We start from the raw sequence: 72,089 nt of genomic DNA on the forward strand, positions 1-72,089 counted from the left end.
TATATATTAGAAATAGGGATGTTCCTCTCTTCCCTGTTAGGTCTTACTAACTGACAATGTGTCTGTGTTTGTGTACCATATTAGAGTTATAAAGCAGATTATCTAGTCCAATTTCCCCTCACTTTATGTTTGAGGAAAACATTATGTAAATGATTAAGTGATTTACTGAGAACTATAGCTAATTAGTAAAACAACATCAGAAACAGTTCTTGTTGACTCATGGCTCAGTGAGGCTTCATTATAAAATCTTAGATTCTCAGGCACCTGGGTGGCTCAGTCAGTGAAGCATCTGCCTTTGGCTCCGGTCATGATCCTAGAGTCCCGGGACCAAGCCCTGTGTTGGACTCCTTGCTCAGCAGGGAGTTTGCTTCTCCTTCTCCCTCTGCCCGTCTACCTGCTTGTGTTCTGTCTCTCTCTTTCTCTCTCAAATAAATAAATAAAATATTTTTTTAAAAATCTTAGATTCTAAAGATTCTCATAGAATTTCATAAAATTAAGCTCTTCTCTGTTGCTATATGCATTTAGTTTACAGTGCTATTTTTTTTCTTTTCCTTACCTAAGATAATTTTATGTGTTTCATCATCAGAATCTCTTATGACATTTGGAATTTATTATGAACTTAATAAAACCTAGTGAATAGTATTGAATATTCAGAAGAGTATTTTCCCCACAAATTAAATAGTGCTTCTAATACTACATTAATCAATAAAATTATTGATAAATAAAATAACCTCACTCTCATGAGGATATGTGAAATAGTCACACATACATTAAAGAATATTATATTAAATTTCTCAAATGATGTGATTTTGTCATATAAGTCCTTAATTAACAACTTGAAATGGTAAAGATGAATATGTTGATTGTCAACAGAAAAATGTTCATGAATGATGTTCACCTCAGCTTTATTATCTTAGGTGATACTAGAAATGATGATAATTCAAAATACTTAATGATCTTTAGGGCAAAGGCACTAACCAGGGTGAACAGACACTTGGCACCATACTGCTAATAGGCTGAAGAGTTGAAGTTGTAGAATTTTCAATCCTAAAACAGCATGTGAAGTGGACTAAGGTAGCGAGGTCCAAAGTGCAAAGGTGACTTGAATATGGTACAGTGGACTTCAAGAGGTTGTCTCTGGGCGAAAGGAGAGAATAAGGAATAGATAGGATTTTGGGAAGGCATTACATTGGTAGAATGGTTTCATTCTCTAGCATAATGGGTATGGAGAAGAGGGAGTTGAAAAGATGTTCTTTGGTGGGAGGTGGGCTCTCATGCTTGGAGGAAGCAAGCAGGGTCAAAAGAGAGACTGAAAAGGGGGAAAGAATATGAGATTGTTTTGTGATTATGACAATCCAGTGTCAGATCTAAGACATATGGGGATTCATAAAACCAGAAATGTGCCTCTGATTTACCACATGTATTTCAGATTCAAAATGACTATTATCAAAACAAACAAACATAATCCCTCAAAAGTCACAAGGTAGTAATAGCATCCATAGATTAATACAATGCAATATAATATTGCTTGTGAATTAAACTAATTAAAATAATATATGGCAAAGTAAGTTATTTAGTTTTAAATTAAAGTATTAATGTTTAATTTATAAAAGCAGAATTCCAAGATCTTGATGTTTTAAAAAATGTAATCTGAGAAACCCTTCTATAAACATACAAATCAAACTTCTGAAACATTTGTGTGGGAACATGGATATTACATTTATCAATTCCATTCAGTTCCTTGAGTCTTTAGAACAACCATCAGAGTGACATCCATTTGTGAAGATAAAGTGCAGATTGTTAAGGTAAAAAAATTTCTTTGCAGATCTAAATTCAAACACATGTTAAAATATAATTAGTTAAAAATATTGCTAGATACATTAGATAATACTTTATATGTTATACCTGCATACAGTTTTATAAAACAAATGGTTCATAAGTATTCATCTATAACTATTTGAAATCTTTCTATGAACATATTTTGTATTTGACATTTCCACTCAGATGATATTACAGAGAACTACTGTAATCATATTAAAGATATAGTTAAAAATATTTAAGATCAGTTAATATTATTGCCACAACTTTCTGGAAACTAAAAGTATAATCACACATTTAGCAAAATTTGATATAGTAAACACAGTCTACATATTCACATAAAGTACTTCTATATTTAACATTCAAGTTTACTGCTAGAACAAATATTCACATCATTTTTTTCTCTCCAGTAGCCTTATTTAAATTGTTCATTGGCTCTTTTTTTTATTTTTCCCTTTCTTCCCTGTCTCATGAATGATGTTATTTTGAAATAAAGACACTGTGTTTAAAATAGAAGTTAATTAAAAGTGAAAACAAGAAATACACATTTAATAAAACCTCTCTTATATCACACTTCTGAATGTATGTAGGTGTTAATAATTTCCACTTCTTTTCCAGTTTGACTTCTCTTCAACTAGGAATAACTAGGTGATTAGGAAGCAATTTCAGGTAGAGAAAACAATTAATTGCCTTCTACAGAAGGCAATTTTATACTTTGTTTATACTTGTTTTTATACTTTAAAAACAAGAACCACTAATTTTCTTGCTAAAGGGAAAAATTGATTATGCCTTTACTTATAGAATATTGAGTCTCTCATCATTTACAAAATAATTAAGTTGCACATAGGCTCTGCTAAAAGTTTTTTCTTTGTATATATAATTATTGTAAGCACCCATGTTTTTCTTAAGCTTTTAATAAAACAATTCTTCCTCAAAACTGTTCAAATAACTTTATTTTTTAATCGCAAGTAAGACTTGTTTACATATCCTCTTCATTCTTAAGGTTTCGTTTGTTTTGTAATGGCAGAGGATTTTTTTTAAATAATGAAAATGAATGAAAAAAAGTAAAAATCTGTAAATGATAATCCAGGTATGGTGGCATGTTGACAGGTGAATACATTTTTAAATTCTGTTTAATGGAAGAGAACAGTAGTACCCATGATTTATTAGAACTTGTAAAGAGAAGTCACTTGTATTTGGCTTTAGATTGTAGTATGATTTCTATCCACTTCTACCTTTCCACTTGTTTCCCTCTATTAAATGGGAGAAGGGTTTCAATTTCCTGATCGTATACAACCTGGTTGCTGTGTGGGCGAGGCGAGAGGGGTGGTGTTGGGGGGCAGAGTGAATTCAGCCTGGGTTTCATAATAATCAAAATGAATGGCTAATGTAACATAGAAATAAATAAATAGAAATGGTTTCATTTGAACTAAAACCAAATATGAAAATCTTGATTTACCAGAAAGGCATTTGGAAAGTAATATTTTCTTTTTCTTATTACATATGGTTTTATCATTGTAGTTTTATAATATCTCTCCCCTCCCATTATGTCAAAATGAATTTATATTAAAAAAACAAATGTAGATATTTTAAACACCCAAAATGTGCTCTCCTCTATTAACAGAATTGTTTTATTTATTTTATTTTTTTTATAATTCGGGGCTTGAACTCACAACCCTGAGATTAAGACGTGAGGTGAGATCAAGAATTGGACACATAATCAACTGAGCCACCCTATTTTATTTTTCATATATAAATGTTATTAGTCAAACTTTGTAAGCATATTGGTATAATAAAACCAAAAACATCCACAATAATGTTAGATGAAGGGTTTTAATAAAATAAAGCTTGTTTAATTTATGCTTATTACATTTTAAAAATCACTGTAATGAAATGAAACAACAACAAAACCAATTTTGTCATTTACAGAGGAACACTGAAACTTTTGGTGTAATTACTTTCAGGGATGTGTGTGTGTGTGTGTTCATGGTATTTTATTTCCTTTTATTTGCTCTTAATCAGTGTGGTGGACAGAATTGTAAGATTTCCCCAAAGATTACCACTCTGTCGTGTACACTGACTATATAATCCCTAGAATTTGTGAATATTATGGGCTAATAACATAACTTAAGTGATTAAGTTATGTCATATGGCACAGTGACTTTAAGAAAGAGAAAATATCCTGGGTGAACATGACCTATCATGTGACCCTTCAAAAGGAACTCTTCCTGAAGAAAAGACTTAAAGCACCAGAGAGATTCTAAATTTAGGAGATACTGTGCTGTTAGCTTTGAAGAGGGAGGGGCCGCAGGACAAGGAATGTAGGCAGTCTCTAGGAGCAGGTAACAGCTTCCAGCTTTCACTCTTATAACTGCAAGAAACTGAACTTGGCCAACAAGGTGAATGAGCTTGCAAGAGAATGAATATCCAAAAAGAAATGAAGCCCAACCTCGCTTGATTTAAGCCTTGTAAGACCTCAGCCGGGTCTTATAACCCAAATGTGCTCTGCCCCAGACTTCAGACTTACAGAGCTGTAAGCTAATAAATCCATGCTGGTTAAGCCCTAAGTTTGTTGGAATTTGTTACACAGCGATAGAAAACTAATATAATTAGGAACTTTATGCCCACCTTAGATTTTATTATTTTATTACATGGAAGAAAGGAAGAAAATCATAAAGACAAAAACATAAATTAATGAAATAAAAAACATACACACAAGAGAGAGAACAATCAAAGACAACCGATTTGTAAAATTTTTAAATTCACAAATTGATGGGAACGACGACTGCATAGTGTTGCATCTTAAAATCTGGGGCTTTCCAAATTGCTGACCAATTTGCTTTTGCCAGCTCCCTAACAAATATTTCTTACAGCTCAGTCCTCAACATATCTTTGCCCATGTGTGGCTTCATTATTATTTGTTGTTTTAATTTTCAATTTTCAATTACTAAGGAGTTAAGACTTATCCCAAATTTATAAATTGCCTTTGTTAAAATGCATATTCATAATGTTGGATAATTTTATACAGAGAGACATTCTTGTTTTTGCTAGAGATATTTAAATAGTAGGATGGTCAGCCTTTTGTCTGACATATCTAGTTAATCTGACACTTCAATTTTCTTCTTAGGATTATATATGACTTTTGTAACTTACAGATTTTTTTACTTACAATATTTATTTAAGATTTATTCAATTTAATAGTTACAGAAAAAATATTAGAAAAAGTTTTTCAAAAAAGTGAAATTTTCAAAAATTTAAAAATGTGCATCTGAGATGTGTTAGGCAATAAACTTGAGATTTCTAAATGCAATATTACCTAATGATCAGTCTCATAAGGTATTTAGCAATTTTAATAATATTTTCAGAGAAAGTCCTCTTGGCTTTAATTATCTTTCTTATGTTTGTTTCTATTTTATTGATTTCTCTTTTTATCTCTATTTTTTCTTTCCATTTTTTGGAGATTATTTTGCTGATACTTTCCAATTTTCTAAAAAGATGCTTCATTACTATATTATCTAAAAAAATACTTGACTCCTAAGTACTTCATTTCCAATATATGTAAGTATAGCTCTTAATTTACTTACAATTTCTGATTTAGCTGGTTCTTATATATTAAATTATAATATTGGTGTTACATTCAATTAAAATATTTTCTAATTCTATTGCAATTTACTTGTTCACTTGTGGGGTAGCTAGTTTCTTCACTCCCAGTATACAGAAAATTTCTAATTATCTTTTTGTGCTTTTTTTTAAAGATTTATTTATTTGAGGGGGGATGGGCAGAGGGAAAGGGCGAGAGAGAATCTCCAGTAGACTTCCCACTGAGCAAGGAGCCCGATGCAGGGTTCAATCCCATGACCCTGAGATGATGGCGTGAGCTGAAATCAAGAGTCAGACACGTAACTGACTGAGCTACCCAGATGCCCTTACCTTTATGTGCTTAATATCAACTTAATAGCATCCTGATAAGAATTTATTCTGTATAATTTTATTTTTGAGATTTAGACTGCTTCTACAGTTTAGTACATTGTCCATTTGTATAAATGTGTCATTCACACTTTAAAAAGATTCATGTTTTTCAGTTTCTAGTGATAAGAGTTCTAAAAAGTTGTTGCCTTTTTGCATATGCTAAATATCAGGTAGCTCTAGGGCTCCAGGTCAGCATGTCCAAAAGGCTGTTGGATACAAGTATCTGTAGCTTAAGGAGTTATCCTCTAGATAGGAACTTATTCAAGAGAATAATATGTTTGGGAATAAAATTGGATGTTCTATATAAGAACTGCCTGTCACCATATTGAAGAAATAGGCATTCAAAATAGAGTCCATAGATGGGCTAATTAGATATTAGGGAGGGCACTTGTGATGAGTACTGGGTGTTATATGTAGTAATGAATCACTGAATTCTACTCCTAGAACCAATATTACACTGTATGTTAACAACTAGAATTTAAATAAAAACATGAAAAAAAATTCAACCTCTCCAAAAAAAGCCTGTGTGTGTGTGTGTGTGTGTGTGTGTGTGTGTGTGTGTGTGTGTGTAACCTCCAGCTTTGGTTTTCTTTCTCAGGATTGCTTTGGCTACTCGGGAGTCTTTTATGTTTCCATATACATTTTAGGATTGTTTGTTCTAGCTCTGTGAAATGCTGGTGGTAGTTTGATAAGGATTGCCTTAAATGTGTAGATTTCTCTGGGTAAGATAGACATTTTAACAATGTTCTTCCAACCCATGAGCATGGAATGTTTTTCCAATTTTTTGTGTCCTTTTTAATATCTTTCATAAATGTTTTATGGTTTTCAGAGTATAGATCATTTACCTTTTTAGTTAGGTTTATTCTTAGGTAGCTTATGGTTTTTGGTACAATTGTAAATGGGATTGATTCCTTGATTTCTTTTTCTCTTGCTTCATTATTGATATATGGAATCATTTTATTTTCAAACATTATTTTTGATACAATTTATTATCTATATTACTGAACTTTCCTATTAGTTATATTTTGTGTTGAATTCCAATAAGTTTTTTTTTCTCTAACTATATAGCACCACATTTGAAAAATACTATTTCATGGTCTAAACTTTTTATATCACCATATCATAAGATCTATAACAAATATTTTGATTGTATGGCTGGATGTAGAATGAAGACTCCAGCATTTTTATTTTTTCCTAAGTATAAGTCTGCTGTTTGGAGCTGGATCTTCTTTATCTGGAATTAATTTTAAGTTTTTTCATATGCTTATCTAGCATTTTAAAAAGATAATCATGTAGCTAAAATTCCTGGTAGAGGGCACCTGGGTGGCTCAGTTGGTTAAGCGTCTGCCTTCGGCTCTGGTCATGATCCAGGGTCCCGCTTCTCCCTCTCCCTCTGCCTCTTTCTCTCTCTGTCTCTCATGAATAAATAAATAAAATCTTAAAAAAAAAAAAGCCTGATAGATGTCACTAATCTGTTTTCTAGGACTAACTTTTTCAATTATTGAAATTAGATTAGTGAGATTCTTATATAAAATTTTAAACACTCCCATTCAGCTGAGTTATTCAGAAGTAAAGAACTGTTATTTTGATCTTGTGCCTATAGCGTAATGCCTTACATCAGAATGGACATCTTATATTTTAAAGCTTCATAGAGAATTCATGTCACCATTTTTAGGTGACTTAAATATGATTGTGGCTTTTCAAAAGAAAGGATACATAAAGTAAGAATAGCAACTATGAAAACTCTTACATATCTACTTACAAGCTACAATAAAGAAATCTTTTGCAATGGATACTTTGCTGTTAGGTTAAAATTATAGGATTATGGACACCTTTAGAATTTTTCTTTATAAAAATATATTTACTTGTATTTTAATCAAGTATTACTTAAATGATTAGAGCAGAACATATTTGCTGAATAAATGCACAATTTTATAAGCATTAACCATTTTATATTGGAGCAATTTTAGTTGACACTCTAAGTGCCTTTGTGAAAATAAAAGGAAGAGATTTGTATAGTTAGTCATTTTAAACTATTATTATATTTTAGTGTTGGCCTGTCATGAAGCTTTTAAAATGGCTCTAATTAATGTTTTCTCTTATTCTTTTAAAATTTCTATTGTAACTTAAACAGTTATGTGGTACAAGTTCCTCTGAGCTTCTTTATAGAAAAATAGCTTGGTAGGCACTTGTTCAAGTAAGCAATCATTTTAAATAGTGGCTTTTCAACAGTTTTTTTGGAAATTACTTTTTAAAACTTTGGGAAAATAGAATACCAATAGTGTGGATAAGGTTACAAGACCCAGTATATTGGAAAAGCTGTCAGATTCTTTGCAAAGTTCCAAACTACAAAAATAATTTATTGGCTGACATGCCTTTACAAGCAGAATGTCTTTTTTTTATATTTTTTTATTGTGAAAAACAAAGATAACACAAAATTTACTTAACAGAAACTATAATTTTCTCAGCATATATAAAAGCCTATAAGTTTTGTTGCTTGTGAATATCTACAAATGAATTCTCTTCCTTAAAATCATGTATGTAATTGGAAAAGAAGAAGAAAATAAACATTTAGTCAAATCCTAATTATATTTTTCTCTTTATAATTAAAATATTTAGGTTGCTCCAGCTGATGTTTTAATTAAGTGATAAATATCATTTATAAATAATTTTTATATCCATCTATATTTACTGAATCATCTGGTATCTTATTTTCTGGCCATACCAAAATTCAGTAATACTGTTGGAATTCAACTCCAGAAAATATTGTACCATTTTATAACTACCTTTAAAATGAAGTGTCATAAATAGATCCCATGCCAAACAATTCACTTAATCCCACAGCATATTATTTTCTAAAAAAAAAAAAAAAAGAAAGAAGAAAGAAAGAAAAAGAAAGAAAGAAAGAAAGAAAGAAAGAAAGAAAGAAAGAAAGAAAGAAAGAAAGAAAGAAAGAAAGAAAGAAAGAAAGAAAGAAAGAAAGAAAAAAACCCTGCCCTGGCGTGCCTTGCGGCTCAGTCAGTTAAGAATCTGACTCTTGATCTTAGCACAGGTCTTGATCCTCAGGGTCATGAGTTCAAGCCCCACATTGGGCTCCACGATGGGCATGGAGCCTACTTGAAAAAAACAAAAACAAAAAAAACACCACCCTAATAATACATATTTACTTTATAGTATGAGTGGTAAATTAAGTAATGTTTGTAAAGTATAGTAATTTACAAATTTTAGGATGTCAATAGATAAAACTGAATTCCCTCCACCACAGGAGGAGTGGCTTTCTGTGAAATACTGAAGAAAAGTATATTCTCTGCATGAGTGGGTAAAATGACAGAAATCATGATGACTTCAATTAATGCTCGTATAGCTTATTAGCTTATTTGGTGAAAAAGAAGGATGAATTTGTATTTATAAAATATATATATATAAATGAACATTTAAAAGGTAATTGAAATCTTCACTTCCAGTTTCTTGTCATGTAAGGATCTTGGAAGTCATTGTTCCCTCCTAACAACAAACAAAAAGCTGATCAAACTGAAAAATCAACAGCTGTTCTTGGATCCATCAAAGAAATGAAGTCACAGGGCAAACTGCTGCCTTTAAAATTGTAGAGACAGAGAGATAGACACATAGAAACAGACTCTTTTTTTTTTTTAAAGATTTTATTTATTTGTTTGAGAGAGAGAGAGAGAATGAGAGATAGAAAGCACGAGAGGGAAGAAGGTCAGAGGGAGAAGCAGACTCCCTGCTAAGCAGGAAGCCCGATGTGGGACTCGATCCCGGGACTCCAGGATCATGACCTGAGCCGAAGGCAGTCGCTTAACCAACTGAGCCACCCAGGCGCCCTAGAAACAGACTCTTAACTATAGAGTACAAACTGCTAGTTACCAGAGGGGAGGTGGTTGGGAGGGGGGATGGGGAAAATAGGTGATGGGGATTAAGGAGAGCACTTGTGATGAGCACCGGGTGATATAAAGGAAGTGTGGAATCGCTAATTCTACTCCTGAAACTAAATATTACACGGGTGTTATCTAACTGGAATTTAAATGAAAACTTAAACCCCTTAATTCTGCAGAGACCCAAGAACAGAAATCTCCCTGGGAACCAGTGCTGTGGTAGGAAAATCTGAAATGTAATTGATAAATTGCTGGAGGCTCAGCATGGACCAGTCTGAGAGTTAAAAACAAACAAATAAACAAAAACCAAAAACCAAAACCAAAACAAAAAGACTCTGGGAGAAAGAAACCATTATGGAGGGCCGTAACACTTTTATTTTTTACCTCTAAAAGCTTGACCAAAATATCACAGCAATATCAGAGAAAAATCTGGTAGGGGAGGGGAAAAGTAACTATTTTGAAATACTCTAGAGCATTCTCTTCTTCTTAACAAAAGCTATTCCTGAGAGAAACTATGTTCCTAGAGCTTAAACTAGTAGGTAATTTTTTAGAGCCTAAATGACAGATGTTTTTCATCATTAAGTATGATATTAGCTGTATGCTTTTTTGTGGTTGTGGTGGGTTTTGTTTTTGTTTTTGTTTTTTGTGGATATTGTCTATTTTGTTAAGAAAGTTCCTTTCTATTCTAAATTTGCTGAGGGTTTTTTTTTTTTTTTTTACCATAATGGGTGGTGGATTTTGTCAAATACTTTTTCTACTTTATTGATATGGTGATGTGATTTTTGCTTTTACCCTGTTGATGGAATTGGTTACCTGAACTCATTCTTGAATGTTGGACTGACCTGGAATAAATCCCACCTGGTCTTGGTGTGTAATTCACGGAGACTGGACCTCTAAACTCTGAACTTCACTACTGTTTCACAGGTCTTTCTCACCCTGTCCCTCATATAATGTACTGTATGCTGGGCCTCCTGTTCACCTCTGTTACTATTGGATGTGGCAGTCTTCTTCCATATGTTAGTTACCACTGAGGAACTTGAGACTTCAGAGTGGTAAATCTACATGATAGAGATAATCCCAGGCAGTACATGCTAGGGATTGGTGAGAAGGTTTGGAGTAGTGTTTAGATTTGTCTAAAGTATCAGATTGAAATACTGTAAAAGTATCAGAAGTCTTCAAGAGTCAGTAAAAAGTCTTTGTGATTTAAATTTTTAAACTATAAATAGACTATATGTAGTCTCGGATATTTTTATTTTCCATGGGTTTCTTTTTTTTTTTTTTTTAAAGATTTTATTTGTTTATTTGACAGAGAGAGACACAGCGAGAGATGGAACACAAACAGGTGGAGCGGGAGAAGGAGAAGCAGGCTCCCCGCTGAGCGGGGAGCCCGATAACAGGGCTCGATCCCAGAACCCTGGGATCATGACTTGAGCCGAAGGCCAAGGCTTAACGACTGAGCCACCTGGGCGCCCCCAGGTGTTCTTGTTATTCAATTGAGAATATAATAATGTGAAAGTTTTCTTAAGATTACGTGTTAAGTTTATAACATTTTGACAATCTCCAAAGGGATATATTTTCTCCCCCGCCCCTTCTCCCCTTTCCTTCTCTACTCCCTGGGAAAGAACAGTAGCAAAGTGTACTTGGGTCACGAATTAGTGGAATCCTAAGTGTCACAAAAAGTGCTTACATTGTTTCTCACACATCACTTGAGTAAAGACTTTGTATATTGAATTTATATTAAATTGTTCCCCAGGAATAAATACAGACAAAATTTTTATTTTAAAAAGTATTCTCAGAATTACTATGGGAAATATAGGGAAATGAGAAAGGTTTAGTTCAGTTTAGGAAATCACGAGGACAAGATTATATTTTCCATGCAGCATCTGTTAAGTAGGCAATTCAGGACTCGTGAATGTGCTGATTGGCTGGTGGTCAAACACTATGCATTGTGCAATATATTGGATCTACTATGACATCATACATTTTCAGTTAAATTTATTAAATGTATGATATCTGTTGCTCACACTGATTCTCTTTGTTAAAAAAAACAGTGAAGTAGAGTCAAAAATAGATTTTTGGGAGATCTGAAGCACGAGCATAAAAGTTTGGGGATTTGCAGAGAATGTTGGGAGTATTTTATTTTCCTAGGTCAAGGAACTGGGACACTTAATTATTTTATGGAGAGGAAGTCCCTGATATTCGGGGGGTCATGTGAATTCATTGAACTGTAAAATCAGTGTTCCATTTAGTTTCTTTCTCAATCTCTTACACTTTAGAAATGTGAAAATTAGTCTTGTAAAATGGGTTATTTCTAAAACTAAAAAACTGAACATCAGAGCATTAACCAAAAAAAAAAAAAAAAAAGAAAGAAAGAAAGAAAGAAAAAGAAAAAGAAAAGAACATATAGGCATTATGAGTTCTCCAGAGAAAATGAACCAAAAAAAGCTATCCCTGATTATGGAGGCCAAGAAATCCCATTATCTTCTGATCTCAAGCTGGAGACCCAGGAAAGGCAGTGCTGTAATTCAGTCTGAGTCCAAAGTACTGAGAACCATGGGGCGGGCACCTGGGTGGCTCAGGCGGTTAAGCATCTGCCTTCGGCTCAGGTCATGATCCCAGGGTCCTGGGATGGAGCCCTGCATCGGACTTCTTGCTCAGCAAGGAACCTGCTTCTCTCTCTCCCTCTGCCTGCCGCTCTGCCTACTTGTGCTCTCTGTCTCTCTCTCTCTGTCAAATAAATAAATAAAATCTTAAAACAAGAAAAACCCAAAAATTAAAAAACAAAGTACTGAGAACCAGAGAAGGCAATGTCCAAAGATCTAGCAACCAGTAGTGCCAATATCTGAGGGCTCAAGATAGATGTCCCAGCTCAGGCAGAGAGCAAATTCATTCTTCCTCCACTTTTGGTTCTATTCAGGTCCTCAGTGAACTGGATGATGCCCAGCTGTATAGCTGAAGGCAATCTTCTTTACTGTGTCTACTGATTCAAATGCTGATCTCTTCCAGAAACATTTTCACAAACACATCTTGAAATAAAGTTTACAGCTATCTGGGCACACCTTAGCCTAACTTGATACATAAAAGTAACCATCACAGGCACCTTTAAGAAAAGGTTGCTTTAGGAAATCCACTATAAATAGCCTTTCGGTTTACCCCTGTACATCACTGTGAGATTTAGAAAATAACACAGAGTACTCAGTTAAATTTGAATTTCAGGTAAAATACAAAGAATTTTTTGCATAAATATGTCGTATGCATTATTTGAGACATACTCTTACCAAAAATTTCTTGTTGTTTGGCTGAAATTCAAACTTAACTGGATGTCCTGTATTTTATCTGGCAATCCTACCTTCTCTGATATGCATTATTGCTAGCACATTTCATCTATTCTCCCCCACATCTGTCTATTGAACAAAGTGTTCTTTCTGTTTTTCGATAACAATTCAAGATCTGGAAAGGAAATAGAGTTGGAGAGAAATAACTGACAAAAACATTATTTAGTAGGGCTTTTAAATGAAACAGCTATTAAAGAGTGAAAAATGTTTCTCTCCTGTACTTAAGAATTTACTTAAAAACACCCCAATTCTTCTGATTTTCCAAGATTCAAGTCATATTGCTGTAAAACAACTTTAGTTTTTGGTTTTTAGTGTAAATAAATGAGAAATTAAAAAAAAACAAATGTGTCTGCAAAATGTAATCATTGAGTGTTATTTAATTTTTATTTTTTAAAGATTTTATTTATTTATTTGAGAGAGAGAATGAGATAGAGAGAGCATGAGAGGGGGGAGGGTCAGAGGGAGACACAGACTCCCCGCTGAGCAGGGAACCCGATGTGGGACTCGATCCCAGGACTCCAGGATCATGACCTGAGCCGAAGGCAGTTGCTTAACCAATTGAGCCACCCAGGTGCCCCAAGTGTTATTTTTTTTAACGTTAATATCATTTGGAAAAAAAAAAAGTGAAAAACCTTCATTATTCCTCTGTTAGCAAAGTTGTCTCTAAAAGTATATATTATCCACCAGAAAATATTGAGTTGCTTGATTTAAGGATTAAATTTGACTTTGGAGCCATCACAAAGATTATATAATCATATTAAAGTCATTTAAATTGTTAGTTGGTTTTCATAAGTGTTATAATGGTGCTAGTTATTCATCTCTTCTTTAGGTTCTAACCAGTTAAGAATGTCTCTGCTGGAGACACGAGTATTAAGTTTATAAATTACCCATGTGCATTTATCCCCAGTGAAATGTCTCTGCTAAATGGAATCAGAGGATGTTGTACAGGCCTAAGGTCAAATGAAGTTTTCATTTTCCTCTCTGTTGAACTGAAGACAGCTGCACCCACAGTTGACTTAGCACCCTGCAGCAGCTGAGAAGTTAGCCTCTCCATGGACTCTGGAGGGCAGTTCTGAATAATCCGAGAAAGACGAGCAGTTTTAAATTGCCTATAAAGGTGAGGGTGCCAGCAGAATTCCATTTTAGATGAATAATCAGAGGCCATGTTGACACATATAGAGGCTTTGTCTTTTCAGGATCTCAACAAATATAATTTCTCTGCAAGGTGTGACACCCATTCTAATCTTCTGAATCTTGGGCTGTGTGATGCCTAAACCAATGGCCTGAGGACATAGCTGTTGAAATGAGGTTGCAAAGAAACAGCTAAATCCTTTTCATAATGTGTTGAAATTACTGGAAGAATTCTAATTACACTGGTGCGTGGGGTCAATGGAAGCTTAAGGGGCTGGAATAGTTTAGGACAAGGACTTCTTGCCCAGTTCTTTGTTTTTTCCCTGTAACTGACCACTCTGATGGGATCAAGCTGTGGACAAATAGTTTTATTTTATATTTTCTGTGCTTGATTCACTAATTGTTATAATACGGCTGAGGTCAGAGGTTTAATTAAACCATCAGCTGAAATCTAATGCTAGGTAATCATTCGTAGATATAAATTTGAGGGAACATTTTGGTTATGTCTTTTTCACTTCCTTCCTTTCTTTTTTTTTTCCACTTCCTTTTTCAATGCTATTGCAACTTTCCTATCTTCTGGTTGTGGGATGATAAATTCTGTTTGTCTTAGTTTCCTCATATTTTGATTAATTATCAGACTCATCAGTTGTAAGTCAGATGTATTTTCACATGTTACCACATTTGAAAGTACATTGGGTCTTACAGTCAAGAGTATTGATTGTATTGATTTTAATAGCAAGTGTTATTTTTTTTCTTGTTGGTCATAAATTAATGTAGCATAATGCCACTGATAGCCTCCTAGACCTAAAGAAAAATGGTAGTTTATATGAGGCAGCCTTCATTAGCCATTAATATGTTTTTTGCTGGTCTTATGGGCATCCTCATTCTTACAAAGTCTTCTCTGATTTTGCAAATCCCTCAATTCTAATCATAACTTCTGATGCATTTTGTGTGTTTATATAGATTTCTCTATTTTTACATGCATATTAATGTGTATTTGGAGATAAAAGTCTTGAGTAGTTTTAACTGTTCTTCTAATTTTACCCAGTTAAATAAAGTGATGTTTGGTCCATGTCCTTCCCCATTTATTAGCATACTTGGAAAAAAAAATCAGAGGATTCTACTGAGCATCTCTATTTCTGAGGAGTCAGAGAAAGAGCCTGGAAATGTGTTTAGGTGGAATGTTTTTTTGAACGAAAGCATGTTAAATAGTTGTTTGTACATTTCTTGCCACCTTTAATTATTTCTCACACTCTGAAAGTAAGTGAATTAGTTGTTCTAAACTTTTAAAGATTGTCTAAGTGTTGGTATACGTGATAGGAAACTACTGAGATAAATTCAGATATTTTGTCAAAACTTCACTCTGCCTTTGGAAATCTTCCTAGAACATAGTAACCAAATAAAAAGAAGTTCTAACAAAAATGTTATTATCGATGTGTAAATAAAACTAACACTTTTAAACAAATTTCACAAATCTATAGGAACCAAAATAATTTAAGATCCAAAGGAAGATTCCAGATTCTTTTCAATAAAGGCTTGCTTTTAGGGTATTTATAGAATGCATGTTTACACACTAGGCGTATAGTTGAGGAGTTTGTTGTTGTTATTTTTCATTAATTGGCTCTACAACACTTGACTTTTCTTGATTGTGTATGAATTATTACTATCAAAAATAAAAGTAAATTAAATTTGAAAATCAATTATGACATGGCTAACCAAAAAGTACATTTTGTGCTGCTTATTTGATCTGAAGGTAAACTAATTAAGTATAGGAAGAGAGTGAGTGAAAGCCGAGACTTTATGGAAACTATCTCACTTTTCTTTCCTAAAGATGAAATTTTGGAACTCATCAGATGTATTGAGTGCAATTGTGAGAATATCATAGAAATTGGATGACAGAAATAATGGATGAAATAAACTGTTCTTTCAAATTCATGAACTGAGGCATTAAGCCTCCTTTTTATTTACTAAAACTTGAAAATAAATATGAATTTTGCTGTTTTGTACAAGATGTTATCTCCAAGTTCACATCCTACAGTTTATGTATGAATAGACAAAAATGTATCTATATAATCATAGGCAAAATGGCATTAATATAACATCAATGACTATGGCCTTGGAAGATGATGCATTATCTAAGTCCTTATCATTGGTAACTGATGCAAAATCTAAGAAAAGATATATATATATATATCAATAGATGTGAAACATTTTTTAATTAGAATATATCTTAACTGTTTTTCCCCAAGGTGAATACTGTCTTCAGAGGAAAAAAAAAAGTGTTTTTAGCAGAATTGGAATAATTTAAATTACATCTAAAAAATAGCCGTGAAGGGGGGCCAGGGGAAAGCCCTGCATGCTGGCTATTAGAATCTCAGTATGTCGCCCATTATGCTAACATGTATGCCATTCAGCAACCTAAAAAAAGGAGAAAATTGCTTTCTATAAATTGGACACCATAGACACACACTGAGCGTGTAATTAATACAAAGATGGAAGAATATATTCATTAGGCATTTTTGTATTATAATAATACGGGTTATTCTTGATCATAGAGATATGGATGGAAAACTAAGTTTACTGTAACTTTTTATTCAAAAATGAAATACTAGCATTTAGAATTAATGAGGACACCACAGTTTTGAAATTGTTATGTATAACTATAAAATATAAATATAATATAAAATATAAAAATATAAACAACTTTTAAAGGATTCCTTTACCCTATCAAATTACTACTGAACTCAAGACAATTACAACAATATAGTCTTTTTCATAAATGTAAGTCATCCTTCTTCACAAACATTTATATTTCATTCTTGAAGTTTTTTTTGTGGCCATGTTAACTTGACATAGCTACTTTGCCCTCATCTAGCTGCTAACTTCAAAGGGTGTCAACATATTTGCTTCAATAACAGAATAGAAAAATCACATATCATTGTGTCCACCTATCTGTGGATGGACATGGTATGAATATATACTCATCTCTCTCCCAGTTATCCAACTTAAAACCTGGTATTGTTTGTGGCAGACATTACTACTCTTTATCTATTTTTCTTGGCAGACAAAGGATATATTTCTGCTCACATTCCATTGGTCAAAGTAAATTACCTGGCCAGGCCTCACTTTAAAGCAGTTGCTCTTGGGGCACCTGGGTGGCTCAGTCAGTTATGCATCTGCTTTCAGCTTAGGTCATGAATCCAGGATCCTGGGATCGCGCCCCATATCCAGGTCCCTGCTCAGCAGAGAATCAGCTACTCCCTCTCCCTTCACCACTCATTTTCTCTTTCTCTCTCTCTCTCTTTCTCTCTCGCTCACTCTTCCTCTCAAATAAATAAATAAAATCTTTTAAAAATTAAAAAAAAAGCAGGTGCTTTTGGTCATTGACATATCATTCCTTCCATCCATGCCTTAAAAAGTCAGTGTTTGATTTCCCATGTCCCCTATTTTTAGCTCATTGCATTTACATAAAATCTTAAAACAGATGTGTTATTACTCCTCCCCCTTCCCCCATACAGTGGCATTTGATTGACATTGCACTGAATCAAGACTAGTTTGGAGAAAACTGACAATTGTACACAACCTGTACCTCCAATCTCGGTACCTGCCATATTCTTCCATTTCTTTAGGTATTTTACAATATAGCTCAGTAATGATTTATGCACTTCTGTATAGAATTCTTGTACATATTTTAGTTAACTTATTTCTATGTATGTATTTTTGTAGCTATTGAACTCTTTTTAGAATAGCATTTTCTACATTTCTGTTGCTAATATATAGAATGAGGTTGATTATTGTTGACTGAGCTTGTATTGAACAATCTTGTTAATGTACTTGTTAATTCTAACTGTATGACTGCAGACTAGATTTCCTTGACATATAATCATGAGTTCTTCAAATAATTTCTTTTAAATCTCTTTACGTAATTATTCCTTGCTTTCTCTTGGCTTGAAAAGAACAGGAAATGGTACTTCTATAATACAGGACTACATCTTAAACAAGAGATAGTGCAAGTGCTGAGAAGAGCTTTGGTCTGGAACTTATGATTCAGCTATAGCTCAGGGCAGCTGGATAATATTGGGAAAGTCATTTTAGCTTTATAATTCTTACTTTCTCGATCCCCAAAATGGTGTTAGTTAAGGAGATTTCTTAGTCTTTCTCAATTATAACCTTCTATTATTTTAATCTATGACTTATTCTCATAGGATTTTAAATTTTACTTCTATAAAAAGTCTCAATAATAAAATAAATCTAACTTGGAAAGGGCTGTACATTCTGAAGTCATTAGGGGAAAAAAAAACTAAAAAGAGCACATTAACCTAAATCATCCTGAAAAATTTATTTTCAGGCTTGTCAAACCTACCCACATAGGTCATGCAAAATATTTTCATATTGAAATGTTTCAATGGATAATATTTTTTTCTGCTATTGGTAACACTAATCTCCCTTATGAACATTTTTTACACATGTATATATAATAATGTTTTGAATCCATGGAGACAGGCTTTGGAGTCAAGTGCCATTTCCTTGAAATATTGAAACCTAAATGGACAGCACTTACTGAAAATAAGACTGACATCACCACCCTCTTCCACACACCATATGTCACTGAATAGCCTCCACTCTCTGCCAAGATGTAATTCAAATCAGTGACCTAGAAATAAAAGACTACATATTCCATTACCAATCAATCCCCTGAGCCATTCAGTCTCCACTCAGTAATATTTTAATAAATCATTTCCGTTTATATTGATGAGCTGTTAATGCAAATTGTAAGTAAAAGGACAGTTGACTTTTATTAGAAAAGACATGAATGTATAATATGTCACACCAAAAATGCCATGCTTTCTGCTTGGTATGATACAATATAACGCATTCACCAGAGGAAAAGACGAAATACTAGTCATTTTACAGAACTTCATGAATTCATGTTTTTACTTCTCATTTAACACTTTATATTGTTCCTAAACAACTGGTTATGGCAGATAAAATGTATAGATTTTGGGTTTTATGTTACTTTATGTTATTTCATTTATAATTGATTACCAAGAGGTAGTTCTAATGATAGAAAGAGTTTAACAACTTCTCATTACTATCTTAAATGCCAGTTTATTGAACTTTGTTTGGTTGAAGTTCACACCTCTGGTTGTTTAGTTCTATACACATGCATTGACTCTATCTGCTCCTGTCCCTTTACTGCTTTCCTTATACTAATGGTATCATTTATATTATTAGAACAATAGTAACACTAATCAACAACCAGTGTTTTAGAGGTTTTGAGATTATAAATTGTTGTCACATCATTATCTCTTTAAGTCTCCTCTAAACCCTATAATTCATATATATATAGTGACTCAGTCACTCACTACTTTATTCAATGCAATAAATACTGGGAATACAAAATCAAAGACAAAAAGCCCAATGCCCAGTGAGTAAGTTAGCAATGATTATTCCTTTCTGAAAGTTATATTATTGTTCTCATTTCATTAATTCTATCGAGTCAAAAACTAATCATCCTCTTTACATGTGAAGAAAAGAAAATACAAGTTCCAGAAATCTGCTTTACCTGAGTTAAACTTCTTGATAATTAAGGGGAAGATGAAGAGACTATGGTAAATACAACCCAGCAATTGCACTACTGGGTATTTACCCCAAAGATAAAAATGTAGCAACCTGAAGGGGTATGTGCACCCCAATGTTTATAGCAGCAATGTCCACAATAGCCAAACTATGGAAAGAGCCAAGATGTCCATCAACAGATGAATGGGCAAAGAAGATGTGATACACACACACACACACATACACACACACACACACACACACACACACACACAGGAATATTATGCAGCCATCAAAAGGAATGAAATCTTGCCATTTGCAACGACGTGGATGGAACTGGAGGGTATTTTGCTGAGTGAAATAAGTCAATCAGAGAAAGACATGTGTCATATGATCTTACTGATATGAGGAATTCTTAATCTCAGAAAACAAACTGAGGGTTGCTGGAATGGTGGGGTGTGGGAGGGATGGGGTGGCTGGGTGATAGACATTGGGGAGGGTATGTGCTATGGCGAGCACTGTGAATTGTGTAAGACTGTTGAATCACAGACCTGTAACTCTGAAACAAATAATATGTTATATGTTAAAAAGAAAAAGAAGGAGATAGTAGGAAGGGAAAAATGAAGGGGTGAAATCGGAGGGGGAGTGAACTATGAGAGACTATGGACCCTGAGAAACAAACTGAGGGTTCTAGAGGGGAGGGGAATGGGGGGATGTGTTAACCTGGTGATGGGTATTAAAGAGGGCATGTATTGAATGGAGCACTGGGTGTTATACGCAAGCAATGAATCATGGAACACTACATCAAAAACTAATGATGTAATGTATAGTGATTAACATAACATAAAAAAAGAAACAAATTTATAAATGAGAAGAAAAAAACTAATGGTGTAATGTATGGTGATTAAAACAACATAATAAAAGAAAAGAAAAAAAGAGACTATGGTAAGTTTTCTTGAATTGTATCCCATGTAATTTAGAGTTTAGTGCAATATTATGGGGTTCTAATCAAAACGTTTTCTTGATGAAAAAAGTTTTATAAATGTTCCACATTACATTTTCCTATAAGACTTTCACAATATGCCTTAAAACTTCTCAAAAAAATGGCAATAAATAATTTGATTGTATTGTTATTTCTAAACTTTTTCAAAAACAGTATCATCTTCTTTATGGAAAACTGACAGTGATGTAATGTGAATACTGATCTTTTATAGAGTAATAGAAGCATTGAGCTAGACATAATGGAAATAATTTCCAGAAGTCTTCTCACCAATGAGATTTAGAGATATTATATTTCAATGACTACATTAAAAATAGAACATTAGCACCCATAAACTATTTTATTTCATTGCACTTGTTGAAAATACAACTAATCAAGCCATAGTTCAGACTTAGCGGTTAAAATTTTGCATGTTAGCAAGCTCTTCATGTGATATAAATCAGTGGTTCTCAAATATGATCCCTAGACTCATCACATCAACATTACCCAGAAACTTGTTAGACATACAGATTTGTAGGCCTTATCACAGACATACTGAGTTATAAATCTAGAGTTGAGACCTAGTGATCTGTGCTTTAAAAAGCCCTTCTAGATGATTCTGATGCAAGCTAAAGCTTGAGAATTACTGTTCAACAACAGCTTTACATTAAGTCATCTGGAGGTTTCTTTGTCTTTGTGTTTTTGTTTTAATGTCCAGATCCTATGCTTAAGCCAAGTAAATAAGCATGTGGCTAAGAGAATGGAAAAGGTGCTGGTCACAAGTATGCTTTACAACCTTCCAAGGTGGTAGTCATTTGTTGCCAAGATTGACAATCACTGATCTTCATGATAACTTTATCTGCTGTGAAGATGGAAATGCTTGTAGAAATAAGACTCATCTTAAGGACCAGAGCAATGAGGTCATAGCAGACATATCCATCATGTTAGCAGAGTAACTCACACTCCACTGAATAAATAAATGGAATTAGCTATATGCTTTTGCCATAGCAAATGGGCCTCTGGGGTTAAGTCCCACTAGTATATTAGGAGGGCCAGGAGGAGGGCTCTCACACCACTGTGCTCAGAGTACCTTCCAATCAAGCAGCACATTCTTCCTCTCCCCACCCCCCCACCCTCTTTGCTTTCCTAAGCCTCACAGCTAGCACCAGCCTACTTTTAAAATTATGAAACCTAAATATCAAAAACTGTTTCCTAAGGTTTCTGAAACTCATCCTTTCCGTGGCCTCCTCTGTCTCCAAGTCCTCTGTGAAAACAGTGGTGATATCACTCTGTATATTCATACACAAAACTCAAGAATATTTTAGTTCCTAAAAAGACAAACATATATAAAATAGAGGAAATATCTTCATAAAACTTTCTTGAAAATAAGAAAGTTACCAGTTTTGTTTATGTGAAGGGGGCAGCTAACAGTGAAATTATATAGTGTGACAACACAAAAAGCTTAGAAATACATTTGAGAAATGTTTGTTTTCCAATATTGATTTGTGGCCACCAGCACACCATGATTTTGACTTGGCCTCACCTCTTTACAGACAAGCCCAACAGGGCTGGTTCCTCTCCTCTCTTTTCTTTCCTTTATCTTCCCTTTACCCTGACTGTCTTGAGACAGCTAACTGTCTCCATACTTGCATTGAGAATAAAGCAGTCTTCCTGAAAGGGAGTAACCAAATACACCATGGTGATCAGAAGATAGAAGTGACCACTCTAGCATGAACTACTCTCCTTAGAAAGTAATTATATTGGGACATCTGGGTGGCTCAGTTGGTTAGGTGTCCAACTCTTGATTTCGGCTCAGCTCATGATCTTAGCTCAGGTCATGGTCTCAGGTCGTGAGATCAAGTCCCGCATCAAACTGCTCCCTGAGCCCCAAGTCAGTTTCTGAGCTGGGCATGAAGCCTACTTAAAATTCTCCCTCTCCCTCTCCCTACACCCTTTCCCCCCCCACTTTTTCTTTCTCCCCCCCCTCAAAAAAAGTCATTATATTTACATAAGGTGATGTAGATTGGTACTAAACAGTTCCATCATACACTTGTGCAGCCGTTCTGCCCTGTTGGATGTTTTCTGTTTTTTTTTTTTAAACTTCTAAAAAATTATTAATAATTTCAGGAAAACAGGCCAGTTTTAGTTTTGTGGGACCTTACTTAGTACTTCCATCTTCTGCCTTGTTAACATCTAGTTGTATGTGAGACACTTGTGCAAGTGAATGGACTTCACACTTTAGCTTTTGGTTAAATCTCACAGTCACTCCTTTTTTTTTTTTTTTTGAAGATTTTTTAATTTATTTGAGAGAGAGAGACAGAGCGGTAGGCAGAGGGAGAAGCAGGCTCCTCGCTGAGCAAGGAGCCTGATGCGGGACTCTATCCCAGGACCCTGGGATTATGACCTGAGCCGAAGGCAGATGCTTAACCAACTGACCCACCCAGGTGTCCCCGACAGTCACTCCTTTGATAACACTTTTGCCACACTAAGTAACTAAACCTCCATTTCAAGGATAGCATGCAGATGTCTACTGATAAAAAAAAAAAAAAATTGCACTCAGAATCTGACTCTCAGAGACTGCCAACTACATACTGTTTCCAGTGATGGTAGGAAAATTATTCTGTGCTGCTGCCTCTGGCCAGTCCATGTGGTGGCCAGAAAAATACAGAGAAGCAGAGAGCCATCCGACCATTAGTCTGGGGGTCAGTGGAAAAAAAATGGAAAATTAGAGATGGAGTGTATTTCAAAAAATACAATCAGAAAACAGGCTGAGCAGACCAGCCATAGTGTGTGGATTTTCTGAATGCTGTTGCTGTGGTAGGGTGGTCATTGGTATAAATCTATATTGAATCTATTTCATTGTTCATTAGTAGTTTTTTGTTGTTATTGTTAAAATTGTTTTTTGACTTTCGGTACATAAATCAACATGAAGACAGAAACAGAAGAATATTTCTTTTTTTAATATATATTTTATTTATTTATTTGACAGAGACAGAGCAAGAAAGGGAAAACAAGCAGGGGGAGTGGGAGAGGGAGAAGCAGGCTTCCCGCTGAACAGGGTGCCCGATGCGGGGCTGGATCCCAGGACCCTGGGATCATGACCCGAGCTGAAGGCAGATGTTTAACGACTGAGACACCCAGGTGTCCCAGAAGAATATTTCAATTACAGAAATGAAAGCAAACATTTTCAAGATTGACTTTTTTCAAGTATATGGGAAATGGAAGTACTCTAGAGAGAAGTTGGTTGCTTCCAGTCTTGTGGCACTGAGTAAAGCTGCTAGAAATACTTCTGTGTAGACTTTTGTGTACATGTGGATATAAGCAATTCAAATTAACTGGGCAAACACTTAAGACCATAGTATGATAAGACTATGTTTAGCCTTGTAAAAACTGCCAAACTGTCTTCTAAATTGTACCATTGTGACAAAAGATGGTTACGGTACTACAAATATATGACACAGTCTCATAGAAGAGTGCGAGGGACAATCTACTGACTGGGACAACTTTGGGAGTGAGTGGAGTCTGTAAAACTAAAGGCAAATGAGCTGCACATAAGCACTAAACTCCAGTGGGTAATGTTGTTTTCCACAGGGACATAGGTTAACAATTAGGAAAAAATATCCTTCTTAACTCAATATATTCGAGAAGAAAAAAATGAATTTGGATTTGGTATGATACACATAATTCATCATTGCATCCAAAGAAATTGTGATTGATATTCTACCAATTGAAATACTGTGTTTGACAAAAGTTTAAAAGGTTATATGTGTGTGTTATATGTGTGTGTGTGTTTTTTAAAATATATATATAAACACAGTAAATTACCTTTCTTCTTATTTTTCTAAAGATTTTATTTGAGAGAGAGCGAGAGAGAGAGAGTACAAGTGCGGGAAGGGACAGAGGGAGAAGCAAACTCCCTGCTGAGCAGGGCGTCCAATCTGGGGCTCAGGACCCTGGGATCATGACCTGAACTGAAGGCAGACGCTTAATGACTGAGCCACCCAGGTGCTCCTCTTTCTTCTAATTAAACTGGCAATAAATGGAAAAATAAGTCCTCCATTGTGATACTCCTGTCTGGGATGATAAACAATAAGATAACCCATTTCACTTATTTATTTTTAAAGATTTTATTTATTTATCAGAGAGAGAGAGAGAGAGAGCTCACAAGCAGGGGGGAGGGGTAGAGGGAGAAGCAAACTCCCTGCTGAGCAGGGAGCCCGATGCAGGGCTCAATCCCAGGACCCTAGGATCATGACCTGAGCTGAAGGCAGACGCTTAACAGACTGAGCCACCCAGGCACACAAGATAACCCATTTTAGATAGCAAAGTGTTATTATGAATATTGGTTTTATTATATTTTATTTATATATATATATATATATATATATATATATATTTTAGTATTGATTGCTAGGATTGGAGCTTGTTTGTATTCAACTTTTTTCTCCCAGTGGATTAAAATTCAAATATTTAAGCATGCCAGATGTCAGGTTTAGACAATAAACTGAACATTTGTTTGGTCTTAATTCCTGCCATTTTGTTTGGTCTTAATTCCTGCCATTTTGACTAAAAAAAATTAATTGCTATCCATAAACTTGATCTTTGACTGACGGACCATGCCACACTCTTCAATTATGAAGCACAGCTCCCATCAACTCCTGCATCCCCAACGCCATTTTTACCTCAAGTTACTTTGGCAGAGTCTACCTCCACGTTAGGGAAGTAGTCTATTTGAGAGTAAGCATCACATAGACATGGTAACATGACTAAAGATGACAGATAAGAAGGGGTATGTGTTAACAGTGATGTGCAAATAGCAGGTTATCAATAATGCTCACAGAATGAATGAAGGGCTGAATCAGTAGTAGGAACTGGATATTGAGAAAATATTATCCTAAATAATGGGAATGTCAAATTGTTTCAGAACATACAATATCTTTCAATAGCAAATGTCTTCCATGTAGACACAGTTTGATTTTGATCTACATAAAATCACTCTACGGCACTTTATGTGGGTTTCTAATATAACATTTTTTATCTTTTCTTATGGTTATTTACTTGGCTTAATTTCTTACCACTTTCTGGGTTAACAAAAGCATAGAATATAGCATTTCTGGTGATCTTCAAATGCTCACTTCTTTTTTACGCTTCATATTTAACGAGGCTCTTAACATACACTATAAAATGCTCATATTTCAAGTATTTCTAATGGAATTATCATAAGTAGACTAGTTTCCCTCTTGAGGATTATAACACTATTTGATTTAATTAAACTGATCAAATTAAAGGAAATGGTGGTGTAACCCCTTGAGTAATGTATATTCCAGTTATGGAACCTGCCATTGCTGTGTGATACTGCTTGCATATTATATTTGGAATATTTTCAGATCTCACTTTGTAATAGAATATTCAATTATGCCAAATAAAATAAATGATGACAGTTTGAGACGTTTTAGTTAACTTAAAAATGTATTTCCTTAATACTAAACAATTTATAATCATTGTTTTACTGCCCTGAGTTATGATTGCATTATATAGATAAATACTTAAATGAATAGATGCATTCAAAAAGTTGAGAAAAAATTGTAAAATGTGGAAGGCGATGTATTGACTTCAATTCCGAAGACACTATTAAAGCACATCTCTGTTTAAGAGCTGAAAATTCATTAAATGTAATAGGACAGAATGCGTAGATCATGCTCTATGATGTATTAAGTAATGATAAAATAACTGATATACTTCAAAAATATTAAACATGTCAGGACTTTGCAGCTCCCACTTTATTCTCTCTCCCCAATTCTTAGAAATCTAAATACAATCCTATGCAGATCTTGTTATCCTGCTTAATATTTATTCTCATTCTTTCCTTGAATAGACTTGGATATTTGAAAAAACTCACATGACCTGTCCAGCTGGAAAATAATTCTATCCTCTGTAATAAGTATCTAAATGAGAAGCAGTATCAAATTTTTCCATAAGTGTAAGCCATTTAGAGTACACTGGATCTCCATATTAGGTAGTATTCTGTTGATATTATAAATACTATTGGGTATATAAATTATAAGCAATATAAATATAATTTCTAATATTTTCATAACTTATGGAGAGATTGTATTAGACTGCAGATATAAAGACTGGATTCTGGGTGCCTGGGTGGCTCAGTCGTTAAGTGTCTGCTTTCGGCTCAGGTCATGATCCCAGGGTCCCACATCGGGCTCCCTGCTCAGTGGGAAGCTTGCTTCTCCCTCTCCCACTCCCCCTGCTTATGTTCCTGCTTTCACTATCTCTCTGTCAAATAAATAAATAAAATCTTTAAAAAAAAATAAAGACTGGATTCTGTAGCTTAGCATCAACCACTAGCTGACTGTATGATGTAGGAAAAGTCATTAAACTTTCCACTCCCAGTTGTTTTCATTATTGAAGGATAGGGGAGAAAGACAGGGAGAATGCATGGAGAAACTGTGAGGATTGTGACCACCAAGCATCCTAGAAAATGTCGGGGGAGGAAATAACTAATATTAAACTAAGTGTCCACATTTTGACATGGTAATATAATGAATATCTATATTGATGAAGCAATAGTTATAAAGTGTTTAGATTATTTACAAAATGTTTAAATTCATTTTCTACTATGTTCTCATGATATAACCGAAGTAGAAATTTATTGTCTTCATTTCAGAAAGAAGGCTATGTCAGTTTAGGAAATTTTAAGTGTCACGCTAGAGATGGGAAACCAGATTTCCATACTACAAAGATGGCTTGCACTGCTCTTTCCCATCATCTCATTAATTCACTGTAATTGAGGATCTGTCTGGTTTATCCATTAAGTCAGAGAGCAGTCTTACTTTGCATGGCTGAAACACTTAACCCTGCCTATTATGCAGGTCCCAGGTGATTCTTTTTACACTCTAGGTGACAAATATGTAAGACACCCTACCTAAAAGCAGAGGTAAGAGAAGTTTTCTGAGGCAGTCAGTACCTGTCACTGTAGCACCTTCCAAATTGGATCAATGTTTGAAGTGATGGGCCACATGTTAGACTAGATAAAAAAGAAATTGATATAAGGAGTAGTAAATAGATCAAAAGTTAAGGGAGAGATAGAAGGCTTGGAAATCCCAGTAAGATTATGAAGCAGCTATAGTGAATATAGCAAAAAGAGAAAACTGGAAGGATGTGAATGCTGGCAAAAAAAATGGGATATTGATCTTTAACTTTCAGAAATAATCACTATATGATTCTGGGCACACCCATTCTACAGAGCATAGTGATCATTTTGCCCCATGCTATGAGAAAAATTACAGTTGATATCTTCTTTCTTTTCTTTTGGTTTTGTTTTCATGTGTGTGTGTGCATGTGTGTGTTGACTGCAGGTGGTGAATTCTAAGTTATTTGTAAAACTATACAAAAGAAGCATTTACATAGAATTGGTAAATGCAGTTTTGGGGTGATTAGATTTATGAGAAACTAAAATTGGTAACTGGCAAAACCATCCATTATGCAGTTAGTTAGTCAAGATTGAAATCCCTACCTTCATTTAATCAATTCCCAAGTCTTCTGAGTTCTAATTTGTACACATTTTTAAATCTGTTTACTTCCTGATAAGTCATTTGCAAATATCTTCTCCCATTCTGTCGGTTGTCTTTTGGTTTTGTGGACTGTTTCTTTGGCTGTGCAAAAGCTTTTTATCTTGATGAAGTCCCAATAGTTCATTTTTGCCCTTGCTTCCCTTGTCTTTGGCAATGTTTCTAGGAAGAAGTTGCTGCTGCTGAGGTCAAAGAGGTTGCTGCCTGTGTTCTCCTTTAGGATTTTGATGGACTCCTGTCTCACATTTAAGTCTTTCAACCATTTTGAGTTTATTTTTGTGTGTGGTATAAGGAAATGGTCCAGTTTCATTCTTCTGCATGTGGCTGTCCAATTTTCCCAACACCATTTGTTGAAGAGACTGTCTTTTTTCCATTGGACATTCTTTCCTGCTTTGTCAAAGATTAGTTGACCATAGAGTTGAGGGTCCATTTCTGGGCTCTCGATTCTGTTCCATTGATCTATGTGTCTGTTTTTGTGCCAGTACCATACTGTCTTGATGATGACAGCTTTGTAATAGAACTGGAAGTCCGGAATTGTGATGCCACCAGCTTTGCTTTTCTTTTTCAACATTCCTCTGGCTATTCGGGGTCTTTTCTGGTTCCATACAAATTTTAGGATTATTTGTTCCATTTCTTTGAAAAAATTGGATGGTATTTTGATAAGGATTGCATTGAATGTGTAGATTGCTCTAGATAGCATAGGAATTTTCACAGTATTCGTCCTTCTAATCCATGAGTATGGAACTTTTTTCCATTTCTTTGTGTCTTCCTCAATTTCTTTCATGAGAATTTTCTAGTTTTCTGAGTACGGATTCTTTGCCTCTTTAGTTAGACTTATTCCTAGGTATCTTATGGTTTTGGGTGCAATTGTAAATGGGATCGACTCCTTAATTTCTCTTTCTTCTATCTTGTTGTTGGTGTATAGGAATGCCACTGATTTCTGTGCATTGATTTTATATCTTGCCACTTTACTGAATTCCTGTATGAGCTCTAGCAGTTTTGGGGTGGAGTCTTTGGGTTTTCCACATAAAGTGTCATATCATCTGCAAAGAGTGAGAGTTTGACTTCTTCTTTGCCGATTTGGATGCCTTTGATTTCTTTTTGTTGTCTGATTGCTGTGGCTAGGACTTCTAATACTATGTTGAATAGCAGTGGTGATAGTGGACATCCCTGCTGTTTCCTGACCTTAGAGGGAAAGCTCTCAGTTTTTCCCCATTGAGAATTGTATTTGCTGTGGGTTTTTCATAGATGGTTTTTATGATATTGAGGTATGTACCTTTTATCCCTATACACTGAAGAGTTTTGATCAAGAAAGGATGCTGTACGCAGCACTGGGTGTTATACGCAAACAATGAATCATGAAACACTACATCAAAAACTAATGATGTAATGTATGGTGATTAACATAATAATAAAAAATAAAAAATAAATAAAAAAATCTGTTTACTTCCCTCCATTCCAGAGCAAATGACCATCATCTCCCACTTAGACAAATCCCTATAATCTGATCTCTCTTTTTCCAATCTTCTCTTCCTCCATTCACTCATTCCATATGCAGCAAGTGCTTTTGTCACAAAGAGAGAGAGAGAGAGAGAAGACAAATTTGACATGACACCTTACTATTTTAAAGCCATTCTTATTTATCGGTAATAATACAATAATAGTAGGGGACTTTAACACCCCACTTACATCAGCGGACAGATCATATAAGCAGAAAATCAATAAGGAAACCATGGCTTTGAATAACCAGATGGACTTAACAGATATATTCAGAACATTCTATCCTAAAATAAGCAGAATACACATTCTTTTCAATTACACATGGACTGTTTTCCAGAATAGATCGTATTTTAGACCAAAATGCAATCCTCAACACATTTAAAAAAATCAAAATCATACCATGCATTTTTTCTGACCAGAACATTATGAAATTAGATTCAGCGACAAGAAAAAGTCTGGAGAGACTACAAATACATAGAGGTTAAATAACATGATACTAAAGAGTGAATGGGTCAACCAGGAAATAAAAATAAAGAAATAAAAAATATATGAAAAAAATGAAAGCATAATTGTTCAAAACCTTTGGGATGCAGCAAAAGCTATTCTAAAAAGGAAGTTTATAGCAATACAAACCTGACTCAAGAAGCAAGAAAAATCTCAAATGAACAATCTAACCTTACACCTAAAGGAGTTAGAAAAAGAACAACAAACAAAACTCAAAACCAGAGGAAGGAAGGAAATAATAAAGATTATAATGAGCAGAAATAAATGATACAGAAACTTAAAAAAAAAACAATAGAATAAATCAATGAAACCAGGAGCTGGTTGTTTGAAAAAATCAATAAAATCAATAAACCTCTAGCCAAACTTATCAGGAAAAAAAGACAAAAGACTCAAATAAATAAAATCACAAATGAGAGAGTAAAAATAACAACCAACACCACAGTAATACAAACAATTATAACAGAATATCATGAAAAACTATATGCCAACAAATTGCACAACCTGGAAGAGATGGATAAATTCATAGAAAAATATAAACTTCCAAAACTGAAATAGAAAGAAATAGAAAACTTGAACAGATTGATAACCAGCAAATAAATTGAATTAGTAATCAAAAAACTCCCAACAAACAAAAGTCCAGGGCCAGATGGCTCAGAGGCGAATTCTACTAAAGATTCAAATAAGGGATAATACTTATTTTTTTCAAACTATTCCAAAAAATAGAAAAGTAAGGAAAACTTGCAAATTCATTCTATGAGACCAGCATTACCCTGATACCAAGACCTTATAGATAAAGACTCCATTAAAAAAGAGAACTATAAGCCGATATCCCTGATGAACATAGATGCAGAAATTCTCAACAAAATACTAGCAAACTGAATCCAACAACACATTAAAAAATCATTCACCACAATCAAGTGGGATTTATTCCTGGGTTACAACAGTAGTTCAATATTCATGAATCAATCAACATGATGTATCATATCAATAAGAGAAAGGGTAAAAACCATATGATCATTTTAATAGATGCAGAAAAAGCATTGGACAAAGTACCACATCCATTTATAAAAACCCTCAGCAAAGTAGGTTGAGAGAGAACAGACCTCAACATAATAAAGGCTGTTTATGAAAAATCAACAGCTAACATCATCCTTAAAGTGGAAAACTAAGAATTTTCCCTCTAAGATCAGGAACAAGATGAGGATGTCCACTCTCATCACTTTTATTCAACATAGTACTAAAAGTCCTAGCCACAACAATCAGACAACAAAGAGAAATAAAAGGCAACCGAATTGGTAGGGAAGTAAAACTTTCACTATTTGCAGATAACATGATACTCTATATAGAAAACCCAAAAGACTCCACCAAAAAATTGCTAGAACTGATACACAGATTCAGGAAACTCACAGGATACAAAATCAGCATACAGAAATCTGTTGCATTTCTATACACTAATAATGAAACAGCAGAAGGAGAAACTACAGAATCAATTCCATTTACACCTGTACCAAAAATAATAAGACACCTAGCAATAAATCTAACTAAGGAAGTGAGGGATATGTTCTCTGAAAACTATAAAATATTGCTGAAAGAAATTGAAGATGATACAAAGAAATGGAAAGACATTCCATGCTCATGGATGAGAAGAACAAATATTGTTAAAATATAAATACTACCGAAAACAACCTACATATTTAATTCACTTCCTATCAAAATACTAACAGCATTTTTCACAGAACTAGAACAAACAATCCTAAAACTTGTATGGAACCACAAAAGACTCTGAATAGCTACAGCAACCTTGAAAAAGAAAAGCAAAGCTGGAAACATCACAGTTCCAGACTTTGAGTTATATCACAAAGTATAAAAATAGATACATAAATCAATAGAACAAAATAAGAAACCCAGAAATAAACCCATAATTACATGGGCAATTAATCTCCAGCAAAGCAGGAAAGAATATCCAAAGGGAGAAAGACCGTCTCTTCAACAAATGGTGCTGGGAAAACAGGAGAGCTACATGCAAAAAAACTGGACCAATTTCTTATACCATACACAAAAATAAATTCCAAGTGAATGAAAGACTTAAATGTGAAACCATAAAGCCATAGAACAGAGCACAGGCAATAACTTCTCTGGCATTGGCCATAGGAACCTTTTTCTAGGTAGGTCCCCTGAGGCAAGGGAAACAAAAGCAAAAATAAACCATTGGGACTACATCAAAAGAAAAAGCTTCTGCACAACAAAGGAAGCAACCAACAAAACTAAAAGGCAATCTACAGAATTGGAGAAGATATTTGCAAATGACATCAAATAAATGTTAGTATCCAAAACCTATAGAGAGCATATGAAACACAACACCCAAAAAACAAAAAATACAGTTAAAAAATGGGCAGACGACCTGAACAGATGTTTTTCCAAAGACGTCCAGATGGTGAACAGGCGTGTGAAAAGATGCTTAACATCACTCATCATCAGAGAAATACAAATTAAAACTTCAATGAGATATCACCTCACACCAGTCCGAATGGCTAAAATCAACACAAAAAATAGATTTTGGCAAGGATGTGAAGAAAGGGGAAACCTCTCGCACTGTTGGTGGGAATGCAAACTGGTGTAGCCACTTTGGAAAATAGTATGGAGGTTCCTCAAAAAGTTAAAAATAGAGCTACCCTATGATCAAACAATCACAATATTGGGTATTCACCCAAAGAATACAAAAACTAATTAAAAGGGATACCTGCACCCCAATGTTTATAGCAGCATTATTTACAATAGCCAAGATATGGGAGCAGCCTGTGTCCATCAACTGATTAATGGATAAAGACGATGTGGTGTACAGTGGTACATACATACATACATACATACACACACAATCGGATATTATTCAGCCATTTAAAAAGAATGAAATCTCATCATTTGCAATGACGTGGATGGAGCTAGAGTATAATCCTCAGTGAACTAAGTCAGAGAAAGACAAATACCATATGATTTCACTCATATGTGGAATTCAAGAAACAAAACAAATGAGCAAAGGGAAAAAAAAGAGAGAGAGAGAGAGAAACTAAGAAACAGGATCTTAACTACAGAGAACAAACTGATGGTTACCAGAGGAGAGGAAGGTAGAGAAATGGGTGACATAGGTGATGGGGATTAAAGAGCGCACTTGTTGTAAGGAGCACCGGGTGTTCTATAGAAGTGTTGAATCACTATATAACACTGTGTGTTAACTAACAGAACTAAAATAAAAACTTAAACATAGTTATCCTTATTTATCCATTGCCCTTAGCATAAAAATACACATTCATCCTCATAGATATCTAAGTCTCTCTATACCCAACTTGCTTTACCATCTCCTTCCTAACTACTGTCCTCTCACATTCTCCACTCCACTAAATCTTTTAGTTTCTTGAATATACAATACTTTCATTTACCCCCTGATTTGTTTGCATGCTGTTTCCTATGCATGGATTTTTTTAATGTTACACTCCCTGTCAACCTTATAATACCTAACCATCCTCAGAGAAATTGTCCCTAGATGCTGGACTAACTTGATTAAATTGGTATATTCTCCTTCTGGGCACTGTATATTCCTTTCATAGCTCCCATCAGACATTTTGGTGATGAAGTAGTAGTATTTAATATCAGACTTCTGCCTAAAGTACTCCAAGGTCTGGGAGGGTTGCCTATATACTGTGCTTAAACAGTGCTAATATCTTTTTTTTCTAACTGCAGATATTTCAGAGTGTGTTGATGATATCATCCATATGGATATTAGATTATATCAGAAATGCAACTGTAAGACTCTAAGTCACAATAATAATGTCATAAGAATTGAAATGTCAGGCAATCATTATAGCAAACCTGTGAAATAGATACAAATAAATACTCACATATCTGGGATGAGGAAACTGAAGCAAAAAGAACCTAAAGAACTTGCGTATGATTACATAACTAGTCTTTAGCAGAATGAGGGTTCAAACCCAAGCCTGTGATGTACTATGCTGTGTATAAATGTCCTTGAGTAATGCTGAGAATGAAAAATAAATGTAAGTAGTTGCTAGAAAGAGTGGCAGATCTGCAATAGTAAGATAGTATAAGACTCTAAAGGGAAGAAGGTTTGTACTGGGTTGGAAAAGCCTCAGCCTGGGAGCTGGGAGATGCTACCCAAGTCAGAGATAAAGTAACTGTAGGAAATGTTATGTGGAAAAGTCTTAGAGGATAAGCATGCTTTATTAAAGCAAGAATAAGGAGGCAATATTGTCAGAAGTGTTAAGAATTTTAAAGAAAAGCTTCTAGGTTATATTAAAGACATGTTTGTTCTAGGATCCAAAGTAGTAAAAAAAGTCCATGGGATATCCAGTCAAGGGTCAGCTTGAAGAGAGTTAATGAACCTCCAAAAGAATACATCATAAGAGATCAATAAAAACAAATTCATTAAATGAGAAGGTCTTAATACCAAAGCGATGGCTTTATTTAAATATAGTTTGTATATATTTAAAACAACTATGGTTATTCCCTAGGCAAATCCCAATAGAAAAATTCTTGAAAAATCAACTGCTATGTACACTTACTTTTGATGCCTCAGGATTCTTACATATTTTAGATTCTTACATATTTTACCTATTTTACAATATTATGTATTCTTACTGCTTCTAGCTAAGTTACTCCATGGATATATCTGCAATTTTCTTATACTAGTTTTTTCTTCATAGCTTTATAATACATTTGAAACATGTTATGGGTTATTTCTCCTCTGCCTACTATTACTTTTTAATAAATGTTCTTATTTTTGTGTATTAAATTTTTTAGAAGGGTGGAATAATTTTTTACATTCTAATAAAAGTATATTAAATTATGATCAGAATTATATGAAGTCTAAATGAATATAGATAAATGTACTATCTTGGGAAAATCAGAACATTATATATTGTTCACATTTCAACTCATGTTCCTTCATTTACTCATTTTCTTTTATATTACGATGTAACCATATTATAGCTATGGGTTTGGTCATTTCTTATTAAGGGGAATAAAGGTTAATAAAACAAAAGAATAAGAACTATTTTTTAAATATTTTATTGTTATGTTAATCACCTTACATTACATCATTAGTTTTTGATGTAGTGTTCCATGACTCATTGTTTTTGCATAACACCCAGTGCTCCACGCAGAATGTGCCCTCTTTAATACCCATCACCAGGCTAACCCATCCCCCCACCCTCCTCCCCTCTAGAACCCTCAGTTTGTTTTTCAGAGTCCATCGTCTCTCATGGTTCACTTCCCCCTCCGACTTACTCCCCTTCATTCTTCCCCTCTTGCTATCTTCTTCTTTTTCTTTTTTCTTAACATATGTTGCATTATTTGTTTCAGAAGTACAGATCTGTGATTCAACAGTCTTGCACAATTCACAGCGCTCACCATAGCACATACCTTACCCAATGTGTATCACCCAGCCACCCCATCCCTCCCAAACCCCACCACTCCAGCAACCCTCAGTTTGTTTCCTGAGATTAAGAATTCCTCATATCAGTGAGGTCATATGATACAAGTCTTTCTCTGATTGACTTATTTCACTCAGCATAACACCCTCCAGTTCCATCCATGTCATTACAAATGGCAAGATCTCATTCCTTTTTATGGTTGCATAATATTCCATTGTGTATATATACCACATCTTCTTTATCCATTCATCTGTTGATGGGCATCTTGGCTCTTTCCACAGTTTGGCTATTGTGGACATTGCTGCTATAAACATTGGGGTGCACGTACCTCTTCGGATCCCTACCTTTGTATCTTTGTGGTAAATACCCAGTAGTACAATTGCTGGATCGTATGGTAGCTTTATTTTCAACTGTTTGAGGAACCTCCATACTGTTTTCCAAAGTGGCTGCACCGGCTTGCATTCCCACCAACAGTGTAGGAGGGTTCCCCTTTCTCCACATCCCCGCCAACACCTGTCGTTTCCTGACTTGTTAGTTTTAGCCATTCTGACTGGTGTGAGGTGGTATCTCCTTGAGGTTTTGATTTGGATTTCCCTGATGCCGAGCGATGTTGAGTACTTTTTCATCTGTCTGTTGGCCATTTGTATGTCTTCTTTGGAAAAATGTCCATGTCTTCTGCCCCTTTCTTGATGGGATTATTTGTTCTTTGGGTGTTGAGTTGGATAAGTTCTTTATAGATTTTGGATACTAGCCCTTTATCTGATATGTCATTTGCAAATATTTTCTCCCATTCGGTTGGTTGTCTTTTGGTTTTGTGGACTGTTTCTTTGGCTGTGCAAAAGCTTTTTATCTTGATGAAGTCCCAATAGTTCATTTTTGCCCCTGCTTCCCTTGCCTTTGGCGATGTTTCTAGGAAGAAGTTGCTGCAGCTGAGGTCGAAGAGGTTCCTATCTGTGTTCTCCATTAGGATTTTGATGGACTCCTGTCTCACGTTTAGGTCTTTCAACCATTTTGAGTTTATTTTTGTGTGTGGTATAAGGAAATGGTCCAGTTTCATTGTTCTGCATGTGGCTGTCCAATTTTCCCAACACCATTTGTTGAAGAGACTGTCTTTTTTCCATTGGACATTCTTTCCTGCTTTGTCAAAGATTAGTTGACCATAGAGTTGAGTTGAGGGTCCATTTCTGGGCTCTTGATTCTGTTCCATTGATCTATGTGTCTGTTTTTGTGCCAGTACCATACTGTCTTGATGATGACAGCTTTGTAATAGAGCTGGAAGTCCGGAATTGTGATGCCACCAGCTTTGCTTTTCTTTTTCAACATTCCTCTGGCTATTCGGGGTCTTTTCTGGTTCCATACAAATTTTAGGAGTATTTGTTCCATTTCTTTGAAAAAATTGGATGGTATTTTGATGAGGATTGCATTGAATGTGTAGATTGCTCTAGGTAGCATTGACATCTTCACAATGTTTGTTCTTCCAAACCATGAGCATGAAACATTTTTCCATTTCTTTGTGTCTTTTTCAATTTCTTTCATGAGTATTTTATACTTTTCTGAGTACAGATCCTTTGCCTCTTTGGTTAAATTTATTCCTAGGTATCTTACGGTTTTGGGTGCAATTGTAATGGGATCGACTCCTTGGTTTGTCTCTCTTCTGTCTTGTTGTTGGTGTATAGGAATGCCACTGATTTCTGTGCACTGATTTTATATCCTGCTACTTTACTGAATTCCTGTATGAGTTCTAGCAGTTTTGGGGTGGAGTCTTTTGGGTTTTCCACATACAGTATCATATCATCTGCAAAGAGTGAGAGTTTGACTTCCTCTTTGCCAATTTGGATGCCTTTGATTTCTTTTTGTTGTCTGATTGCTGTGGCTAGGACTTCTAATACTCTGTTGAATAGCAGTGGTGATAGTGGACATCCCTGCCACGTTCCTGACCTTAGGGGAAAAGCTCTCAGCTTTTCCCCATTGAGAATGATATTCGCTGTAGGTTTTTCATAGATGACTTTTATGATATTGAGGTAAGTACCCTCTATCCCTATACTCTGAAGAGTTTTGATCAAGAAAGGATGCTGTACTTTGTCAAATGCTTTTTCTGCATCTATTGAGAGGATCATATGATTCTTGTTCTTTCTTTTGTTAATGTATTGTATCACGTTGATTGATTTGCGGATGTTGAACCAGCCTTGCAGCCCAGGGATAAATCCCACTTGGTCATGGTGAACAATCCTTTTAATGTACTGTTGGATCCAATTGGCTAGTATTTTTGTGAGAATTTTTGCATCCATGTTCATCAAGGATATTGGTCTGTAATTCTCCTTTTTGATGGGGTCTTTTTCTGGTTTTGGGATCAAGGTAATGGTGGCTCATAAAATGAGTTTGGAAGTTTTCCTTCCATTTCTATTTTTTGGAACAGTTTCAGGAGAATAGGTATTAATTCTTCTTTAAGTGTTTGATAGAATTCCCCTGGGAAGCCATCTGGCCCTGGGCTTTTGTTTGTTGGGAGATTTCTGATGACTGCTTCAATTTCCTTAGGGTTATAGGTCTATTCAGGTTTTCTATTTCTTCCTGGTTCAATTTTGGTAGTTGATACATCTCTAGGAATGCACCCATTTCTTCCAGGTTATCTAATTTGCTGGCATAGAGTTGCTCATGATATGTTCTTATAATTGTTTGTATTTCTTTGGTGTTGGTTGTGATCTCTCCTCTTTCATTCATGATTTTGTTGATTTGGGTCATTTCTCTTTTCTTTTTGATCAGTCTGGCCAGGGGTTTATCAATCTTGTTAATTCTTTCAAAGAACGAGCTCCTAGTTTCGTTGATCTGTTCTACTGTTCTTTTGGTTTCTAGTTCATTAATTTCTGCTCTGAGCTTTATTATTTCTCTCCTCCTGCTGGGTTTAGGCTTTATTTGCTGTTCTTTCTCCAGCTCCTTTAGGTGTAGGGTAGGTTGTGTATTTAAGACCTTTCTTGTTTCTTGAGAAAGGCTTGTATTGCTATATACTTTCCTCTCAGGACTGCCTTTGCTGTATCCCAAAGATTTTGAACAGTTGTGTTTTCATTTTCATTGGTTTCCATGAATTTTTTTAATTCTTTAATTTCCTGGGTGACCCATTCATTCTTTAGTAGGATGCTCTTTAGCCTCCATGTATTGGAGTTCTTTCCGACTTTCCTCTTGTGATTGAGTTCGAGTTTCAAAGCATTGTGGTCTGAAAATATGCAGGGAATAATCCCAATCTTTTGGTACCGGTTGAGACCTGATTTGTGACCTAGGATGTGATCAATTCTGGAGAATGTTCCATGGGCACTAGAGAAGAATGTGTATTCTGTTGCTTTGGGATGGAATGTTCTGAATATGTCTGTGAAGTCCATTTGGTCCAGTGTGTCATTTAAAATCTTTATTTCCTTGTTGATCTTTTGCTTAGATGATCTGTCCATTTCAGTGAGGGGGGGCTATTAAAGTCCCCCACTATTATTGTATTGTTGTCAATGTGTTTCTTTGCTTTTGTTATTAATTGCCTTATATAACTGGCTGCTCCCATGTTAGGGGCATAGATATTTACAATTTTGCTAGATCTTCTTGTTGGATAGACCCTTTAAGTAGGATATAGTGTCCTTCTTCATCCCTTATTACCATCTTTGTTTTAAAATCTAATTTGTCTGATATAAGGATTGCCACCCCAGCTTTCTTTTGGTGTCCATTAGCATGGTAAATGGTTTTCCACCCCCTCACTTTCAATCTGGGGGTGTCTTTGGGTCTAACATGAGTCTCTTGCCGACAGCATATTGATGGGTCTTGTTTTTTTATCCAATCTGATAGCCTGTGTCTTTTGATTGGGACATTTAGCCCATTTACATGCAGGGTAACTATTGAAAGGTATGAATTTAGTGCCATTGTATTGCCTGTAAGGTGACTGTTACTGTATATTGTCTGTGTTCCTTTCTGATCTATGCTGCTTTTAGGCTCTCTCTTTGCTTAGAGGACCCCTTTCAATATTTCTTGTAGGGTTTGTTTCGTGTTTGCAAATTCCTTTAGTTTTTGTTTGTCCTGGAAGCTTTTTATCTCCTCTTCAATTTTCAATGAGAGCCTAGCTGGATATAGTATTCTTGGCTGCATATTTTTCTCATTTAGTGCTCTGAAGATGTCATGCCAGTCCTTTCTGGCCTGCCAGGTCTCTGTGGATAGGTCTGTTGCCAATCTAATATTTCTACCAATGTAGGTTACATATCTCTCTCCCGAGGTGCTTTCAGGATTTTCTCTTTGTCTCTGAGTCTCATAACTTTTACTATTAGATGTCGGGGTGTTGACCTATTTTTATTTATTTTGAGAGGGGTTCTCTGTGCCTCCTGGATTTTGATGCCTGTTTCCTTCCCCAAATTAGGGAAGTTCTCTGCTATTATTTGCTCCAATATACCTTCTGCCCCTCTCTCTCTTTCTTCTTCTTCTGGGATCCCAATTATTTAATTGGGATTCTAATGTTGTTTCATCTTATTGTATCCCTTATCTCTCGAATTCTGCCCTCGTGATCCTGTAGTTGTTTCTCTCTCTTTTTCTCAGCCTCTATATTTTCAATCATTTGGTCTTCTATATCACTGATTCTCTCTTCTGCCTCATTTATCCTAGCAGTTTGTGCCCCCATCTTTGACATCATTAATAGCCTTTTTGATTTCGACTTGGTTAGATTTTATTTCTTTTATTTCTCCAGGAAGGGTTTCTCTAATAACTTCCATGCTTTTTTCAAGCCCAGCTAGTATCTTTAAAGTCATAATTCTGAACTCTAGGTCCAACATTGTACTAATGTCCATATTGAGTAGGTCCCTGGCTGACAGTACTACCTCTTGTTCTTTTTGCTGAGGTGATTTTTTCATCTTGTCATTTTGTCCAGAGGAGACTTCCAGTAAGTGATCGCTTCTCTGTTCAGAGAGTTGTTGCTACTCTCTTCTTCGATCTCCTGTTGAGTTCGTAAGTGTTCAGAATGGTTTGATCCGTATTCAGCTGAATTCCTGATACCAGATGAAATCCAGGTCTCCTACTCCTCTGCCATCTTGCTCCGCCCCCAAGAATAAGAACTATTAAAGCAATTCATAAACTTGCTTTTATGGATATATGTTTATCTTGGTTATTAAATATATATAGCAAACATTTTTATATACATTTCTATACAGCCACTCTATGAAACTCATTAATTCTAATAGGTCCCAATTTTCTTGTTAGGAAATATATACAAATAAATACAATTATGATTACAGTCATACTTCCTTTTATGTGTTTTGCTTTATTGTACTTCACCAATATTGTGTTTTTTTACGAATTGAATGTTTGTGGCCACCTTGTGCTGAGCAAGTCTACTGTTTCCATTTTTCCAACAAGAGTAGTTTACTTCATGTTTTTGTGTCCCATTTTTGGTAATTCTCATATTTTAAACTTTTTCGTTAATATTGTATTTGTTATGTGATCTGTCATTGGTCATGATGATTTGCTGGAATCTCAGGTGATGTCAGCATTTTTCATCAATACAGTATTTTTTAATTAAGATATGTACTTTTATTCAGGCAAAATGCTATCGTGCACTTAATGGGCTATAGTATAGAATAAATATAACTTTTGTATGCCCTGAAAAACAAAACAAAACAAAAAATTGACTCACTTTATTGCAACATTTGTTTTATTGAAGTGGTATGGAACCAAAACTACATCTCCAAAATACACTTGCATTTCTTTTTCAGTTGAATAAGTTTTTTAAAATTATTTAAATAAAATATTGATAGCATTCATCTTTGACTTAATTCTGATTTTCATTGGCATGTCTCGTGTGTTTCACCATTAAAGAGAATGTTTTCATTCTTCTAAAATAGGTATTTGGTCTCTTAAATAATACATTTATCTTATGCCATTTTGTCATCTATTGAAGTAATCATGTATGGTTATTTTTTATTATATATTGAGGTAAAAAAGTATATTAATACACACATACAAAGATAAGTTCAAAGTGTATTAAAAACTTGAATATAAGACCTATAACCATCAAGCTCCCAGCAGAAAATATAGGCAGGAAGTTCTTGACATTGGTCTTAGCAATATTTTTTTGGGACCACTTTTCTCACGCAAGAGCAAAAAGTTAAAATAAACTAATGGGATTACACAAAACTAAAAAGCTTTTGCTCAGTGAAAGAAAAGCCATCAACAAAATGAAAAGGCAACATACTGCACAAGAGAGGATATTTGCAAATCATATATCCAATAAGTGGATAATATCCAAAATATATAATGAACTTACACAACTTAGTATCAGAAAAATAAACAATGTGATTGAAACCTGGGGAGGGGACTTGAATATACAGTTTTCCAAAGAAGACATACAGATGGCCAACAGGCACATGAAAAGATGCTCAATATCACTAATCATCAGGGACATGCAAGTCAAAACCATAGTGAGATATCACCTTACACCTGGCTATTATCAAAAAGGCAAAAAAATAGCAAGTATTGGCAAGGATGTAGAAAGGAACCCTTGAACACTGTTGGTAGAAATGTAAATTGGTGCAGTCCCTATGAAAAACAGTATGGAATTCCCTCCAACAATTAAAAATAGAATTACCAGATTATCAGCAAATCCACTTTTGAGTATTTATCTGAAATAAATGAAAATACCAATTTGAAGAGATATATGCATCTCTATGTTTATTGCAGCATTATTTACAATAGCCAATATGTGGAAGCAACCTAAGGGTCCACCAACAAATGAATGGATAAAGATGTTGTGTATATACAATAGAAGGTTATTCACCAATAAAAAAATGAAATCTTGCTAATGGTAACAACCTGGATGGACCTAGAGGGTATCATGCTAAGTGAAATCAGTCAGACAGAGAAAGACAAATACTGTATGACTTCACTTACATGTGGAATCTAAAAAAAAAAAAAAAACAAAACAAAACAGACACAGACTTATAAATACAGGAGACAAACTATTGGTTAGCAGAGTAGGGAGGTGTTGAGGGCTGAGCAAAATAGGTGAAGGGGATTTATAGGTACAAACTTACTTCTAAAATAAATAAGTTATGTAGATATAATATACAGCAAGGGGGATACAGTCAATAATACTGTAATAACTTTATACGGTGACAGATGGTAACTAGACTTATTGTGGAGATCGTCCCATAACGTATAAAAAAGTTGAATTGCAGTAATGTACACCTGAAACTAAAAGGATGTTTTCTGTCAATTATACTTCAATAGAAAGGATATTAATAGATTTCTTGATATCTTTTGCATCATCTTGATGTATTATTCTTTTAATGTACAGCTTTTTTCAAACACATTGTTAATTTCTTGCATATTTAAATAATAAATTTTTTGTCTTTTTTTTATCTTTGACACGTCTTATATCAGAATTTCATTTCTGTCATAAATATATTGTTTTAAGCTCCAGAAGGTTAAAACTCTAATGGATATTTTTTCACTAAACTACTGAAACAACTGCAATATAAAATTCTCTGGGCTCAAGGAAACTAATACTTATTAATAATTTAATATATGTAAGAACAACAATAGGTCTTTAACATGTTTATTTCATCTGCTTTCACCTTTGATATAAGAAGAAACTGAGCTTCAGAGAGGCTGTATAATCTCCCCAGGATCCATACACTAGTAAACCATGCAGCTGAGATCCATGCTGATGTTTATGTGTCTTCATGAGCAATGTTCTTTAAATCATAGCATGTCATTTTTCCAACCCAGAGCACTAGGAAAAAAGAGAAAAAATAAATAGGAGCCCCTTATAAACATAGAAATCCTGAAGGGAAATAAAGTCTTGGTCTTGTAAACATTCATGTTTACTTCTAAAGTTCTTGAGGTGAATATTATTTTATAACCAGTGACAAAACATGTTATTTGTCTTCTCATCTAGATTTTGCTCTTTTTATGCCCATTTTTTCAAATGTTTCAAGATGTTTAAATGAAAGAGAAAGTTCTCCAAAATGTCTAAAGGACAATGTAATTAATGAAGTCTTTAATGAGTTAAGTTTTTAGAACAATGCATTCTGTGACACCATATTGAAACACCCAATTAAAAGATAATTAGGATAAATTATGGTGAGAAAGGAGATAACCTCACATCTCCAAGTACAGACCATCATGCTTCACATAAAACTTTCAAGGTGACTCTTTCAGCATCTTTAGAATAAAGATAAGAATCGTTTTCATATTAGCAAATTCGATTTTAATTATACCATTTTAAAATTTATGTATCAGAAATATATTTTGCAAGGTTATTTACTAATAAGTTTATCCCAAAATAGAAGAGATCTGTCACTTGTTTTCACTGTCTTTTTGAAATTCTCATAGCTTATTCATTAATGCATTCATCCATTTTTACTTTCAGTTATTCATTCACAGAATATTGAGTGTCAGATGTGCACTATGACAGGATCAAGACCTCTGTGGACAATATATACTTGAGTTTTATCCGTAATTAAAAAATATGTATGAAAGTTTTCCTCACATTTTCAAGACTTCAATGATAAGTCTACTGTAGAAACAAATTACCTAAATATAACTGCCTTGAGAGACATAAATTATTTGAAATAGTGTGAGATATAACTTTAAAAATTCTTAATTGCCTGAACTTCTAAATAAAACTTCAATGTGCATTTCACTTGCCAAAGTTATTACAAGAAAATTTCCAAATCACTAAAAACAAGGACAGAAATTAATCTTTAGATGGCAGATGATATTAGTATCTACAAATTTGTGACACATCTTATATTTATTTATAAATAAATCATCAGACAAATCAAAGGAAAAATAATATGCATGAGTAAATCTATATACACATATGTAGGTGTGTGTGTCTATATGCATGTATGTGCACATAAGTATGTTTTTGTGAGTGTATGTGTTTGTATTCAATATGTAATAATGGAACCAGACAACTGAGATTCCAATATTGGCTCTTCCTCTTATTATCCTTGTGATTTTATACATGTGCTCCTACTCTTTGGACTCATTTTTCTTATTTTAAAATAAGAAATAATACTGATTCTTACCTGAAAGATTTGTTGTAAGGATTAAATGAATAAATATATAAAAATAATTAGCAAAAATGTCTAGTATGCAATGAGCACTTAATAAACTTTGGTTATTAAATTGTGTGTATTTCACTGTGGTCAGACACATGACCATGCCCAAGGTGGCAGGGACATAAGAAGGAATACTTTTCTTATATCTGAAATTCTGAAAATTATATTTAAGATATTAAAGATCCCAAGAGAAAATCACACAGGGATGGCCTTAGTAGGCTTATTTCCCCACTTGCATTTTATGTCAGGATGGATTTGTGGGGCTTTATCTAGGTTGATGGGTGATTCAACATCAAGTCAACCTTGATTTTAGTATGGACTATTGCCTGATCCTTGAAAGCAGATTTCTATCTTCCTTTTCTTTTCCAGAAACACAATCCACTTCCTTACAACCTGCTTACCAACCTCGTCTTTAAAAGAATGGACTCGCCCTTGTGCTCCTTAAGCCAAGCAATGAGACTTCAATCAACTCATGAGCAGGCACTTAATGACCTTATTATACACAATTCCTGCCCATCTGAGGTTTCTGAATAAATCCTGCTATGACTTGCTCCTCCTCCCTCACTTTCAAGTTCTTTTCTATTGGTTGAAAAACCTTTCTTGTTTCTGAATTTTTAAAACCACCTGTAGGTTGCAATAATTATCAATCAATTCTTCAATGAAATTCTAAGGGTGGAAACTTCTCTTTGTCTTCTAATAGCTAAATTTATCTTTTTTTCATTGCTTTGGAAATTTTTAGGTATCTATATATATATGACCATCCATAATAAACATTATTTTCCCAACTTTCATTGTATACAGGAATAACCACATAATGAAGCTTAGGCCAATGATATGTAAGCGGTCATTTGGCATCTAGAAGTATCTGAGAGATATTCTAACAAGCAAGATGAGATATATTCTTCACATTCCTTTTCATCTCTTCCTCATTCTTGCTTGGAGAAGAACAAATAAAAGAGCTGCCAACAAGGACTCTGAGGTTGAGAAGCAGAAACTAATTAACTCTGTGATGTGTTTTACTATATGAAATGAAAAAAAATTGCCTTGTCTGGTAAATCACTGTTCTTAGTCAAAGAAGTTATTACAGTGAAGAAAGTAAAAATAAGTATCAGCTTTCTGATATTTGCCCTGCTGTCCTCTCTTCTGGAATGATGTGGGTATCTATAATTTCTTTTTCTTCCAGATATCTTCATGGCTAACAACTTCCCCTATTTAAAATTATTCCCTGAAACCCTATTCTTTAGTGCTCCCAATTCCATTAATTCTCCCTACTTTCCCTCATTGTACATTTTACCCTCTAACACATTAAATCATCATGTATCATGATTAGTGTACCTAATGCAATAAGATGTAAGTTGCACAAAGTAAAAGATCTTTATTTCTTTTGTCTCTGATGTGTCCCACTTCAGTAGCACAGGGCATGAGACATAAACTTCAATTAATATTTTTGAAGAAAGGAAGGAAAAGTGGTCAATTCACTTTTAGTATCATTAGAAACTAGTAGAAGGAGGTTATAGTTTGGAATATTGGCAAGAGAATAACTGAAATGATAAGCCATGATATGTACTTCTTAAGGAGGAAACAAAGACAAAAGATATATATCCTTCATTTATCTCAACAAATATATTGGCAATGTAGAGTTCAACAATAAAAGAGTTGACCTCACAGAGTTAAACTTTAGGTATGAAGGAAACAGTATATAAACAGGTCAGAAGTATAGGTTATTATCAGAGAATGGAATGTCCAGATTAATTACTTTTGTAACTTCCAATTTCAAATGATAGAAATATCTAGGATTTGACTCTGGAATGGGAATTGCAGCTGAAACAAAGTTGAAGCATTGGAATGAGGAAAATACCAGTGGAATAAAAAGTCAAGAAAGTAGGTGATGACTGTGTAGGCTGAATATTTGGGCATTTAAGCAATAAGCACTGTTTTTAAAGGAAATAGGTAACACAAACAATAAGACCCATTAGATTAAATAAATAGAAAAAAAAAGGTAGGCCTTTGCAAAGTCTGTGAGATTAATATGAAAAAATATGCAAAACATGTTTGAAAAGAGCAGTTTAAAAAAAAACAGAAAATAGAAATGAAAACCTATACAAGTTTCACATTCTGAAAGAAATTACAAATCACTGAGGTTTATGAAATAAGACATCAATAATAAGCTATTAGAACAATATTGTGAGAAATAAAGAGAGCTTGTAGAGACCACAGAAACACATTTAGAAAAAATATGCCATACTAAACAAGAACAAGCAAAATTATCAGGAGGGAAAGGTAATCAGAGACATGAAGAAGATAAATAACTTTTACAATACCTTTATGACATAGCCATTACCTACACTGAACAGAGGAAGAAACCATGGCCCAAACAAGAAAAGCAATATGCCCTAGATTGAACAACAAATAGCCACAGAGCCCTGCTTCTTACCAGGCTAAGTATCCTTTTTTAAATCTACGTGAGTGGCCATAAGCTTTACTGTTAAACATGGTTTGATGTTCAGACTCCAGCATTCATTGGTGACTTTCATGAGAATTACAGTGGATGATTTAAAATATGTAAAGCAAGGGTGCCTGGGTGGCTCAGTCAGTTAAGCATCTGACTACTGACTTTGGCTCAGGTTGTGATCTCAGGGTCATGGGATCAAGCCCCACGTGGGGCTCCACGCTCAGCACAGTCTGCTTAAGATTCTCTTTCTTCCTCTCCCTCTGCCCCTCCCCCCACTCCCACACACTCTCTCTCTGTCTCTCTCTCTTTCTAAAATAAGTAAATAAATTGTAATAAATAAACAAATAAATAAATAAAATATGTAAAGTAATCAAAGAGTACCTCACCTAGTAGTGATAAATCATAGCTGATACTATGATAATTACCATTGCCATTATCTTTACCACTTTTATTATTAATGAGTTTCTGTGCAAATTATTTCACTTCTTTGAAACCCAGTTTCATCATCAGTAAAATGAGAAATCATATTCATACTTGCAAATGAGGGAATAAGGTCCACCTCAAAAAATCGTTGTAAAGATTAGACGGGAATATTTTCAAAAAGTACTTGACTTGGGGTGTTACAATTGTTCAGTAAAATCTTTTGAATCCTGTGCAGCTGAATGTATGTTTTCCTCCAGAAGAATATTTCTGGATTCTTCACCAGCATGGTTTCTACATTTCTGTTATCCTTGTAAAATACAACTCCAAGACTTGAATACAATATTTCAAAGTCTGCCTGACATTGGTATTGCTCACACTTAACTGTATGTTTTTCCCAGTGTAATTTCACGCCACATTTAGCAGCTACATTGCATCACGGTTTCATACTGAATTAGTGCTCAATTAGAACTACCAAGTCTTTTTCTTTCTTTCTCATGATCTTCTTAAATCTCTACTTTACCTGACATTTGCTTAAGCTATTACAAAGAAAATCTTACAGAAGATTGTACTGTGATAAAGTGGACAAATTATCTTTACCACAGGAAGTTAATTGATTATACATGAAGTCGGTACTTGTGTTTGACCAGAATTAACACCTAATTATGATGTAGACTATCTTTGGCCATTCTCATCCTTAGTGGTCATTATTAATCACTCCATTCACAAAGCTAATTCATCTCTTACTGTTAGATGTTAAGGTCATGTGGCTACTTATCTGATCCTTTCTTCTGGATACACCTTACCACTCACTATAAGTAATACCTTAGACTAAACTGTGAACTTGAAGATAACTTTTAAAAATGTACATCTGAAAACACCTTATGAATAAAAAGAATGAAGTTTCTTAAAACAGTTTGAAACAAACATTTAGGTTATAATTAAATTAATACTTATAAAATGGAGATATATACTATGGAAACATTATGGTTGGTGCTGTTTTATCTGTATTTAGACTTCTAGGTGTTAATATAAGTTCCAAAATTCACTAGTTTCCCTGTACTTCAATTTACTAATTTGTGATATTAGGATAATAGTAGTACCTCCTTCTTAGAATTCTTATCATGAGTAAATAATACAAAGCATCCAAAGTTTTTATAAGAGTGCTTAGTATGGGGTGCCTGGGTGGCTCAGTTGGTTAAGCGACTGCATTTGGCTCAGGTCATGATCCTGGAGTCCCAGGATCGAGTCCCGCATCGGGTTCCCTGCTAGGCGAGGAGCCTGCTTCTCCCTCTAACCCTCCCCCCTCTCATGTACTCTCTCTCCCTCTCTCTCATTCTCACTCTCTCAAAATAAATAAATAAATCTTTTAAAAAAAAGAGTGCTTAGTATGCACTAAATGTTAGTTACCATTACTAAAACATGTATAATTATTTATTATTTCATATTTAAAATATTATACATCCATTATGCTTTGTATGGTTTTCAAATATTCAGTTGCGTTCTTTTCTTCTTAATATATCACTATAACTTAAGATTGAAGAAGTTTCAGTAATATTTCCACTGGCAATTTTTAAAAATAAGTTCTTTTGAATGCTCTATAAAGTTACTGAAACTAGCATTGCATACTCTAAGGAATATTTGTAATTTCTAGGTCAGAAAAAAATTAAGAAAAGGCTTAGTGCCCATAGTTATTCTTATATAACTTTTCCATCTTTCAACAACTTTGATCTGTCATGCATCAATTTGCTTTGAAGGAAGAGGAAAAGGTTCTGCATTTTACAAGGAGAACATATCAACACTTATATTTAATTTACAAAGTGAAGCTTTAAATATTTTTAAATGGAACCAAGATGCAATCTGACTGAAAACGTATCTTCTGACATTTCACTTTCTTCACATGCACGTTCATCATGATGATGGGTGGCTTGCTTAAAATGATAATTAATTTGGATTTCAATTGGAGAAAATATATGCTAACTTCACTAAAAGTACCAGTTATATGTTCTCTAGTCCTCTTCCCCGATTCCTTTATACTTTACCAAGTACATGAAATTTTCTGACCAGAAACTTAGCACTGCATAGACAAAAAGCTCTCATCAACTATGAACTAAGGTGGTAGTGGTTTAGAGTTCCCCTCCACAGTCTTCCTGTCCATGTTACCTAAATATACACAGGACAGATAATAAAATGAATTTAGATTTCCATCATTTTGTGAGAAATTTTAAAAGCTGCCTTGTTATTCTCAACTTTGAAATCTTTTCTCATATCTAAAGTAATAAGAGAATGGGGATTTTCCCCAAGGATAGCAGCCCAAATTTGAATGATCATTGCTGTCCCCAGTATAGGTTCAATAAACATGATTAGAAAGAAAGATATTTGAACAGACGAGATCATCTATATGAATACACTTGAATTTGTAGTCATGCTAATAGAATCTTGTTTCTTTGGTGACAATCTTGCAGGTCTTTGCCCTTTCTTTTTTTCTTCCTTTCTTTCTTCCTTCCTTTCTTTTTTTCTTGCCTCTCTTTCATTCTTTTTAAATAGGCAGGGTCTGCTGCCTTTTTCCTACTAGTGCTTTGTTTTTGCTAGAAAGTTACTAGGGAAATAAGTGTAATTCTATAATCTCTAGCATGTATATCATTGGTAATATGTATATAGCTGACATCTGGGGTCTACTTACACACAGTTACTCTAGCCCCCTGAATATAAGATATTCACAATATTGTCACAATTTGCCCATGGCTTTATGCTAAAACCCAGAGATGTAGCACATATACTACATGGCAAGTGTAATGGTTGCTATTGGTCCTCTGTCCCACTCTCCTTCTCCTTGCTGCAGTGAGAATTGGCTTATACCAAATCACAGCTTCTCCCTTTTAAGGAAAATTGCCCTTGGCCAAATGGAAGCTGCTTGCCCAGAAAACTACAGTCCTCTCCACTCCATCCACAACTTTTCTGTAGACTTGCTTTGTACAGAGATACAAGAGACTGGTTCCTGTCTCAGGTAGGATTATATCTGAGGTACTGTTGGGCTCCTGAGATGACATTGTTGCTCTTGTATTTTACTTGTCTAAACCTGGTGTCACTCATAGCCCTTCTGCCGAGAGCACTCCATTGGTAATACACATGAACAAAAGTCCTTTTCTCAGGTTCTGCTCTAGTAAATCCAACTTGAAATAGGAAGGGTCAAGATTGTTCCTCCATTCTGATTATTGAAATATATCCAGCTTAGGCTCACTATCATTTTGCTCTTTTTACATCTTATTTTTATTTACAGATGTCCAATCACTTATTCACATTGAAGGTTTTGAAATTACCTAATATTCTAAAAGGGTAATTTTAAAACTTCTTTTACATACACATTTCATTTCCTTTGTCTCTGACCACAATTAACACACTCTAAAATGAACAAATCATTTAATAATAGGTGAAATTCACTTTTGAAGGACAAATACAAATAACTTACATGTAAATAGAAAGGAATTTTTTCTAAAAACTTAGGATTTTTTTTTCCTTAAGGATAAAACATGGAGACTAAAATAATCAAGAAAGCAGGGACTTATCATGATAGATATTGTCTACAATGAAGGCAGTAGGTTTACAACAAATTCCCACTAGTGGCATTTTCCTACTCCAAGTTCCACACAAGAACTCTTGGATCCTGGAATTAAACCTGCTTATTGGAAACTCACTATTGGCATGATTCCCAGAATGGACCTGGAGTAGATCTGAAGTATGGCTGATGGGGAGAAAAACAATCTTAAGCATGAAGAAGGGACCCAGTAATTTTAGTCTGGCTTTATGGTTCTTTAGTTACATATAGGTCATGGCTCCATATTATACAATTTCAGGATGTATCATTTATAAAGAAGCAACATGGAGTTTAGTGGAGTTATTATAGAAACACAGAAATCCTAGCCAGGACTTTTCAGGTCCAGTGGTTTGCAAGAGACAGAGACCAGGAGGTTTGGGCCATAACTTGTGTGCACTGTAAATTAAAATAATTTATACAGTTCTAGTAAACAAATAATTTTTTTTAAATTGAAAGAACATGTTTTTACCAAAAATAGCAATTTAACACTATTTGCTTTTTTACAATCATGTGGATACAAAAATAAGTAAAGGAAATTTGTCAGCTAAAGAACAAACAAAAAAAAACATAGGATAAATGAAATGTGAACCTGATTTCAGCCTAAATTTGTAAGATCTTGAGCAGGTCAAGTTTTATTCCTAATAGTTAATTTTATCATTATAAAATGAAAAACTTATAGTTAAATATATAGGCAGAACACATGCACTTATCTACAATGCCTCCCTAATCTCCATTAAAATATCACTAAAAAAATGAACCCCATCATATTCTCCAACAAAAATAAGATTCCACAAGGACAAAGAGAATAGGAAAAGATAGTAGTCTACAAGGAATGTCATTAAAACTTTGGTAGCTGGAACACATGAATAAGCAGCAACTAAGCAGACCACAAAAAGTTGTAAATAAAGCCTGAGAGGTAAGGGTATTAGAGTCAAAAAGAAAGCAAGTTGGAAAAGCTCAGGAAATGAGGGTACTAGACATCCTGTTGACTACAAATACAGTTAAATGTCCTGATTTCTTCCTCAGCTCAGCCCATTCCTATCCTAAGCCTATAGCCTATAGAGATTGAAACTGGCTTTCTCTAGCTTTGAGGCATAAATAAATAAATAAATAAATAAATAATAAATAAATAAATAAAATCCCTGGGGGCAGAGAATCGGTACTATAACTAAAATCTAAGAGAATACATACAAGTACATGTAGTAAATGTTAAGGCCTTTATAATCTCCTGCAATTGTTGTAGAGTACTTGGGAGTCCATATTTATACCACCTGGGCAGGAGATTGAATGATTCCTGTGTAGAAATTGACTAACCCAAGAGAAAAGATTTAGAGATACTTATATTGCCTTCCTACCCCATCTACTGCAGTGGGACCACCAGGTTTTCAACTGATCCAGTTAAATGGAGTTCAGCAGTAGATAAGCATGAACATGAAGACAAAGTTTTTAATTAGATTTTCAGTGCTTTGCTCTTGAAAACATCTTAAAATAATGATATCAAAAAAAGGGCAGTCATCAAATCTGTGAAAAAAGAGAGCCTGCATCCTTGAAGAAACCAGTAGACAAAAAAGAAAGAATATTTGTAGGGGAGAAAGAGACTACAATTATTTGGAAATAGGAGAAAAATGTGATGGCAATTTAATATTCAAGAGAATTTGTATTCCAGGAAATTAATCTAGTAAGTATGAATACTCAAGTAAGAGGAAAAATAAGGGAAATGACTATATTATCCATCTTGAAATTTCAACATCCAAATAATAGGAGTTAAAAGAAAAATAAAAGAGAGGGCTTGAAATGAAGGAACATACTAGAAATTAATAACAAAATTGGACACAAATAGCCACCAAATTGAGGCACTGAGCTGAATAAAAGGAAGACATAGAATTAGGAAAGAAAGCTGAATTGAATGGGAATTCTCAAGAATATTAGGAAATTCCCAGGATGATCAGGTGCAGCTGGCTTAGAGAACAACCAGCCCAGATTGAAGCAGGATGACAAAGGACTTTTGGACACGTAATTCCAAACAGAAATACAAATGAAGCTGATGGAATATGTGATGTGTTTGACTTTCCTCAATTTTCTAGTAGAATATGAAGATAAATGAATTACGAAGAATATGATGACAGGTATGAAGGAAATTAAGCATTAAGTACATGAAACAAACTATTCTGAATTCCAGGGAAATCAACAGCAAAAAAAAAAAAAAAAGTAAATTTAATCATAGCGCAGTACATAGTTCAGCTATACTTAGTTTGAGTTTATAACAATATAAACACAATGTTAATTTAACAAACAAACAAACAAAAACTATATTGGGATGATGACATGCAAACGTATTACACCTAACCATGCATAGAGGTGGGCAGGGAGATGAGGGAGAAATGTAAGAGGACAGAATGTTCTTTTTCTTAAGAGATAAGTCAATACATAATGTCTAAAACTGAAATATTAAGATATATGAATGTTACTTAAAAATGTGTAGATAAATCACAGAAGAAAGACTTACAATATTGAAAGATGTGGTCTCTTAAGAGGAATATTGGAAGAAGAGGCTTGGTCTAGGGACTGGAGATGTCATCCCAACTTAATTGTGCAACTTGAATTTTTAAAGTACAGATATTTCTTTGATAAAATATTAATGTCCTTTACAATGTCAAAAACTTAACTTTTAAAATATAACTTATACTATAAAGAAGACTAGGAAAAATATAGTGGTCTCTGCCTAGATCTTTGCCACTCACTATGAGTTGTCCTAATTTGCATTCTCACCCTCAGGAAGGAGTAATTTAACTGCATTTGTATATGTGCCATCAAATGAAATTCAAATTTCTTGTCTTATAACCAAAGATAGGAGTTCAAATGCGGGGTTGTTAAGTCTAGGGTTAGAAAATAAGCAGAATACAAGTATAGAAACCTTCAATAATACTGCTTAAAAAATAGACACAGTTCTTAGGTGGCAGTGACTAGAAAATATATATGGGGCATTCCTAAAAAAAGTCTTCCTTCTGAGGAGAGCAAAAATAATATTTCTAAAGAAAAGGAATGAATTTTAGAATATCGGTCAGGACTAAGATTCTGTTTCAGTGAGTACATAAGTAGAAAATCTAGTCAGTTTGCTGAAGGGTAAAATACATAGATGAAGTTAAGGTTCATGAAGGATTTCTTGGGTTAGGTCAGGCTCCTGGACTGAGTTAGGAATTTGCATTATCTGTGACAGAGCAGATGTCTTTCACAATGAGATAATGTCAGTGAGCAATGGTCAAACATTACAAAAGTAAAATGACAGTTGCAAGATTGAGGATTCTTATCTGTAGGCTCAGAGATCTTTAGGGAGATGACATCCAGTATCTTAGATTGCTCTCAAGAAAAGCTACCCTAATAGTGTGTGAAGTGAGATTTAAAATTTGTTATCTTTAGAGCACAGGATTCTTCTACTGGTCTTCCTGTCTCAGCAGAAATCTCAAGAGGTTTAGTGTAACTTGAAACAAGGTAATGAGCCTACTCCCCCTTCCAAGAGTTGGGTTACCATTTGGCAAGTAGATCATGACACGCATTTTGCTTGGGGTCTGCTTTGGCAGTCTACATCCTCCTAAGAGCTGGAAGGCTGACCAAAGGGAATCTGATATAAATAAAGATCGTATTTCAGAATATTATAATTATAAACTAGAAACAAAGAGGAAATTCCAGTTGAAGACTACAGAAAACGCTACAGTCAACTGATAACCATTTACAAATCCTACATTTAAACAAAATTAAAAAAGGTCGATCTTTGGATGTAAGATTTCAGAGGATTGAAATAACAATTGTTTAAGTGCATTATTTAATTTGTCTTTAAAATATATTATTAATACATTTTAGACAAAAGCAAAAATATATGAGACTAGAGTTTTTTCTCTTCCATCTATGTATGACATGAAATGAATGCATTGATTTTGTGTAAATACATGGAGATGCACTAAAGATTTATATAATTTTCTATAGGTACATTATACCTCAATAAAATGTTTTTATTTAAAGGTAAAAAAATATTGTTAGAGATGAGTTTTTAATAAGACAAATTTGCATGTCACACCTATTTTTTTGGCTAGAGAAGGGCAAGTCACCTAGTTAATGATATTCTACCAGCCAGCTTCCAGTGGGGACGAGGTAATTTGCCCAGGAGGAAATTACAGTGCTGTCAAAAAGAACATCATTATGTGGCATCAATGACAAACAAACAAACAAGAACAAATAATCACTATATGGAAAAAAGCCACTTATATTCAGTGTTTACCACTGAAAATGCCACTCATGTTCTTCCTGAAAATGTATTACAATTAAAGAAAGAGTTAATTGAAACTAATAACTCTAAAGAGTATATAAGTCATTCTGAAACCATTCAGAGTAGTTAAGTATTTGTTAGGTATGTATGACTAATAATATCTGAGAAAAAAATCATTTTAGATGGTCATTAGAGATAGAATGCAGATAAAGGAAATGGAAGACAGTACCAAAGCCCAAACAGTCCATAGGGAAGGGGAATAGACATCATGGAATTCCTGATTTAACAAGCAGAACAATAAAGGTGAAAAAATGTTTGTTAAAATACTAATATATTCAAACAAAAGGTTTTTTAAAGATTCCTTGAAATTTTCCAGAATAAAAGCAAAATGTTGAGACATGGCTAATAGAGGGGAGAGAGAGAAAAGAGAATTATTCTAGCTCTCCAAATCAAACAAATAGGAATTCCAGAAAGAAGAAGAAAAAAAGAGAGGAAAATAAACAATTTTTTTTTCAAATGTGAGAACAAAAAGAAGTCATAAGTTTTCAACCACAATGCCTCAATGTGTCCCAAATAGTACCTGGGTTTGCTGTTCAGAACATCAGCCTTTTGAGATGCTTTTCTTAAAATTTCAGTCTACTTCTAGTGCCTGGAAATTGCTGGGCCCTGAGCAGGATGAGCAGGATGATTCAGCCAGGACTACGACCCAGATCCATCTGCCTTGGACCCCAAGGAGGATAGTCTCTGACCCCTTTCCCAAGCCCACTTACACATAGGTGATAGACTCAAGCAGCTCTGAAGACTTAATGTCAGTGTGACCAGTGTGGTCAGTAAGGTACTTCTGTGGGCTCGCATGACATTGGATCACTGGGATGGCATTATCCTGGTGATTTGGAGTGACTCTTATGCAAGTCAGAAACAAAAGGATATTCAGGATTCTGGACTACTGGTGGTCCACTACTGACACTTGGACTTGAGCCACATGTGTGAGCTGTGGTTCAGCTCTGTTCCATTTGTATTCCAGCCACATTACTGCCTCTAGTCTATAGCACCAGAAGGTTGCAGGGACAGTTGCAGGCATCCTTTATCCTGTGCCTTCCCTAACCTGCCATTGGAACCCAGGGAAGTCACCCCAACCCCTGCAGCAGGTGCCTTGTCAGTATCAGACTTCCCTCCAGTGATGGTTGGCTTTATCTATTCTGAAGTCTTTGAGACCCTGTAACACTCAGCAATGATGGACGTCCTCTCTTTTCCTTTTGTACATGGGGTAGTGTGGTGACAGCGTGATCTACTGGGTAAATATTAAGCCATGCTGGACAAGGGATGGACAGTCATTGTGAAAATGGGACTGCTTTACTGGATCTGTCAATGGGCCCCTAGCTTTTCCTTTCCAGAGGTGGCTCAGTATTAATGGATTGTACTCTAGGAATGTAATGATCACAAGCTGAGTTCAAGATGACATGGCTAGAAAATGTGCTGTTAAGATTTATGTTGTAAAAATCTATACTGTAAATTTAACATAACAATCTTTCTCTCTTTCCTTTCTTCCCACTCTCCCTCTTTTCATCCCTCTCCATCTTTAATTACATTTTACAACAATAAATAAAGTCTTCCGGGCATGAGATAACTGTGTAAAATTAATTAACTTTATTAATAAAACTAAACTTATATTAAAAAAATGAAAGCTTTAAGTGGTGAGAACTTAATGTAGAAAATTGGAAAAGATGAAGTTGGAGAGGTGCATAACAATTTGGATACAGATGGGTCAGCTAGGGATAGGACATTTTTTGGTAGATTAGATTCCTCCCCTCGCCAACTCTAAGATGCAGAAATCGCCTATTAAATGGAATTTTATATACACACACATATATAAGATGGAAAAGATTACTTGCTCAAAGGCAAAGGGGAAATATTGCATAGTTTCTGGGAGATTTCTCAGGTATTTCAAGGTATTAAAGATGACAAAAAAGCTTGCTATGAGAAAGGAAAATGTTTAACTATGTTCATATTAATATATTTATGCTTATTTGAACAAATAATATTTCTCCTTTTTACCAAAGACTGAACAACAGTTTTGGAAATATTATGTAAATAATGGGAACAAGTAAAATAAACCATTTGCTACATCTAAGACATTTACTGTAGGTAGATTACCCAGGGTAGTCTAGATAAGAGGCCAGCATGATGGGTAACAGGTGATTATTGCAATAATCTAGGGCAGAGAGAATGAGTTTTCAATCTCTGACATTGGTCATAGGAATGGAAAAAGGAAGAATGGGTTCGAGTAAAGTGTAATTCAGTGGTGCACTGGACGTGAGGTATGAAGAAGAGTGGGATTTTGGATAGGTCTAAAGTTTCTAGACTGGCTGATTATTCTTGTCACCGAGGTAAGGAACAAGAATACTCCTGATTCTCTTTTGCCCACTACACAGCTACTCGTACCAACTCTCAAACTTAGGGGAAATTTGAAATGAGTTGTAGATTCCGTCCAGCCAGAACTGGTGGCATTCCGGCTAACAGAAGAAACTAATACGAGTTTGTTCTTTGGGAGTAGGGTTAAGGATGGAGCAGGTGGAATGAGAAAGAGCACTTTTTAAAGTCATATTATTTAGTCTCTTTCATATGCAAGTATTACTATGAAAAATTTAATATAAAATAAAAAGAAAATAAAATGAGGATACGATTTTCTATTTTATTCCACTTTTAATTCATTTACCATTATTCTAACCAAAATGCATATTATATGTGTAAGCAGTAAATAAAGAATGCATTAACTAGAAGTTTTTTTATGCTTGGGAATTATTCTAAACATGGCCAGATTTACATAAAAAACTATAGCAAATAAATTTTGTAGAACATACCCTAGGATAGGTTTGAAGATGTGTGACCGCATAGGGAAAAAAATACTAGATGAGAACAAGTGAACTTGCTATTTTTTGTGTGGGATGTTGTGTTGGATCCATAGAGAAATACTTATGGAGGAAAAAAAATACTTTCAAATTTGTTGACGAATTTTTCAGCTTCCAAGAGTCTGTGCCATTGATGTTCCACATTTCAAAGATTAAATACCAAATGTTTAATGTATGAAAAATTTAACAGCTATAAATTATTTTACATTAACATCTATTCAAAAAGGCAGTACTAGATTATCCTAGGTGTAGGGAGGTCCCTTCTGTCTGTTTCTGGTAATAAGACTTTAATAACAGAGTTTTGGGGATTTTTTTATATTGTTGTTCAGAGATCTGAAAATTCTGACATATCAGTTTAATTATTTGTAAAAGTGCATCTTTCCAGAAATGTGCCTTGTCACAGACACTGTATACACCCATGTACAAGTCTACACATAGACACACACTGATTAGTTACAATAAGCAGAAACTACTCCCTTGAAGGCAAAGATTTTCATGTCATCTCTTAAAACAGCAGTTTTCAGATCAACTTTGGGGTTAGATGACAATCCAGAGTTTTTATTTTTCATACAACTGACTAACAAAAGGGTTTCAGGTTGATTTAATCTGTAACTGATAGTAGTTCAGAGATTCCTGGGATAAAACAAACAGAATTGAATGCAAAAGGAAAACAGTGTAGATTATTAGTTTAAAAGTTAAAAAAAAAAAATCAGGATACATTCCTCTGCACTAAAAAAAAAAAAAAAAAAAAAAGGAAAGGAAAATCAGTTACTTCAATGTCTAATCATGAGGAAAAGATATTGCTAGTTTCCTTAGCAACCATGTCCTGAGTATTCTTCATTCATTTCTTTTCTACCAGAATCTGCCTCATTATGGTGAAAAGAAATTCAGTGTCACATCAATGAAAACTCTAATATTTATAGATCCAAATACATTTTTCTGTCTAGGGTGACTAAGTAAAGATGCTGAAATCCAGCAGAGGCTTGAACAAGAAAACTTAATTTAAATGTGAGAAGAACTGAAGTTTCTCTTGAATTTTACTTATGTATGCAGCATCCATTATTTGAGCATCCGAGAGAGATGTTTTTTTCATCTGCTTTGACAGGCTCAGCTCTTTGGAGAGTTTATTTTATCTCCTCTAGTCAGAAGTTGATTTCAGTGGCACTTCTGGCACAAAGTTAAAAGTCAAAATACAAAAGAACTAGTGTATTTATTCTTGTCTGGCAAAGATAAGATTTATTCTGTATGGTGTGAAAACACTGACAAACGATCTGGTTGATACTGAACCTTCAAAATACTTGCGCAGTATATTTTCTAGTGGGAAAAAAACGTGTTAACATAATTGACTATAAGTTGTGTTTCCTGTGATTACTTATAAAAATATAAATTTCAGTTACAGCTGTTTTATATAATTTGACAACACTGCCATTTTGGTTGCTCCATTGATAGATTTCTTGATTACAAGTTGTGAAGAAGTTATTTTATTTTGAAGTCCAGTTTTAACTTCCCCAGCTTTGTCATGTACCGAATTGTATAGTTCAAGTGTGTCATCTTAATGCATTTAGTTGTGCCTTTCTCACACATGTGGGAATGTGTCTCATATTCTGCCTTTATTCCATGTCACTATGGATCCTCTATATTTTCATAGGACCTTCTGCATTTTTCTCCATAATTAACAATTTCTTTTTCTGTATTAATTGATCTAATGTCTTTCATCCTCAGAAGACTCTAGGTTTCATGCAGGGCACCCAACTCTTTCATTTTATGCTATATCCCAGTACCCCACATAAGGTCTAACACACAGGAGGGCTCAGTCAATATATAATGAACGGAGGAATGAAAAATAAGCCAACAAAAATTTTACTTTTTATGATTGTTCCTTTTTTAACCAAATTCCACTGATTATACTGATACCATTGTCTTTGTATTCAGACTATATAAGCATTACAACTTGTATAAAGGCATGAGGAAATGTGTATATATAGCTAGAGGATATTTTCATCGAGTTCATGGCTTGTTATTGTGTAAAGATACAACACAATATGGAACATATCACAGAGTTTGCTGATCAGAAGAAAAAAAAATAAACTTATCCTGGAATTGACAACATTTTCAGGAAAGGAGAAATAGAAGAAACAAAAGTAAGAGAGGAAAAAAGATCAAAAGAATCCAGTATCTTTTCTTCCTATTTCTCCCATGAAGGCTAGGAATTTTTTTTTTTTAAGATTTTTATTTATTTATTTAACAGAGATAGAGCACAGGTAGGCAGAGCGACAGGCAGAGGGAGAGGGAGAAGCAGGCTTCCCGCTAAGCAGGGAGCTCAATGTGGGGTTCAATCCCAGGACCCTGGGATCATGACCTGAGCCAAAGGCAAACGCTCAACGACTGAGCCACCCATGCAACCCAAAGGCTAGGAATTTTAAGTAGATCTAATAATAAAGTTTGGAGTCAAGCAATTAAATAAATAAGTATATGGTTTACCTGGTATGTGGAGACTTTACTCATTCATTATAAAGCACCAAATGTGTGACTGGCATTTTCCTAGTTATTTGTTTATAGCAGCAAACAAACAAAAAAACTCTTTATTCTCAAGATTATATTCTAGTACAATCACAGACTACATATTTTTTTAAATATATAAAGAAAATACAGAAGAATGAGACCAATAGAGACTGGCTGAGATTAGAGATTATTTTATAAAAAGTCATCAAAAAACATCACTGGTAAAATGTCATTTCAGCAGAGAACTCAAGAGGCAAAGTACTGAACAGGCAGATATCTAAGGAAAGGTTTCCAGACATAGGGAATAACAAAGTAAAATTCTAACTCATTTTCCTTTTTTTGGGGATCACAGGCCTATGCTACCTGCTATCCAATGTCTGAAAACTTAAAAACTATTCTTTTATATATTTGTTCTGGTGCTTTTGTTTGTTTTTCAATAGATTAAGTTTAGACCCTGTTACTCCATTGTGCCTAAAACCAGAAATTTACCATTTACTTTTAATTTTTCCCAGAATACTTTCTTTCGTGCTCTTCACACTGATGTACTAACTGAAGACAGACCAACTTCTCCGAAGATTTTCTGCATATCAAGTGAATAAGTATTTTCTGAACAGAGTTTGGGAAAGGGCTAAGTAGGATCATAGAATCCTTCAAACAGGAATTAAAAATAGAGAGTTCTAATTTAGTCTGAAGAATGCCTATGAGCCTAAGAAATTCAACCAACAAATACTGATTATATGATTTGTGCCAAAAGTACTAAACTAAAGAGTATGAACAAATTATAGGTGAAATACCTTCTGGTTTCATGAAATATATATATATATATATATGTACATGTACATACATATATAATGCAGATTTATAGATACATATATAAGAATTTTTTTATATATTTCAAAATATTTCTAATATTGTAAAAGTTTCAACCACCGTTTTGAAGATGAATTTGTCTTGTATTGAGAAGCAAGAACTAAGAAAAGAATAGAAAAATGTGGGGGTTGGGGGGAAGGAATTATAAGTGGAAAAGGATGTATTACCAGATCCTTGCATCAACAGTTCTTTTCTCTGCCTCAGTAGATGCAATCTGAATGGGAAAACAGTTTTCGTTTCCTAGTTATTTTCACCACCTAGCTGCTGGTATAAATTATTTAATTTATTTTAATAGTTGTGTACATGCTGAGCATGACCTATAAGCTGATATGCTTGAATCATATTTGTGAACAGTATTCCATGCACTTTGATTTGTTTCAAATGATATTTCAAAAGCCCAATACACATATTAAATATAAACTCATACTCATTGGGAAAGTGTGTGTCTATTTGGTGACATCATTAAAAAATCACTGTAAGAATAAAACATATATTTTATTGTATGTATCATTTTTAATTATAAATAATTATGGTAATCAAAATAGAAAGGTTATCATTGAAAATTTGAAATATTTTCTTTAGAATTCATAGTCTTTATTTAAAAAATAATTGAGACAGGGGCACCTGAGTGGCTCAGTCGTTAAGCGTCTGCCTTCGGCTCAGGTCGTGATCCCAGGGTCCTGGGATCGAGTCCCACATCGGGCTCCCTGCTCAGCGGGAAGCCTCTTTCTCCCTCCTCCACTCCCCCTGCTTGTGTTCCCCCTCTCGCTGTGTCTCTCTCTGTCAAATAAATAAATTAATTCTTTAAAAAAAATTGAGACAATGTGAAATATTAAAAGCATTCATTTTACCATTATTTATTGGGAACCCACACTTCTATAGACTTCTCCATGCCAGGATACAAATATGAACAAGAGAATGGTTCTCTGCTCAATGAACACAGTTTGAACTGCCTGAGATGTGTATAAATACTATCAAAAAGAATGAAATGAGCAGGATCAGGATAAAGTACAGAGACAGGGCAAATAAACACAGCTACAGTTAGTGGAGTAAATATCAACTAAATATAAATAGGCACATACAAATTTTTTAGGCAGAGATGGGAGGAGGATGGATACAAGGAAATGTAGTCCATAGGAAACCCTCCAAGCAAGGCACAGCATGTCAAGGGGTTACTAAAATTGGTTATTTATGGTTGAAACAAAGAAGGAGTTTATAAGATAGTACTAGATAAAAAGGCAGGAAAGACCACATCATAAAGAGCCTTGCCAATTTCTCAAATGTAGAAAAGGTGTTCAAAGCTTTTTGGTAGTCACAAAACATGGCCAAGAGCTTTGTACTAAGGTCTTCAAATTCTAACCAAAGACTTTTAATGGATTGACAATAAGGGATTTTAAGTAATGGAGGATATTGATTACATAAATTTTTAAAATATTGTCACTAGCTCCGGTGTGAGAGCTAAGTCTAGGATGAAGAGAGTGGGGAACTGGGAACTGATAGCCCAGGCTAGAGAGAACAATTAGAAAGAAGGTTGATGTAGTAATCCCAGCAGGAAATCATGAAGTCTTAATTAAAGCAATGGTATTGGGAAGGGAAAAGTGGCAGGATTTCAGAAATATTGAAAGGTAAAATGCAAATTGGGGTGCTACAATAAAATAAATGAGAGGCAATGAGCCAGGGCAGACAAAAGCCATGTGATCTGGCATGTTATAAAATTGATTACCAAATTTCAAGGTTTGCCTAAGATCAGGTCCAATTTGAATGTATTTTTTTCCTAAAACATTTTTCTCATTTCTTCATCTAGCAAAATCTGATTCGTGACATAGGTTTTAGTTCAAATATTATATCTAATTTGAGCTTTTCTTGAATACAATAGCCTATATTAGGTGTCCTTGTATGCATGTCTCTGTTATTTTTTTCTGAAAATTAAGCATAATAATTATTCCTTTCTAATTTTTTTTCTCCTCCTCCCTGGAATATAAGATCCATAAGTGATAGAGCTTCATCTATATCATTTCACCTAGATGCCCTTGCTGCTAACAGCAATTTGAGCATTAATGCTGTGTTAAATATTTGTAAAAGAAACAATTTTTTAAGAAAGAAATGAACAAACATGGATATTATAAATGTGTAAATATTATGTACTATGCTTTTTAAATTTAAGAAACAAAATCTACATTTTCTGTGACTTAAATCTCAAGAATAAATTCCTACAATATATACTTCTGGACAACACTAAAAGGACATTTTGGACTTCTATGCTCATGATATATGTGATTTCTTTAATCGTGTTTCCCCTGTGAGTTATATTACTTGCTCTATAGAGTGTGGGGGCAGCCATTTTGCTTCTCAGAGCAGTGCAAGTGTTAGTTTTGATATGTGGCTTAGTCCTTAGCTATCTTTAAGATCATTTTTCTTCACATATGCAGTTATAACCTTTGAGAATTTCTAAAGCGTTTCTAATCTAATATATCCTGATTTAGAGAGCTGAGAGCTGAATGAAAAGTATTCAAGGAGAAAGATGCTTACCATAATATGATTCTTAGCTCAAAAATTCATTCATCCATAGCTTTAAAAGGACCCAAGACAACCGACCTTCAGGTCAGGGGAGCAAGTCACATATTATAGAGAAGGATGATCTGAGCCTATAAATAATTTCCTGCAGTTTATCATTTCTCTTTAAAGAAATAATAGCTTTAAAATGTAGTAACTGTGGACCCAAAGGAAACATTTTTTTTGGATCGTTTTACTATAATAGTTTTTAAAAGGCCCAGAGAGTAATGGAAAGTAGATAGCACTCCCCCTCTTGCTTTGGCCCTTATCTGTCTATTGAATTGATAGTTAAGCAAACCTAGCCAGTTTTTTTTTTTTTGTAACAAATGATTAGAAATCTGAGGAGCTTTCATTGGCATAAGATGTGGTGGGTTTCTTTCTCTGTCACTCTAACCCCACAAAAGAATTTATTTTTTTATCAATTTTAACTATGTTGATAAGACAAAATAAGCAGAATCACACAGTTGTTTTTCTTTGGAGTATTGACTAAAATACCCAGATATTCAGCTATTTAAAAGAGTTTGGATTAAAAAACAAAACCATGTGTGCATAATGTTTACATTTGAAAAACATGGGCTCTAATCTTGATTTTATTCCTACCTGGCTGTGAAACTTGAAAAAATAAAATCAGTCTCTGAACATTACATTTTTCCAGGTACAACTGATAGGGAAAAATCTGTGTTCTAAGATGGCCGACAGAGCCAGCAAGGGAGTCCCAGTCCCTGCCCTGGGGCTCTTCTCCCATGTACCCCCCGGGGTTCATCTCCCTGCTCCATTTCCCTCCCATACCAAGTATGCAGAAGTAGAAGTGTATAAATGACCCCCTCTCTCTGTGCTCGGGGCTCAGACCTTTGGAGATCATTCTCCTCTGAGCCCGCTGGCGTTAAATAAACCTCCTGTCCTCCAAGATCTCTGAGTGCTGCTTGGTTCTTCAGTCCAGGTTCAGTAACACAATGAGAATGGTTTATTTGATGACTCCAAATCAGTTTACTCTCTCTAGTACTTAGTTACAAGAAACAAGATCTGATCTAGTTTAGCATAAGAAGAAACATTGAAAGATATTATGTAGTTTAACTTATCTCCAGGAAGAAATGAGATTTGACCTCAACCCTGCCCATCCAGGAATACTCCATTGCAAACCCAAACCATTTTTGCTGCAGCTACTGAGAGCAGCCCTCAGGAGTGGGATCAAATGGCACTGGTTCTGCCTCTGCCACTGCTGTCTTGAAAGACAGGTCTCGGGCCCCACCCTTGTTGGAAGGAACCCCCACTTCTGATTCAAAATCCCACCCACCAGCTTGATACAAGGAGCCAGGCAACATGCTTATAATCTAGCAACAAGAGAAGCCTAGGAAGTATTTTCTGGCATCTGTTTCAGAAAGCATGGATGCAGGTCACTCTTTCCACAAATGTAGAATGGGTACTTGAAAGTTTTTGGTGATTACAAAACACAAAGTGAAGCTTCCCTGGACCCCTTCAGTCCTTAAATGAGGGATATCCAAAGGGGAAAAGAAACTTTTATATGTAATTAATTAAATATTTTACTTTACATAGAGCTGAATTTCCATCTTGGAAATGCAGTTTTGACTAACACATTATCGATAAGAAAAGGGTATTGAGATTTCTTTTTACACAAGGCCCTTGGTTAGGAATCAGAGTTTACAGAGAGGTCCTCATGCTTCTCCACACATTTTGCTAACTGAAGACTTGACAGTAACAACACAATAAATTGAAAAGAAAAACAACTAGTCAACAAGGTATTTTATCACATGGTTCACCCAGACAATTTGAGCAATAAAAAAAGACAGCTAGTTATCTACTGAATGATAAATATAGAAATTTTAATTATTTTTAAGGCTAGGAGTCAAAACATTTGTTAAATATCTACTGAAGGTCAAAATGTGAAATTTCTCTAGACTTTGAAAAAAATGTGTCTAATTTGATTTTACTTTTAACCATTTTTGTGTTTGTTAGGTAATCTATAAATATTTAAATGTTGTATCTATGACACATCCCTCCTGTTAGTACAGTAAGTAAATGAGTAAATGTATAATTATGAAATTATTCTGAAAGTCTAGTAAGGAAAATTAGATGTTTTTTTCCTTTCCATGGAGTACTATTTGCAATCATTCTGAAACTATAAAGTGAATTTTAATAAGGATTCCCTTTGCATATCACCTGAGTTGTGTTGCTAGGTTGATTATCAATTTCAGTCCTTGCGGGTGACCAGCTGTTCTCTTGTACATCCTGCAGGGTGGATCTGAGCCTGCAACTTCTTTGAGGCTAACATGAATTTCATGCTAGGACTAGTTCAAAGGGATATGCACTCCTTTTGCTTCTCTCTGCACCACTCTACTCTTTTTTTTTTTTTTAAAGATTTTATTTATTTATTTGAGAGAGAGAGAATGAGAGATAGAGAGCACAAGAGGGAAGAGGGTCAGAGGGAGAAGCAGACTCCCTGCTCAGCAGGGAGCCCGATGCGGGACTTGATCCCGGGACTCCAGGATCATGACCTGAGCCGAAAGCAGTCGCTTAACCAACTGAGCCACCCAGGCGCCCTGCACCACTCTACTCTTATGCCTATTCGTTATTGATTTTAGAAATATTCCTGGCACAAAAATGAAACTCATAATGAGTGGAAATGCCCCTTTGTTAATATTTATCAGTTAATATTACAGATTGGTTGAACCTGTTTGCAAATTTATTTTTAAATCATTCGTATATTTATATTGTGGATAGTATTGGCAAGTATGACAGGAATTCTCCTTTAGTGCCTGTGGTTCTTGGTCACACCACTTCAAAGACAAAGAGTGGTGGGCAACAAAGCAAAGTTTATTGAGCAATAGTACAAAGCTCCTGAAGAGGGAGGGGATCCAAGAGGGTTGTCACCAGAGTTTCTAAATCTAGGGGTTTTTATGGGCTTGTTGGAGAGCTGTTTTAATCTGATTAACCCTCTATGAGCTTCCATGAGCCTGTCACCCAATCAGGTGGTCATCTACCTATCATGTGGGAAAGGGTGGAGGGCTCCTTCCAGGGTGGTGTAAAATCCTTTTAAAGGGTGGTTTCCTCTTAGGGCGAGGACCCCTTGTCCCTGCCTGCTTTTCTTCCAACTATCCTTCATTACAAGGAAGAAAACAATGAGAAGATATTTGAAGAAAAAGTTTGAGGATGATGGGATAGATCTTTAACAAAAAACAAACAAACAACAACAGACCTATCATCTATCTATCATCTATCTATCTATCTATCATCTATCTATCTATATCATCTATCTATCTATAGATAGATAGATATAACTTTTCTGAATGTTGAAATTTAGAAGCTAATATCTACTATTTTATGCCAGTCAATATTATGAGTGTTTCATATATATTATCTTAATCACTTCATTATTATTTCTTAAGAATATTGTTATTATTCCCATATTATAGTATAGAAACAGGTAGGGGAATGAGTTAACTTGTCCCAAATGAAAAAGATTCTAAGTCAAGTCGACTTCCCAGGGGAATCAGACATTTTGCTTTGTTTGCTTTTTCCCATAGAGACTCCTTAGACAACTACTAGGATGAATTTCCCCCCTCACTTAACTCAAAAGTGTTGTTTCTATATCTGTAATAAGAGTTAACACCATCTTGAGGACATTAGAAAGGATTTAATAAATGTTTGCTGTTTATGAATGTTTTAGTTCCTCTGATTAGGAGACCACATAAATATATGGAAGTTATTAACAGCAAAATATTGATATAAGCATTATAATATCATCAGAGTCACTCACAAGGAACAAAATAATAATGAGACTTCTTGAGTATTTATCCGGAGGTCTAGTGATTCCTTATGTTTATTTATTATGTTTACATTTGTTTTCTTACTATATGATTTAAAATGCAACAATAGTGCTGCTGCAATGTCCCTGTCCAGCCATGCTGCTAGAAACTCTCCCTGCACATCCCATCTCTTTTACTTGCTAAGCAGTAAGCAGTTCATGTAATGTGTGGAGGCACCTGGCCTGCAAAATGATTATCATTTACTTCCTGGATGACCAATTCAAGTACAGTAATTAGAAAAGTAACAAGGTCAAAAGGAAATCCATTTATTGTGGACTTATTTGCACTTTGTAAAATGATTCAAACAATATATATCCTTTGGAATGCATACATAAACTCAGTCATGCTAAATTGCTTATTTTGTAAGTTATATTTGCAAATGAACATGTATTAAGAAAATAATGAGTGTCCTTAAATCTATGAAATAAGAGGCTATATAAGAGAATAACTTCCTATTACCAAATGTTTTCCTAGTTTACTAGCTCAATTTTAAATTAAAACTTCCATAATTTTATAGAGCCAGAAAGTATTATGCTATTTTATCCATAGGCTATATAGAGAGTATAGAGTATGTTTGTAGAGTAAGTAATTATAGAACCACTCATCAATCCTCCAGTGTTTGTCATTGTAAGCCTCTCATGAGTCTGTTTTGTAAACAGAATAATTGAAATACCTTAGGACTAGCTAGAATCCTAAAACAAAGGAAAGATTATTTTAGGAAAACAGAAAATGGGACCATAAACAACATAAAAGTTAAGGACAAAATGCATTTTATAAGATTCTTAGGCTTAATTTAGTTTAAGTTTAAACTAAATTAAGTTTAAAATGTAATGCAAAGTTGTGGTGTAGGTGACAAAAAAATGTGGTGTTACAAATAACTTTAATTTTAGACATGATAGTGAATATATTCTGTGTCATTAGCTTTAATTTTCTAACATTTTAAAAATTTGCCTCAATATGAGTGGTATACAAAAATGTGTTTTTTCTCAAAAAATTATTTGAACATGAAGTAATTTACAATAAATCTTTAATGTTTATATTGAAAAACAACAAAGTTGCATATCATGTGTAATGGCTAATTTTGTGTGTCAACCTGGCTAGACTGTAGTAATCAGTCATTTATTTAAACAACCACTAATCTAGGTGCTGCTGTGAAATTTTTTTATAGGTGTGGTGTGAGATAAAGGGAAGTATATATATTGGTCTCTTTCCCCCAGTTCCTGGCACAGGGCTCTTGAACCTCTTATAATTTTCTAAGTGATAAGAGAACTAGGAACATCTTTTATTCTAATATTTGGTCTTTGACACGGGTTTTGACCCAGGTCTCCTAAAATCCTTGTCATTCCCTAGGTGATAGGAGTGTCTTTGTTCTAATGAGGCACAGAGTTGGGCTCCAGGATGGCTCCTGAAATAGGGCTGGTCCCTGGAAAGGCCAAGCCATGATTAGAAGCGTGGAATTTTTAGCCCCACACCTATTGTCTTGAGAAAGGAGAAGGGCTAGAAATGGAGGTAATGATCAATTACACCGTCATGATAAAGCCTCCATAAAAACCCAAAAAAGTGTTTTTCAGGTTGGTAAACAAATCCACATATCAGAAGGGTGATATACCACAACTCTACAGGGACAGAAGCTCCTGAGCTTGGAACAGTCCCATACATTGCCCTGTGTATTCCTTCATGGGGCTGTTCAGCTGTATCCTTTATCATAAACTGGTAACTTTTAATAAACTGATAAATATAAGTGTATCCCTAAATTCTGTGAGCTGCTCTACAAATAACTTGAAACTGAGGGGTGGCTCTTGAGAACCTCAGATATATATCCAGCTGGTCAGAAGCACAGGGGATGAACTGGACTTGAGATTGCCATCTAAAATGGGGTGGGAGCAGCCTTGTGGGTCTAATTCCTTAATTTGTGGCTGACACTATCACCAGGTAGAGACTGTCAAAATAGAGTTAAATTGTAGGACACCCTGCTGGTGTTGCAGAGAATAGCTTGGTGAAGGAAACCCCACACACATCTGGTGTCAAGTGTTGTGAGTGTGGCTGTAGTATAAGAATATAGGAGAAACACAGGAGGAAGACTATGTTTTTCCCAAAACATATGGTTAGCATCTACAATCACTTGATTTTAAGTAAGAGAGGTTATCCTCCATAATATGGGTAGGCTTCCTCAAATCAGTTGAAGGCTTTAAGAACAAGAAGTGTGGTTTCCCATTAATTCCTGCCTGAGTTTCCAGGCTGCTGGTCTGCCCAACAGATTTCAGACTTGCCAGTCCACACAATTTTTGAGCCAATTCCTTATTGGGGTAGGCTAAATGCACTTTTCATGTGGGACAGATGTGAATTTGGGGTAGAAGGAAAATTATTCTGGGTTAACTAATGTCTCCATATATCTAATAAGCTTTCCCAAAATTCACAACCACCCAGAACCCCAGAATGTCACCTTTTTTGAAAATAGAGTCCTTGCAGTTTTAATTACTTAAGATAAGTTTTTTTTGTTGTTTTGTTGTTGTTGTTGTTTTGAGAGAGGCAGGGGAGGGGCAGGGGAAGGGGAAGGAGAGAATCCCAAACAGACTCCCCGCTGAGCCCAGAACTGGACACCACGGGGCTTGATCTTATGACTGTGAGATCATAACCTAAGCCAAAATCAAGAGCCCAATGCTCAACTGACTGAGTCACCCATGTGCCCCAAGATAAGTTTATATTGATTTAGAGTAGGCCCTAAATCCAATTGACCAGTGACCTTATATGGAGGGGGAGCTTTGGAAACACACACAAACACACACACACACACACACACACACACACACAGGGAAGAAGGCCATGTGAAAATGAAGGCAGAGACTGGAGTGATCTATGAGCTATAAAATGCCAAGGATTGCTGGAAACCCCCAGAAGCTTGAAGAGAGTCATAGACCAGAGTCACCCTCTGAGGCCTAGAGAACCATCACTACAGATACTTTGATTCAGACTTCTGGTCTCCTGACCTGTGAGAGAGGAAATTTCTGTTGTTTTAAGTCACTTAGTTTGAGGTATTTTGTTATGGCAGCACTAGGAAACTAATAGATCATGTAATAAAATTTAGTTTAATTTGAGGCCATGAACAATAAATTTATTATCTGATGCTTTCTCAGGTAAAAGAAAGTAAAAATAAATTTCTTATACTCTCTAAGTCATGTACCTCAGGAAGAATAGAATGCATGAAAAAAATAATACTCTTAGTATTTGTACATGCAGTGAAGAAATATAATATATTTAAATAATAAAATACCCATAAGTGGCCATACCAATTTATTGCAATTTGATGAAAGATCTGTTTACTTTGAATAGAAATAATTCAACATGATGTCTTTAAATATTATTTGCCTCTAAACTGCTTTTTACCTATAATCAATCTTTTAATATGTGTTTCTTTTATTAAGTCTATAAAATCTGTTTGTATAAATAAAGCTTAAAGCTTAGCAGGCTGCCAGAGGCACAGATGTCAAATGGTATACTTTTTAAATGAATTATTATGAAGAATTTTAGCTACTTTTTTTGAAAAATAAAATTTAATTTTTCTAATTGTGAATTAAAGCAGCTATTACACAAGTAATAGAAATAATTACTGATATCAGAATGTAATATATTCATTAGGACATAAGGTAATAGTAATCGGGGAACTAAAGAAGCATTGAGGCTATATTTTCTATTCAAATAAATCAAACTTATTAAAAATATGATTCATAATATATTGCATTTGTCTCTGGGTAAGAAAAAGGGCACATTTCATTATCAAACTTTATTTTTATCTTTTCCGATTACCCTGCAGCATTAAGAAAACACATTTTCCCACTTTTAATTAAAGTCACACATGATCAGCTTTAACTGGTAAGCACAAATAAACCTTTATAACTTTTACGTTGTTT

This window comes from Zalophus californianus, chromosome 1 (genome assembly GCF_009762305.2).
Source record: "Zalophus californianus isolate mZalCal1 chromosome 1, mZalCal1.pri.v2, whole genome shotgun sequence".
NCBI lineage: Eukaryota > Metazoa > Chordata > Mammalia > Carnivora > Otariidae > Zalophus > Zalophus californianus.